This window comes from Punica granatum, chromosome 6 (genome assembly GCF_007655135.1).
Source record: "Punica granatum isolate Tunisia-2019 chromosome 6, ASM765513v2, whole genome shotgun sequence".
Taxonomy (NCBI): Eukaryota; Viridiplantae; Streptophyta; class Magnoliopsida; order Myrtales; family Lythraceae; genus Punica; species Punica granatum.
The window spans coordinates 17,791,151-17,852,098 of record NC_045132.1 but is presented as its reverse complement, the minus strand read 5'-3'; the positions used below and the strand labels follow the sequence as shown (position 1 = coordinate 17,852,098).

Below are 60,948 nucleotides of genomic sequence, written 5' to 3'. Positions count from 1 at the left end.
GTGATGATTTAATTGGAGAATATTATATTGAGTACTTTGACATGTTAAATATTAAAATCTGTTGAAATTTTAAAATTAAAATTTTATGAAATATCTCTAATATTTCATAATTTGCTCTATGTAAATTTATCACCCATCATTTTTTTAAATATTAATTAAGAAGTTATTAAAATATAAATCTAGAATTGGAAATGTGACAATGTAGTTAAAATAAAGCAAAATCAAGTTTGAGGGACTAATTTGTCGAACACAAAAGTTAGACAAAATAAAAAAGGAGAGCCACGTTGGGTCACTTGTCAAGCAATGGAAGAATTAATTTAGCTTTCTAAATATTTAATTAAGAAGTTATTAAAATATAAATCTAGAATTGGGAATGTAACAATATAATTAAAATAAAACAAAATCAAGTTTGAAGAACTAATTTGTCAAACATAAAAGTTAGACAAAATAAATAAGAAAAGAAAAAAAGGATAGGACCTATTGGGCCACTTGTCAAGCTATGAGAGAGTTACAAAAAGTAATTCTCCTTTAGCTTAAATAACAGAGGGTCTAACATGATCCAATGTCACCTGACACCGAGATTATTATTGTTCACTACGCGTGGGTCTCGCGGGAGTTCCACGGATGGACAACTGTAATAGTCTCATGTCAATTGACACGAGGTCATGTTAGATTTTCCCCATAAATAGGAGATAGAAGATAGAAGATAGAAGATATAAATATATAGATATATGTAGATATATAGATATGATTTTTATTGATATATCTCAGTATCTCTTAATAAATATGAGAATTATATCATTTTATCTATTATCCATATTACAAATAGGAGAAAGGAAAAGTAGTTGGGGTAGCTTTCCTTCTCCCAAAATGCCATTATAAAAATAGTTGAAATAATTGAGAACCATTAGATAATGGGAAGGTATAGGGTAATTTAGTCATTTTGAATCTGTATTAATTTTACAATTCAATATTAAAATTAATAAACCTTAATTAATTTGTATAACATAATCAATATATGTTTAAAATTACTGCATTTTTACAAAAATTTAAAATAAGAAAAAAAAAATCGCATGAGGCACACATAGTGCGGGTATGTGTCTTGTTTGAAGATAAATCACTTAACTAAATACTTTTCTTCCTAAAATAGGTAGAAACTATAATAAAAGAGCAATATCAAGGTCCAAACTTAAGAAAATATGGACTCGCGGAGCATTTGCATTACAGCTTGTCGTGCACGGGTAAAACAAATGAATTGTTTAACAAAATGTTTTTAGTCTTTTGTCATGTCGAACTTTAACGTTTATTTAAGTAACTTGAGTTTATTTTATCTTAACCAAACCATTTTCATTTTAGAGCGCTTCCTTCTTAGTTTGGTAAAATCACAAAATGTCATTAGATTCTCTTGATTTTGATTATTAGAGTAAGAATCACCCTCGGCGAAGCGCGGGTTCTTTTCCCCTAGTACAGATAAAACTTTAATTTCATCTTCTGCCTAGCATACTCCACTTACAGCATTAAAAATTTGATAAAGTGCCATATCATCCTCAACAAAATTTCCAGTTCATTAAATACATAAACTACATTACATTTCATTACATCAACTAGAAAGCTGGCACCTTGCAATCTCTTTGATAGTGGGTTCGATTGCCTTCAACCATACAGCTTCAAGATCAGCCCCGCCAACGGAGATCAGGGCATGAGCTTTCTTTTCTAACCAATCCCACAATGGCATGGGGTGGCCTGAAGCAAAAGCGTTACCAAACAGAGTCAGATAAGAAGACGCCAGGTCAACACCACGGACATGATTAATTGCTCCAGTTCCATACTGAACGCTGTTGCAATATAGTGTATCCATGATTTCGCCTTGCACATCCCTCAATTTATTAAATCAATAAAAAAGAATTTCATTTTCTTACACACACACATAATTATTAGCTATAGGAAGGTGTTAGGAGGGACCGGGGGCAGTCACTCGTCTGCTGCTGCTCCACCGCTGAACCGTCCCCTGATGAGAGAAGCCAGCGGCACTGATGAGAAGAAAAGGGTGAGATTGAGAACGCCGATGATGATCCTTAATTAATTTATATAAAGATTCGAAATTGAGAAACAGCTAGCTAGCTAGCTACAGAAAACACTAAACTAGAAAGCTGGCACCTTGCAATCGCTTTGATAGTGGGTTCGATTGCCTTCAACCATTCAGTGCGTGGGTTGGCCTGAGCTTTCCTTTCTAACCAAGCCATCCAGGGCATGGGTTGGCCTGAACCAAAAGCTATACCAAACAGAGTCAGATAAGAGGATGCCAGGTCATCGCCATTGACATGATTGATTGCTCCAATTCCATACTAAACGCAGCGCAATGTAGTATATACATGATTTCGCCTTGCACATCCCTCAATTTATTAAATCAATCAAAAAGAATTTGCATTTTCTTACACACACGCGCGCATAAGGAAAAGACATGCGTTATATAAAATTACCTTCATTTTGGTTGCCATCTCCATGTGGGCCTGCCATGTATGATCAGTCTTAATCTAGCTAGTCTCCTTCTTCGAATCTCTTCAGCCGTACAGATCCGAAACAGCAAACGTCAATATGAGGTTCGGCTCAGATCTAGTTCAACATAATACACACACACATATATATATATATAATTAGCAAGTCAGCTCCTCATCACTTATTGATTGGATATTTGATCAGTCTAATGGATCCGACAACATCTTTTATCAGAATTGATAAAGTTCCCACAAAAAGAAAAAGGGAACAAAAAAAAAGAGAAAAATAGGAGAAACCTTCATTTTCTGAAGATTAATCAGATCGCATAATTGAAATATACCGAGTCTATACAGACAGATAGATAGATCGATAGAAAAAATGATAAAAGGTCGGATGAATGCATGAATCTCCAGGATGGAAGGAAGGAAGAGAGGGAGTACCGCAACTGTGATTCGGCGATCCCGACAGGATATGTTTGATGCGGCCGCTATACTAGGGTTGCAAGTATATATATAATATGTGGATGATGTAGTCAGGTACTCTAATGTCCTCGTGACTGCGTGCAAAGTCATAACGTGCTGTTCAAGAAGCTCTAAAAGTATCTCGCCAGCTAATTGCATTAGTTATTAATAAAAATTTAAAAGAAAGATTGAATAATGAGAATGAGACTGCAAGGAATCGAACTCACAACCACAACCTGATAGCAGATTATTATTTATTTATCAAAAAACTGACAGCGGATCGGCTTTCCCCCCAAGCAAAACACCATGCGTCTACGAACCTATTTTAATTATTTTATTTTATATAAACTAGAATGTTTTCTTTTTTTTTGCTGGAAAAATAAACTAGAATGTTGGCCTGCACTATGCGCGGAGTTCTACATAAAGTTAATTTGCAATATTTCTTTATATATTCTCTTTTTTTTTGGTGGAATATGGCGTGGACAACTCTTTTATTTTTATATTTTCTCTATGTACTTAGAATTTTATATCTGCATATTGTTCACACTTCAATAATATTTTTCTAATTATTTGCGAATCACCCTTTGCGAATAGGGTGATTCATGAAAGGAAATAGAAGTTTGAGGATGAGAACAATAAATGAAAAGAGCTGGTCAGAAAAATAGAAATATAGAAAAGAAAAAAATAAATATTTATTATCTATTACATATATAAAAGTGTGAAGCTCATAGTTGTGTTTCTCTACGTTTGTTTTCATATACCTTTAAACTTTTCAGCGCATTCATTTGCATCCATCTTTTGTCACTCAATTGTAATACTCTAAAACATAATCTCACATACATTTTCTCACAATTATATTTCTCCACATTTACTTTCCCAAAATACCTTTTAAGCTCTCCGGCGCCTGCATTTACACATCTCTCCTTTGTTACTCAATTTTAATACTCTAAAATATAACCGCTCGTACTTTTCTACTTTGACTGAACTATTTACACCAATTGCCTCATTTTAAACACATGTTTCTAACAATATATCCTCTCTTCAAATATAATAGGAAAATGAAAATCTAAACTTCGTATACATATGTACTAGATTCTATTTTCTTTATTGAATTTCATTTATGCCCTCCCTCACAACTAAAATCTTGACCCATCTAAAATCTCTCTTCCACCATTATCATTTCAACTGCTCTTACATACTGCTTCGCTTTCATAATTTGTCGAAATCGCTCTTGGTATTATACTCGTAAAAGGTAGTCATATTTAATTGTGCAAGTAGAAGGACCCTTCCACTTTAATCATTCAAACCAATGATACTGCCTTACATGTGATCTCAAAGTTCTATGAAAAAAAAATATATTTTAATAATCAAAACCGTTTTAATTAAAAATGATTCGCGATGGCGGCTACCACTAGAAATGCACTTTCACGATTTTTTTATATACCATATGCCACACTGGTTGTACGCAACATTAATGAGGATAAATTTATATTTTGAGACAATTACACGTTTTTTTTAATAGTCAGTGCTTAAATTAACCAATTAGAAAAATGTGCACAATTATTAATTAGAAAAGTCCTTGCTTCATTGCACTTATAGATTATGCTATTAATCTGGTCAAATTATATATTGCGAGGATATTTTGTAGAAAAAGTTCATTAGCTATTTTTGTTGCTTACAAAAAGATTCATTTGTTAATCTCTATGTATAGAAAAATTCGTGCACCAATATTTGGCCAAATGGCCACCTAATTACTTTTCCTCCAACAGCCACCTATAAGAGATGAACATCTTATGGAGGGGGAAAAAAAACTATCAAGTGCCGAACCTTTCCGCTCACTACTATAGACACCTTATTTTAATGGGTAAATTGCACCGGTGGTCCAAAATATTTTACAAATATTTCATTATGGTCCAAAAAGTTTTTTTCGTTATATGATGGTACAAAATATTTCAAAGTTATTTCATGATGGTACAAACCGTCAATTGGCCCTGACGCCGTTAACATTTTGCTGACGTGGCGCGTCCTATGTGTCACATTTGTTACGTGAAACCAATTATAGTGCACCACGTCATTTAAGAGAAATAAAATTTTAAAAAGTCCAAAAAAATACAAAAAAAATAATTAAAAAATACAAAAAAAGAGTAAAAAATTTCAAAAAAAATAAAAAAAATATTTTAAAATTTTGAAAATTTTGAAAATTATTTTTTAAAAATATAAAAAATTTTAATTTTTTTAAAAATATAAAAAATAAAAAAAAATACAAAAAAGAGTAAAAATTTAGAAAAAAATAAAAAATTAATTTTAAAATTTTGAAAAGTTTGAAAATTATTTTTAAAATTTTTTAAAATTTTCTTAAAATTTTTTAAATATTTTTAAATTTAAAAAAAAAATTATAAAAAAATTAATATTTAATATTAAAATTATTTTAAATTTTAAATTTTAATTTTAAATTAAAAGTTTTAAATTATTTTTAAAATTTTTTAAAATTTAAAATTATTTTTAAAATTTTTTAAAATTTTTCGGCCACATCAGCAAGGAGGTGACACGTAGTAGCCACGTCAGCATCGGCTTGACGGCGTCAAGCTCGAGTTGACGGTTTGTACCATCATGAAATAACTTTGAAACATTTTGTACCATCATATAACGAAAAAAAAATTTTGAACCATAACGAAACATTAAAATATTTTGAATCATCAGTGCAATTTATCCTATTTTAATAGTTACACTATTTGGAGAAAAAAGTATAACTGCAAGAAGCCAATCGCTTCCAAACTCTCTCTTTCTTTCCTGCCCTACCGCCATGAAATACTCCATTATCTTTTATCCTTTTTTATTCTCTTTTAATACCCTCAGTTTTTACAACCATATTCATTAGAGATCTTCCATTTTCATCTCTTCCCCTGCTTGATATGATCTATTATATGTTCAGGTTTGTCCCTAATGTATTTTTGACCAAATTGCTTATGGCTTAGCAATAGCACCACCATTTCTCAGATTTAAATGCCACGCTTTTGTGGATTCTCCTTTGGAAGTGAAAGGGACGAAGCAAGTCATGCAGCCATTCAGAAACCATGTCTAAGGATCGGTACGCATAAAATTCATCCCATAATTTAAAATAAACTAGGTACAAGTACATGCGCTGCGTGGATATAAGAAATTATTTAATTTATGTAATTTTTTAATTAGTTCTTAAAAAATCTTTAGTACATTCGTGAATTTAATTAACATTTTATTTTAAAATTTATAGCATTTAATTGCAATTTTAATATAATATTAAATGTTACAATTTTTGTTGAAAATAAAATATAAAAATTTTAAAACATTGATTGAGAATTATAAAAATAGAGTTCTGGCGTATTACACAGTATTTTTCTAAATAATTTTGACAAGCATTTAAAATAGCTTATAAATTATAACATAGAAATGAAAATTTTAATCGCAACAATGTAATCATATTTTTGACCAAATTGCTTATGGCTTAGCAATAGCGCCACCATTTCTCAGATTTATTTAGTCATGCTTTGAGGAAGCTTTTGCCCTCCATTGTTTTAGTGGAATTATTTTACAGGAGGCCTACACAAAAAATTACTCTAGTATCTTTTCACAATTAATTGGTTCTTATACGTTCAGTTATGTCTCTTTTTTCACAGATACTACGTCGCTCGCAGTACGATCAGAGATCAACTTGGTAAGTTTTTCTACCCAGCCTCAGCACAAATCGAGGTTAACTATGCCCAGTTGCAAATTATAAGTTGCGTGGCAAAATGCTTATTTAAGTGACAATATATTTGTGTTTAATGTTCTTTTTTGTCACTTCTCTCTCTCTCTTTTCAACTTTATGTCAAAAGCGAGTATGAAAATGCCGAACAGTGACAAATATTTTTAGCTCAACTCTAGCAAGTTGAAACTTTTATGCAGTCTAATTCTTCTTTCTCTACTTTTTTACTAGGATTATTGACATCTCTATTTAAAAAAAAAGGGGTCAGACCAAAGCATTTCTAAAGATAATTTTATTCCCAAAAGATGGTTAGATTATTAATCACTATTTTAAACCCTTATAATCCATAAAAAAATAAATTGTGTATAGTAAAACATGGTGTTTTTCTTGGTATACTTTGCTCGTCAACAAGGGTTGACTTTCCATGTCCTATTTCTGTTGATGAGGGGCCTTGCTCTGTTCTACTTCTACCTGCTTTAACTCACGCAATTTTCTAGAAAGAATTTTTTTTTAGAAAGATTTGGTCAGATGCATGGCTTCCTCATTTTAAGTGCCTAGCCCACAGAAACTGGACTGATTTATCTCTTTGATTATATATGTTATGTTATGACCTTGTGTTTTCTTACATAAATGATAGGTCTATACTCAGAAAGGGTAAATTGTACTGGTTGTCCAAAATATTTTACAAATGTTTCATTATGGTCCAAAAAGTTTTTTTCGCTATATGATGGTACAAAATGTTTCAAAATTGTTTCATGATGGTACAAACCGTTAACTCGATCTTGACGCCATCAAGCCGACGCTGACGTGGCTACTACGTGTCACCTCTTTGCTGAAGTGGCCGAAAAATTTTAAAATTTTAAAAATAATTTTAAATTTTAAAAACTTTTAAAAATAATTTTAAACTTTTAATTTAAAATTTAAAATTTAAAATTTAAAATTTAAATTTAAAATATTTTTAATATTAAATTTAAAATAATTTTAATTTTTAATTTTTAATTTTTTATAAAATTATTTTTAAAAATAAAAATAAAATTAAAAATAATTTAAATTTTTTAAAAAATAATTTTAAAATTTTCAAAATTTTAAAATAATATTTTATTTTTTCTAAATCTTTACTCTTTTTTTGTATTTTTTATTATTTTTTTATATTTTAAAAAAATAAAAAAAATTATATTTTTTAAAAATAATTTTCAAAATTTTAATTTTTTTTTGAAAATTTTACTCTTTTTTGTATTTTTTAATTATTTTTTGTATTTTTTTGGATTTTTTAAAATTTTATTTTCTCTTAAATGACGTGGCGCACTATGATTGGTTTCACGTAACAAAAGTGACACATAGGACGTACCACGTCAGCAAAATGTTAACGGCGTCAGGGCCAATTGACGGTTTGTACCATCATGAAACAACTTTGAAACATTTTATACCATCATGTAGCGAAAAAAAATTTTTGGACCATAATGAAACATTTGTAAAACATTTTGGACCACCAGTGCAATTTATCCTACTCAGAAAAAACGCATAGTACCAAAAAGGTTTTGAGGTTCAATTCTCGGCATTCGGCAAGTAGGACAACTTATGCCCTTTTATCTAGGTTTATGTTTTCTTATAAGATAAAATACACTCCCCTCCCATAAGGTTTTATTTAATGACATTGAACTCCATTCTTAGAAAATATCAACATTCCACCCCATTAACCCTCTTGACTCAATAGGAATATCTTTTTTGGTCTCATCTTTTGAATGCTTTTCAATTTCATCCTAATTTTTTATTGTTTGATCTTATTCTTGATATTACGTGGTTTTTTCACCTTGATTTATTGTTTAAATTAGAATTGATCTATTGATTTACAATATTTTTACGAATAATATCTTTTTCTAAAATTTTAAAAAGTAACTCCCCAACAATAATTGATGCTTTCTATGATATCTTAAACTCCTACTTTTGATATCTTTATCTCGAGAGATGCCTATAACCATGCAATATTTTTGTGAATAGAATACTTTTGTAATAATAGATGTAAAGAGTTTTTCCAAAGACCCTCGATGGTCTAGATAGGAGACTATTCAACTGGTGAATGCTTGTATCCTTTCGCACACCCTTTCCAAGTGATCATTGCCAGCTACGTTTTCTTGCTATTTTGCCAAGATGCTAGCTCGCACCATCCCCTCCTTTGCACCTTATTGTCATTCATTTATTTATTTATTAATTTTTAAAACTTATGTTATTATTTTGAAAAAAATTCCATATTAGCAAATTATATAGAAAACTTAAATTCCATATTAGCAAATTATATAGAAAACTTGTGGTGCCAAAAGAAGCCACCATCACCTTGTGCAAGTTGTATGCAATACTTTGGCAGTCATAACCCTAGGTAATATTGTTGCTGCAAGAGACCCCTATCCTTAAAAAATATTTTGGAGGTCTTAATTTTGGATATCAATGTTAAGAGAGGGGCCTCCTAAAGTTATACCTCGTCCCAAATAATTAAAGGGCTTAATAGTCATCATAGACCTCGTTAAAATACTTGAATTTTTTTTCATACTTTTAATTTTATTTAATTTTAAAATTATTTTTTGTTTGGGAACAATTTTCATGTCAATAGATTTAAAGGAAAGTCAAATAGGATAATCAAAGTAGACTAACCGTGACCTATTGAAGACAATATTGAGCAAAAGAACGAAATATGATAAAATTGAAAAAAAATTAAAGAATTAGGGCCAAAAGAATTTTTTATATTAATTCAACATAGCCAATGGGGTGGAGTTTCAATTTCTTACCAACAACAGGGTGAAGTGTCATTTTTCTGTCAAAAATTGGGTGGAGTGTCATTTAGTAATACCTCAAGGAGGGGAATGTAATTTACTCTTTCTTATATTGAACTCATAGATCTCCTTTACAACCGAAAGGAAACATAAATTTATACTCCGTGATCATAAATTTATGGGTTTATTCATGAGTTTCGCATTTATTTGGTTTATATTATCAGTAGTGGAATCCAAACTATGTATAAACTCATTGTTTGCTACTTTATTTTCCAACGCGGGATTAACGCTCTCAACATACATATATGATTTTACTTGTTTGTTTAGGAGATGTCGATCGGTTCAGTGAGCTTGACTTCTTACTTTTTGTCAATAACACCAATCGGTATGTTTTTTCCTTGTACTCTTCTTTGCCACGTAGAATTCGTTCTTATGAAAGGATATTGTAATTTTCACAAGTCATCACAATGAAATGGCCATATTAATAGGTCATTGTGCTTTCGGATAGAATTGATATAACTCTGAGGCAATTTTAACATAACATGTCTAGCTACCATTTGTCATAATTTTTCCTTTCAAATATTATTTATATTAAAATAAACCCATTCCTATACTAAGTGTGGGTTTTATTAATTTTATGAGAAAGATTACTGTGATTTTTTATCTCCTTGTCTCATATGCTCAATCATATTCATAGGCTTACCTATTGAAAAAGGGTGTAACGCAAATCCCCTCGTCAGGCAATCAGGATGTCATACATTCGATATTCAATGGGATTATTCATGCATCTTTATTAGTTATTATGATTTATATTTTAATGAATCTTCCTTAAAATCGAAAAAATTTATAAGCTTAATAATAAAAATTAATAAAATTTATTTAAATTATGATAAAAAACATAAATATTAAAAATAAAATGATCATGAGAGTCGACATATATCTTTGACTGAGGGGATTGAGAGAGATCCACGGAAAAAAAAAGGAAAAAAAAGGAGGGAGAGACTGAGATGCATGTTGATGGACATTTTGATGAAGACCCACAAAAAGCAACATGCAAGGCCATTTGTCATGGACGCCCATGTTGTTTAACACGTGGCATGTCTATGCAAATTGCAACCCCATTGCATGTATATATGTATATAAAAGCGGTGGGGGCGGAAAGGGGTTTTGAAGGGAATATGATGCAAGTGATAAATGTATATGAGCGTTTATGTGTGTGCGTATATGGACGCATGTGTGTATGTGTATGAATATTCGGATCGGAAAGTCCGATTCGATTAGGTCCATTAGTCTATTAGTCGTGTGAGTCGCTGGTGTTTGCTTCGAACGTCAGCCGTAGTCGTGCGGGAATGATTTTTAGGCTTCCGCCACCGACTTCGGGGTGCTCAATTAGTACAAGTGGCCTGGACTAAATTCGGGATTAGAATCGCCACTACACCGTTTAATTTAACTTATGAACAACCTAAAGTCAAATGTGAGGTCATGATACTAACCGCCTAAGGATTTAAATTTGACTCGGTCGATTTAACTAGAAAAATGAGTCTGAGGGCTTTGTTACGAAATTAGAGGCCCGCAAGCCAATCACTCGTCTTTTTGGTATCCTCTTGGACTCCTAATAGTTCTAACACTTTTTATTTATTAAAGTCGAGTTTTAATCTTAGGGTTTGGTCTACATTCCTCAATGTACAAGGTAATTAAAAAATAAATTACAGACTCTGCACGATACACGTGCTTATATAATTATACAGATCGACTCAAAATCGGCCACGCTTTGGGCCAAAAAAGAATGAAAAAGGGTCATACCTTCAGGTCAATCATACATTGGCCATATATTCAGGCCAACATTCACATAATGGGTCGAGTGAGCCTAAAATGGGTCTAAGGCCCAAAAGAGAAAAATGGGCTTACGGCCTTTAACCTAGAAAAATTGAGTTAATTTTCTATGTCTACTTATTTTATTCAACGTTTTCCGATTTTATTCACATGGTCATGTTTACCTGAATTAGCCAATTAATCCCCAAATTTTTTTTTAAAAAAAAGTGCTCATAATTCCTCAAGGTCAATTTGTCCTACAATTTGAATTCTAAGACTCAATTAGTGGGTTGATTAGCCTTAATCCTCGTTGCACATGTCAATGTACATGATTATTTATTTTCACACAAGAAATCCAATTATTAATCCGATTAAACCAAGTGATTGGCTTTAATCCGGTTTAAGGAACCCCGGGTGCTAATGGCCTGCCCTCAAGGTCGCGAAGGCCTTCCTAAGAGTCTAAGATGTCCTAATTGTATCTAACTACCCCTAAGCCCATGTAATTGTTGGGAATTGGTGTATGCCCTAGATGCAATCTATCATCAGTTCTGTAATATGACATGTATTTCATTATATTACGAGGCATATCTGTTATTGTGTAGATTGCGCTAAATATGATTTTACACAATAATGTCCTTGGAATAGTAGGTTCAATAGGCATCAAGTGTGACTTGATTGTGAGATCCTATAATTACTGAACATTATTCCTAAATGTCCATAGTCAAAGTATTATCGTTAATTAGGACAACGATAATACGGTTAGACTAGTGTAAGTGTTGATTGATGACCAAATTTCATAGGTCATGGATATGGAGATATCAAATCACACCACATGTATACATTAAGAGTAATGTGTATAGGACTGATCCGCCATGAGATTGCTACATGGGTTGTTACGTGACTGTCATTAGCATATCTCAAAGTGACTATAGTGTAATGGTCCTTTGACTTGAGGTCACCATAGATTCCTACATGTAATGTCATATACTTTGATATTGTCAAACGCCACTGTAACAGGCTGGTTATAAAGACAGTTATTGGGTATACCACAGAGCATGGAGAGGAATGTGAGTGATCAAGATAGAATTTGTCCCTCCTACGAAACGGGAGCGATATCTCACGGCCACTTGGTGGTTAAGTCTAAAAGTGTATGCATACCCAAATGAGTCGATATAACGATATCGAGCTCATTTGTTCTGATAGACTTACCCGGTAAACCAAGAAAGAGAGATATTGAGCCATACAAGGATGTCATCGACCATGCCTTGGGCTCAATAGAGATATAGAGGACAATGGATTATATTACACGGTAATATAGGTCACGAGGTTCGTCGAGAAATTGACTTTCCGATTACTTGAGTAACAGTGATACATTGCTAGATGCCGCTCACTGTTTGTAATATTGAAATAGAGATTTCGATATTACTATCAACGTAATTGGGAACCTACAGGGTCACACACGACGACTAAATCGACGGGATATTTTGAAACAATAAAATCGTCTAATAGAGATTAGATGATTTATGGTGCGATTGATTAATCGGATATTTAATGAGATTAAATTTGTCGATTAATTAGACTCGATTTATTAGATTAAATGGACCCAATTGATGCACGATTCATGTGAGGACACATGGCAATTTGGAATTCTCAATTTCCCTTATCCCACACCGGTCAGGGGACTTGAAAAGCTCCCCCCAAGCTATATATATATAGATATATATAGCTCAAAGGATTTAATATATATGTGACAGTGTGTGGATATATATATGTGATATATGTATGCATGCATAAGCATATACGTATATACATGTGTGTATGCTTTATATTAATATAAATAATTTGAATTGAATTGTTCAATTCAAATTAGGTCCATTAGTCTGAAAATTTCGGGTGTCGCATCGGTGTTTCTTTCGAGTGTTGGCCGCTAGCACCGCCGATCTCGAAGACTCGTCGACAAAGTCGGTGTGGATTCCAGTAGAGGCGTCACGCGTGGGACGCTCGGTCGACAATTTTAAATATTTCAGGTACGCTTTTATTTACTCTTATTCTTCTAGTAGGTCTTGGAATTAGTTTCACGGGTAGGAAATTTTGAATTTCTGTTCTTTTTACGCTTCCGTAAATCCTGTGAAACTAGCAGTAATTAAGTCAAATATACATGATTATTACAAATTAACATGCAATTTTCACGGTTTGACCGATTTTGATTCAATTATATACACATAAGTTTGGCCAGCACTCAAAAAGGTAGTTATCCACGTTAATCAAGCCTAAAGATATTTGATTAGACTCGATTGGATTTCAATTCCTAAAGCCAAAACACTAATTATGTTAATTTCACCTAAATTGATCTAATTACTCCAAATTAAACGAAATCGGACTCAATTGGACCCTAATCCACTTGGCACTACATATCATTCATCCATTCATGATCTCCATACATCAATTGAAGCACACATCGAAAGAAATGGCCACAATTGGGCCTTATTATACACGAGGAATGAATAATTAATATAATTAACACCTAATTGGGTCCAATCGACCCTTAATTCCATCAATTAAGACTCTGATCAATTCAGCAAAAAATTTCCAGCATGCTTCAAAGGTCAATTTAGAGCTAATTAAGATTAAATAGATCCAATAGCAATATTACAAGCAATGCGAAGCTAGTTATACGCAATTAGGCCTAATCAAGCAACGAATGATCAAAATGACTCGTCTAAGCCTATTATACAAAAAAATTCTAGAATGTTACAAAGCCCAATTGTTTTCTAATCCTAATTAAGCTAATCCGTGCCTAATTACGCATAACTAAGTTCGTGATTAGTCCAATTACACATAATTTAAGCCTAATTAGACTCAATTGACTACAAATTAGACTAATTCACTACACAATCAGAATGCTATTATGAGTAATCAAGCACGATTTAACTCGATTAGGGCCTAATTAACACAAACATAGACTAATTACAACCAATTACAACTAATTATGCACAAAAGGACTCAACTAAAACCAAATCAAGTCCAATTAATCATGCAATTAGTCTTTCCTAAGCACAATCAAGATTAATTAGCCAAGTTTGATCCTAATTAAGTAAGATACTGCTCAATAATCCTAATTAAACTCTAAATCACACAATTTACCAACCTAGTCATCTAATCTACACATAATTATCCTAATTAAGCACAAATTGACCAAGATCGGAGCTAAGAAGCTCCATCTGGTTCTTGACAAGGGCGAAAAGTCACTTATCTCATCTTAATTCGGCACGGTTCAATCTCAAGAGCTCGAAATCGGTGGAAATCGCACTCAAGCTCACTAGGTCCTATTGAATATATAAGAACTTAGGCATATTTAGTAATTTCTGGGGTTATTTTGGCAGAGTTTCAGCACATGAATTACCAAAAGTCCACTCTTACTGAAAATGAATCTCATTTATAGGCATAAGGGAGTCAGGGGTCGTTTGCAAAAATCTAATGTTCAGGGATGAAAATGAAATTTAGTTTATACAATTTGAGAACTCCAAACGGGTCCAGCTATCCGATTTTGTCCGTTGGGATAGCTGGCATGTAGGCGCGGTTACCAAACACATGGAGCGGTAAGTAACAACGCCTCCGTATAGGGATCCAGGAAATAACTGCGGCCCTGTCCTTAAATTTCACTTCAGTAGGAGCTTACTCGAACCATTTGAACTGTATTGGTTTGGTCGGACAAAAATAACATATTTGCCCTCAAACTTTAAAAAACATTACATTTTCACCCTTTTCAAGATTTTAAAACACGTTTGAGAGGAGAAAAATTATCAGAAAATATCATTGGGTTGAGCAAGCATTTTCCAAGAAGAAACCACCCTGCCACGAATATTTTTGCTATGTGAGAATATCGTTTTGTCCATCTCGAATCCTTGTCCTATTGGATAAAATGTATGAATCAAAGAGTTTTTACTCTGTGAAAATTTATCATGCATTTCTCATGAAAAATATAAGCAATTGGGTTTAAAACAAGGTTTCCGGAGAGTAAACGACACATTCTCAAAATCCGTTTTGCACACGTGTCCCTAGATAAAGAAATATTGCCAATTAATTTGTAAATTTTGAAAATAGACACGGATAGTCAAAATTAAGTACTCAACACTCAAGAACTTATTTGTTTATTCTCGATAGTCTGTTTTCATACAAATGATCCTCATGTGCTTTATCAGTTCTCTAATTTGATGTGCTCCCCTAACAATGATCATAGCCCAAACCAGAACGAGGTGCTTACAGCCACTAGTATCGTTGATCTTGAAGACTCATGGACAAAGTCGGTGCAGATGCTTGTAAAGGCACCACACATGGGGCGCTCTGTCAACAATTTAGCAAATTCTAATAGGTCTTGCAATTAGTTTCACGGATAAGAAATTGTGAATTTTTCCTCTTTCTACGTTTCTATAAGCCCCGTGAAACTAGCATTAAGTATAATAATTCTTTATTATCTATATTTTTTTAACTGTATAATTAGTTATATATTATTTATGTTTATCCATATATTCAAATTAATTTATACTAACATTTTGAATTGATTGGCTCACATCATTAAATGCATCAATTCTCCGTCACTTATGTATACTAACATTTTCCTCCTCGATGCCTGGATTTTTTATGGTGCTTGTCTTGCTCAAATTTGTGTTAAAATACTATTAGAATTAACAAATTCTAGAAAGATTTTATGTTATATATATATATATATTCATATTTTGAGAACTCAAATAACAAATGAAATATACAACTGTGAGAAAAATGTAATTAATTCTTTTACCATGTGATTTCTTTTATGAATATTGATATTTTCAAGTTGCATCAAATCTGTTTTCATAAATAAATTGTATCTTTTCACAAATCTCATATTAATGATTTTCACGTTGTACAAAAATATGAAAATAGATTTTTTATTTTTAAATCATAAAAATCAAAATATTAAAATATAGTATACAATACTTCTTCATAAGTATATTATCGATGTTTTATATATATATATATATATATATATACACGTATACTATAATATAAGAGCGAAAAGCTTATTTAGGAATTTTATCTTAAATATTTTTTAGTTATTATCATGGTAGAAAAGTTATAAGATCTTTTAGTTTGAAGCACTTCTAAAAAATAAGATTAAAATTGATTAATTAGTTGCACTAAAATATTTAATGCACAATAAATGTACCAATTCTCTTTTGCTATATGTATTTAGATTTTTAGTTATTATCATGGTAGAAAAGTTATAAGACCTTTTAATTTGAGGGGCATTTACCTAAAATGGCCCATGGTTTGTTCGTTTTGTCAAATCTATCATATGCTTTTTTTTTGTCAAATCTATCCCACGGTTTACTTTTTGCATCAAATCTATCCCGGCGTTATCATTTTCATTGACATCTAACGGCCGTGCTAACGTGGCGCCTACGTGGCAAGTGTGGCCCACTATCTCTCCACGTGCCACGTCAGCACGGCCTTTAGATGTTGACGGAAAAGATAGCGCCGAGATATATTTGATGCAAAAAGTAAACCGTGGGATAGATTTGACAAAAAAAAAACATATGATAGATTTGACAAAACGAGCAAATCATGGGCCATTTTAGGTAAAAACCCCTTAATTTGAAGCATTTTCTAAAATATAAGATTAAAATTGATTAATTAGTTGCACTAAAATATTTAATGCACAATAAATGTACCAATTCTCTTTTACTATATGTATTTAGATATAGATTTGTGGAAAATATATCAAATATATTATAGTACTTTTTCAACTCTATGTATTTTTTTGATATATAAAGTGCATAGTATTTCGGTATCGTAAAAAATTTAATAGATAAAAAATTATAGAACTTCTCATAAATCCATAATATAAATAAATATACAATACTTCTTTACTAATAATGACTAAAAATAATTGATAAATAATTTTTTATTTTTTTCTATTTAATGCATTTAAAGCAAGAATTTTACTTATTTTTCCTATAAATGATATTTTAACCATAAATGTTATTTAGACATTGACATTTGTGACCCTATATAATATTCAAATGTACTCTTCTAACCATATTTATTGCATGTGATACAACTTTATATGTATATATATTGGCGTTGTATTAGATACGCATTTAAATTAAACGGTAAAATACACTTTCCTCTCTTGAGTTTTTGCCAAATGACACCCAATCCCATTCTTGACAAAAAATAACACATCACCCAATTGGCTATGTTGACTTAATAAGAAAAATCTCTTTTGATCCCCAACTTTTAGTCGTGTTTTGCTTTCATTCTTTTTGTTTTTGGTTTATTCTTATCGTCAATATTATATGGTTTGTCCTTGTCCTCATTGGTAGAAATTTCAATAGATCTATTTATGTGTAACATTTTCAAGAGTAAAAGATTATTGAAAATAGAAAAAGAAAAAGACCAACACATCGACAAAAACTAAGGCTTTCAACAGTCTATAGAGCCGATGATGGTGTTTGACAAGACCTCACTCCTTAAGATCAATATCCCTAACTATTATGCCCTAAAATCTTGATCTAGAGAAATGAAGCTTACTACTATGCAAATTTCTTGTGATAAAATTATTTCAAAATACATCAAAGAATTAGATAATAATTGTAAAGAGCATGTACAAAGTAGATGACTATAATATTCTCTAAAGCCATTAGTGATTAGGATAGGATGTGGCTGCCCTTCACCCTGACCCCTTAGCATTCGCACCCCTCATAAATCACTGCCAACTAGTCGTCTCTGCAACATTGCCAAGGTGTCCGTAAAGTCCATTTTTCTACTCTTTATTGTTGTTCTTTTTCTAATTTATTAATTTTAAAGATTATTTTATTATTCATAATGCTTGCTAAAATACTTATAAAAAAAGAAACTTGTGGTTTCGCATCAGTACTCGCGAACACGACAATGAAGTTATGAGCAAACACTCTAACAGCTAATAACCTCAGGTCCTCATACTACAAAAGAAAAAAGAAAGACACTCACTACTTTCTAGAAAAATTTCCAAATAAATTTTTTCGTTGAAAATTTTAACGGATTTCATTAGGAATTCTGTCAAAAAACTTGAAAAAAAAATAAAAGTTATATTTCATGGAAATTCCTTAAGAAATTAAAAAATATTAAAAATGTTGTTCAAGGAATTTTTCTCAAAAACTTGAATAAATGTACTAATAATTTTTTCAATGGAAATTTAACCAAAGTTTCCCTAAAACTTAAAAAAATAATATTATTTTAGAGGGCCCAGTTTTAGATATCGATGTTAGGGGTGGAGCCACTGCGATCACGAATAAATAACCACCACCCCCTCCCCAAACCCAAGATGAACGAAGAACTTAATAGTGTCGACAACCTCAATAAGAAAACATACAAGTGCTCTTTTTTATTTTATAATTTCCTTTAGTTCATATAATAATATTTTTATTCTCAAAATATAACAAGACTAATGGAGACCAACCATGACACGCCTTGAGGACAATATTAAACATAGAAACCAATCATGATGAAATTGATAAAATAATTAAAGATTGAGGACAAAAATATATTTTTCTATTAGGTTAACTTGATCAATTAAGTGGAGTGTCAAATTTTTTTTTATATTAAGAACGGGATGGAGTGTCTATTTTTCTTAAGAATGAAATTGAGTGTTATTCATCAGTACCTCAAGGACGGGGAGTGTAATATCTCTAAATTAAAAGATAATGTCTTTGTACGTAATTTTCAAAATATCGTGTTAAAAAAAGAAAAAAAGAGTAAAGTCGTGCTTTTTAGATAATTAACCCTTTCACAAAGGTCATCTTATCTTCGTATAGTACAAGTTTTTTGTTTAATGAGTAGAACCATCCAAAAAGGTTGGCAGGATTATTTATAAATTATTTGACATAAAAAGTTAAGATTGCTTAGAACCGGATATAATCTAAACGTAATTTCACTATATAATTTGTTAATAAAAATTTATGGATGGCAAGACGCGGGTTGGCGTGAGTTAACCTTTGACAAGGCACGGGAATTCGCTTTCCAATAACATAAAGAAAAAAGAAAAGTCGTCTATCGATAGTTTCATCCAACAGAAGTCTCACTCTTACTTTCTTCGCCGTGTTCGGGAAATGCTACCACCCATACCCTAAATGGTTCAGGAGACATCAATCGTCATCGGATTATCTTGGGACAAGGCCCCGTAGTGATCGTACGGTCACATGGACCACATGACTCGGTAGGATTTTTCATCACCATTCACATTATAAAATCACAATTAGTTAATTATTTCAATATATAATTTATTGATGAAATTTATCTATAGCAAGGCGCGAATTTATCAATGGCAAGGCACGGGTATTTGCCTTCCAATAACAGAAAGAAAAAAGAAAAGTTCTATACGGATAACTTCCTCCAACAGAAGTCTCACTCTCCCTAACTCTCCTCCTCGTGTCCGGGAAACACTACCGCCCATACCATAAACGATTCAAGAGACATCAATCACGGTTGGGTTAACAACTTGGGCTAGGGTCAGCCCCACATTGACCTTACGGCAAAATGGACCCATTGAAATGGTAGAGTTTTCCATCGCCATTCACCTTACAAATGCAAACTCACAGTTAATTAATTAATAATTAGTTAGTCAACTAATTAATTACTTAAGGAAAATAAAAAATTGAAAATATATAATTTAACTGGCAAACCGCGGCTGAAGACGTCACGGCCGGTTGCTCCAATTTGACGGAGACAGCGAACTCACAGTTCCCAAGCCCTAGACAGAGAGAGACACACTCCGCTCCCTCCGTCGGTGACGATCGGATTATTTCCCTTTTTGCGGCGAAATGTCAGGACAAAGGGCCGATTTCAGCGAGTTCCCTCAGCCCAAACTGCCTCCCCCTGCCGGTGCTCAGCCCGAACTGCCTCCCCTGCCGGTGCTCAGCCCGAACTGCCTCCCGCTGCCGGTGCTCAGCCGGAGCTGCCTCCGGCTGCCGGTGCTAAGCCCGAGCTGCCTTCCCCTGCCGGTGCTAAGCCCGAGCTGCCTTCCCCTGCCGCTGCTCAGCCCGAGCTGCCTCCTCCTGCCGCTCAGCCCGAGCTGCATCCGGCTGCCGCTTCACCCAGAGGTAAGGTCTCTGCTTCACTTGGCTTTGGGCTTTCCCCAGTTCAAGTTCGGAGCTCTGATACTCTGAGAGCACTTGTTCTCATTGACGGAGACAGTCATGGCTTGCTCATGTCACGGCCAGCCACCCCCCGCCCTTTTTTATTTTATGTTTGTCCTGAAGGATAGGTTCTTAGGCGGCTGGTGGTTAGTGTGGCAAATGCTCGATGGAGCTCGAACATGTCTTCTGTTTCTTCGAAATGATAACTTTGGTACTGAGATTGCTGTTTTGCGTGGGGGGATTTTGGGTGTTAGCCGGGGCATGATACGCTGTTGGCTTGTCAGAAAATGTTCTGTCATTTTTCTGTTTAATTTCTTATGTCCTCACTGCTACTTTTCTATAGTTGTTCTGGATCGTCATGCCTACAAGAACCGCCTACAAGAACTCGCTCACAAGTCCTCCCTCCCGACTCCGGCTTACAGCACTGTCAACGAGGGGCTTGGCCATCTCCCAAGATTCCGAGCTACGGTGGTAGTGGATGGGAAGAGTTACACCTCCCCGCGCACCTTCCTCCATCGAAAGGAAGCAGAACAAGATGTTGCGAGGATTGCTTATGAGATTCTACTGGAAAAAGTCAACAATGAGCAGCTCCCTCCTGTTCATGAGGTATTGACTTTTTTGACTGCTAAATTGCTCATTCCATAAATTTAAGTGAAATGTGTAACCTGATTTTCTCAACTTCATCATACAGGTCAGAAAACATGTTCAGTATGACTCTTGAATGTTGTATGAATTGGATAAGTTTAGACAATGAGTTCTTCGATCTGCTAATGGACGTCGTTCAATTGTTTGGATCTGCTAATATACAATGATATTAACAATCAAATGAGATTAAAATTTAACTGAGAGAGGATTGAGATTTGTCATTACAACAGAAGGCATAGAAGGTTTTTGAAAGTATACACATAGACTGTTAACTGCTGAAATCTGCATTTCGTTCAGATGGTTCCATTGCTATTGCCATGGGTCTTTCTATTACGAGAGGCATATCTAGATTTCGAAAAGGTGTCCAGATCTAGAGTTATTCTTTTATTTTGATTTTTACAGGATTTAATATTTAGCAAATCTATAATGAACGAATTTGCAACAAAGATGCACTTGGAAATGCCTACTTACATGACGCGGCAGTTAGAGGGGGAGACTCCATTGTTTGAGTCTTCTTTGATATTCAACAGTGTTACTTACCCAGCTTGTGTCGGGAAAAACAAAAAGGAGGCCGAACAGTTGGCCGCGCGTGCAGCTATCCAGTCACTTCGAGGTATCCTTTCATATATATGATCGATGTTAAAAAGATCATAGAAGTTGTAAAATCAATATTCTGATGATTAAATTAAATCCAAACTATGCAGGCAAGTCAGAGTCAGAGGCATTGCTCGCCCCAATAATTAAGTCAAAGGCTAGAGTTTATGCATCCCTGAATGCAAATGGCTCAAATAATAATGCCGTGCCTGTGGTTGAGGCTGCTACTCATAATGGTGGGACTTCAATGGGAAAAGACACAGAAGCTCTTCCTGATGATACCATGCTCACATTTGTTGCTCCACGGCATCAATTTACTGCCCTACCAGGAGAAACCAGTGTAGGACTTAACCTACCAATTACCTTTGTTCCTGCATCTTCTGACCAGCAATGTGATGGTCCTCCAAGTTCTTCCAGAAAGAGGCGAAAGAACAAGAAAAAGGCTAGCAAGAGAGCTCGCTTTGACGGGATGTAAGTCTGGTGCTTAATCCAACTTGCCTTCTTATGGTTTATTTAATCTTACTGAGTTGTTGGTACTCTGAATCTTTTGGCCCTGATGATTGCACGAGGGGGAAAATACACATTGTTGCTGCATTGATGTGAATTAGGATAATTCTGTTTGGGTTGTGACACTGTGAATGAGCATCTAATCAACCTACCTTGCGAATCTCCGAGCATTGTTGAATGTGTCTGTCGGAGTCCATCTGCATTATTTTCATACTCATATCTTGTGGACAATGAATAGTTATTGGTGGCTGGTTTCTTGCATACCGGGCATATTTTGCATGGTCAATTTATTGAAGGCTCGTCTTTTATGGAACTTGCAGGGTGGCAGGTGATGTTGATCTGTTCAATCAAGCTGCTGAATGTTTGGTCGATGTCCCAGTAAAGGTCAACCATGTGAAGTACAACTTTTGTGAGGGTCGCACTGAAATGTAGCACGAGCTGTTGTATTAGCTAATAAATTCTTAATGTGTGAAATCTTACCAGATCTGTGTATATGCCCTCTTGTATGCAGAGTCTACAGCGTCCAGTTCTGTCTAGTTTGTAGGGTTAATTTTTCTGAACTGGACGAGTCTGTTCTGTCAAACCTGAGACCTGCAGCATGTAAATTCTTGTTATGATCTATTTGATTCCGGATTCTAACGGGCTGATCTGGAAAAAAGTGTTTTGATCTAGAAAGATTTCAGGTATCGATGCTCGAGTACGACTCTTTGCAGGTCTGCTTCTGAAGCATGTGATTCTACATCCTTGAGTTGACATGGCTTGGCTCGAACATGAGCTCTTGGCTCATGTTTATCGGAGTTGAGTCATGTTGAAGTCTAAGATCAAACGGGATCTTGACAAACCCCTAGCCCGGGCTTAATGTACAAATTTGTAGTTCTTGGTCCGCACGTAAGCGACATGGATCAAGACCAATGGGTTAGTTCAACAGCATTTGAATTGATTATAAAAGGCGCTAAATGATCGTTGTTGAAAAATAAACGCTAATTCTGATAAGCTGTAAAATGTATGGCAAATTGGTATAGATTTGAAGATTACACAAAATCTTAGTAAATATTAACACAGATATAATTGTAGTAAACATATATTTATGCATAAAAAACAGAACCAAGATTTTATTCTTCAAGAAATTACAAATCCCATATGCATATGATAAAATTACAGAAGGGCCTCAAGCTCAAAATTTTGGGCCCTTTGTTTGGGCTGGATTGGGCCTATTGACCCCCCAAACAATTCACAAAATCCCTACTCAGTCCTCTGCGAGAGGCGACAACGACAAGCTCTTCTTCATCGTCTGTGCAAGCAAGGAACGACGAGAGAGAGAGAGAGAGAGAGATGGAGAAGGAGGAGGAGGAGAGAGACGCGGAAGCAGGGGAAGAAGCTGAGGTGAACCCGTGGGAGGTGTCGGGGAAGATCGACTACGACAAGCTGATCGACAAGTTCGGCTGCCAGAGGCTCGACCAGTCCCTCATCGACCGCGTCCACCGCCTCACAGGTCGGCCTCCCCACGTCTTCCTCCGCCGCGGCGTCTTCTTCGCCCACAGGTCAGTCGGCATTGAGCAGGTTCATTCGATTCTCGTCTAATGGTTTGAATTTGAATGTAACTGAAGGCCATTAGTTTCTCTGATTTGTTTTTAGGGATTTCAACGAGATTTTGGATGCGTATGAGAGAGGGGACAAGTTCTACTTGTACACTGGCAGGGGGCCGTCCTCTGAAGCTCTGCACTTGGGCCACTTGGTCCCTTTCATGTTCACCAAGTAAGTCTATTGCTCTTCAAGCTGCCTCATTTCGCCTGCATTTCCGTTGTACTCGTTGCGTTCTATCACATCTACTTGTCATTGATCGGAGGAGTCGTATGTTCTTTTTGCCGATTCGCGTTCTCGTCTATGCAGATATCTACAAGATGCTTTTAAGGTTCCTCTTGTTATTCAGCTGACAGATGACGAGAAGTGCATGTGGAAGACCCTTTCAGTGGAGGAGAGTCAGAGACTCGCCAGGGAGAATGCTAAAGATATCATTGCTTGTGGTTTCGACGTAACAAGGACTTTCATTTTTTCCGACTTCGATTATGTCGGTGGGTAAGTGACAAGAACATGAAACTTATGAGTGAAGAACCCTTAACACTATTACTTTCTGCTGTTAAATTACTTCAGAGAATGATCCACCTTTTTCCCTTTTTGTAGTGCCTTTTACAAAAACATGGTCAGAGTTGCCAAATGTGTCACTTATAATAAGGTAATCAGATGTTGTGCCTCCTTTGGAGGAGCTTTTATGGCTTATCGATCCTTTTGCTACTTATTTCTTTCACCAGCACTCACCTTGTGTTCAATCTCTAATATAAGGTAGTCGGCATCTTTGGTTTTACGGGTGAAGATCATATAGGAAAGGTCAGCTTTCCACCAGTACAGGTAATATCATTATGCCATGCTTCCATCATTGGATATATTACATCATGAACAGCTTCTCTACTTCAAGGGGCTTCTAGGTTAACAAGTTGACAGCAATAGTATATGCCTTGGTCCTGAGTTCCTTTCTAAGTGCTTTCATGTGATTTGTCTTCAGTATACTATGTTTCTCTTGTGATTGAACTCATGATGCATTGGATATATGCAGGCGGTACCATCTTTTCCTTCTTCTTTTCCTCACCTTTTCTCAGGAAAGGAGAATCTTCGTTGCCTGATTCCTTGTGCAATAGATCAGGTGGGTGTCTGTTCTTGCTGTTCACAATTTTGTTTTAACTTTCTTCCCAGTTATTCATGTATAGAATTCATCTCTTCTTTCACAGCAAAAGCTCTTTTTATTGATGCTTATCCTTCAAGCATGGCTGATATACTTGCTCTAATTTATTTGTTTTCTTCTTAGATGGCTGGGAGTAGGATATCTAAGAATGTGTTTGGTTTTTGAGTTGAGTTGAGTTTTGGTTTTAATTGGTTTGTAATGATAATATTGTTGAATTATGAGAAAAAAGTGTGAAAAAGTAATGAATAGTTGAGAGAAAGTAATGATTGTGTTGTTGAATTGTGAAAAAAGTAATGAATAGTTAGGAGAATTTAATATTAAAAATTGAATTGAATGGTTAAAAAAATTTAAAAAAATGGAAAAAGTAATAATTGTGTTATTTAATTGAAGATAAGTGGAGTTGAGTTGATTAGAGTTGAAAATTTTTTAAAAACCAAACACACAGTAAATAATTCCTAATGAACATATGAAGCTCGCCGTTTCCTCCCAATTTATAATCCTAAAATCAACTTATCAAGTTTTTACTGACATTTTCATAATTAATGGATATATGATGGAAGTATGCCAACTGCCTGCTTTATTTTGGAGTTGGAATTGTTTGTACCCTTGGCTGTCTGTCTGTGTCTGTGGATGCTGTTGCAGATGGGTTTTGTCTCTTAGTTTTGAATTCAGTGAATGCTGTTTCAGATGGGACTTATCTATCTCAATTTTGGTCTGCTTATGCTTTTTAGCCTCTTATCTTTGTCAGGACCCATATTTCAGAATGACACGAGATGTTGCTCCTCGCATTGGATATCACAAGCCTGCTTTGATTGAATCATCATTTTTCCCTGCCCTGCAGGTACTATTGTGATTCATGTTGTTTTCATTCTTTGATATGCATAGCATGCTCCTAGGTAGTGGAATTCATGCTTTTCTTCGGAATGAGGATACTCAGATACATTTCTGCAATTTGGTTTTGGGTATTGATATCATCTATTTGAGTATTCAGGAAAGAGCTACATGAAAATTGCCGCCTTGCATCATAATTTCCTTTTTTAATGGATAGGTTGTGAAAGCTTGTAAAACTTACATATGAGTGTAACACGAACCTGCTTCTAGTTGCATGTAAGTGTCTACAAAAAGATACCTTGAGGAACTTCATTTTGCTATCAGTGAGTTGCAAATTCTTTAATTTTTAAGGGGTCAAGGTCTTATCCTTTTCCTGATTTGATCCTCAATTTTTTATGGATGTCAACTTCTTAACTTTATTATTTGCATGAGTCAGAATAAATATAAAGATGTTGACAGAAACTTTTCCAGAGATTTATATGCTTATAAATCTGAGTGAGCATACGAATTTGAAAATATGGTGTGCAAGGTATGTGGAAATATTGAATGCTTGTCATGGCATCTGTAATTTATTAGCAACGGTGGTTTCTTCTGTTCTGGTGTGCTACGCACAAGTAATACCTGGTTTTTGGATATTTGCAGGGAGATACTGGCAAGATGTCAGCTAGTGACCCAAATTCTGCCATTTATGTTACCGATACTCCCAAGGAAATCAAAGACAAGGTCTGCTCTCAAAATTTACTTGTATACAAATAATTCTCCAATTGCTTAGTTGTGCTCTATAAGCACCAACAATCACTAATTTAGATACAAAAGAATTAAAACATTTATCCCATTTATCCTGGGGGCCAATGATCAAACATTGTTTATGAGTTAGAGCGTATGTATAATTTCCATATCACATTACCAAATTCAGTGCTCCCTTCATTTATCATGTAGATTAAGTTGACTTAACAGCCAAAGCTTAGACATATATGCAAAGTGGCAATGATATCTCAATTAGATGAAGATGAGACTAGGGATTTGTCTACTCGTACAAATTAGATACTCTGAGGTCAATGAGAGAATGCTAAGGTTTCTTTTATATGTTCTATTAACAGATCAATAGGTATGCCTTCACCGGGGGCCAAGACACAAAGGAGAAGCAAATGCTATACGGAGCTAATCTGGAGGTAGTACGGATAGATTGATTCGTTATTATTTCTACTTGGAAAAAAAGAAAAGGTCACTCTAGATGCACTTGATGCTGATATAGCTTTCTTAAACTTCGTGCCAGGTGGATATACCAGTTAAATACTTGAGCTTTTTCCTTGATGATGATGCTGAACTCGACTACATAAAGCAGGTGAGTTCTCTTCATCCCGTACGCTTGTTAAACAGAAGAATGCTTGAATTTATTTATTGATGTACTCCGAAATTTCCTCTTTTAGGAGTATGGCTCAGGGCGCATGCTGACTTTCGATGTAAAGAAGCAGCTGATAGAAGTTTTGACTGAATTGGTAGAGAGACATAAAAGGGCACGAGCTGCTGTGACAGATGAGGTAAGTATCTTATAATTTTTTTGATTGGCTTAAGAAGGTGCAGATGGGTGATGAGCACTAACAAGAGATGGAAAACAATGACGGTATATGTGGTCAACAGTTTTGGTGTCAGAATAGATGCCCCTCAACTCGCAAATTGGTTGTCGTGCAAATGGTTTTGCTGATCATGCCAATGTTGGGAAATGCCCCCTTTTGATTTCCAGCAGTATCTTGTTTCTACTTTGAAATGATGTCGAACCAGACCACTGGCTTGGTTGTTTTCCTTAGTTTATACAGGGAATTGACATAGGTTTTGCAGTGTGATGTTAAGAATTGTCCTGGAGATGCACTCTCTTAAAGATTTGACTGCTGTACTATTCATCTCATGCATGTCTTAGCGGCTTCGGTTTCTCAGTGTGAATTGAGTGGCTGATATTTCCTACTATCAGTTGGAACTGAGAATCTTTGTGTTTTTTCCCCTTTATTGTGAATTGAGACTTAGAGATTAATGATGTGTGTTTTTCCTTCTCTTCTTGGCAGATGGTGGATGCATTTATGGCAGTAAGACCCCTTCCCAGTATGTTCAGTTAACTCTGAGGCTGAATTTTCATTTCCCCGATGAGCAGTATCTTTTTGTGCGATGATATCAAATTTTAGACCAATTTGTGCGTACTATCGGGCCCCGGCTTATTTTCCAAACTCAAAAGGCAATATCAACTGTAAATTATTTATTATGCAGTCCAGGTTCGGCTGGTTGGAATTTATGAAAATCATACTCTTGGGGTTCCTTTGCGGGCAGAAAATCGATGTTTGTACATCACTTATGATTATTGTGAAAGATATGAGCCGTTCTCGGTCTACAGTTTATGAGCTGCATTTTCCTTATATGGTGCTCATGTTGTGGCCGCTACGGCTTAAACGATTATCAAAGATTCACAGTCGATGCTTCCTCATAACCAGTAGACCGCATGTGACCAGCTTTACTTTGACCACAACTCGTAAACCATATAGACTGCATTCGGTAGGCAAATATTAGACAGGATATTGGCTCGAGATGTGATCCTTATACTAGTCTTTAGTAGAGTATTGAATAGAAATGTGAATGGGGCATGGCCAAGTGACAAGGCAACAGGTTTTGGTCCTGGTATTAGGAGGTTTGTAGGATTTAATGTACATTAGGTTTGTAATATCCGATAAGTTATTTAGTGCAGATCAAGGATTGGGAATGAAATATGAATTAAAAAATACAACTTTTTAATTTTGGGTGAAAGATCTTTCTAGAAAGTTAAATTAAATTAAAAATAATGGAACAAGAATTTGAGAAAAAAGGAGGGGCAAATATCGCCCGACGTCGCCACCATCGCCTTTGGCGGGGGAGCAGATTAATGACTGTGGTGGCCTACTTTTGTCCAGCATAGCCCCGCCCGAGGTTGCCGGTTATCATCGACGACCCCAGTTGGGGCTAGGAGGCCCGATAGTAACCGCTAGTAATCTTGATGGGAGGTTGTGTTGGTTCGAGTTTGGCCACCACAATTCTAATCTTGTTTCTCTCTCTTTTTGAGTGAAGAGAGAGACTATCGTATGACAGTGGGGTTCTATGCTGATCACCACCAACCTATGTGAGATCACTAATGACGCTTCATGCCGATAGAGACCTCGCGGGGGCAATGGTGACCAATGTCGGGCCATCGCGACCCCTCCCTCTCTTTAATTCATCCGATAGAAACTTTCATAAATTGAAAATGAGTACAACAATGTCTTTTTGTATAAAATACGAAAAATTTTAAGTCTAATCACAGATCGTCCAGTCATTTTTTTGTCTTTTTGTACGCTTCATATTTCAATTCATTTATATCGTACTCTGATTTACAAATTCTTCATATAGTCGACTGCGCGTGCATACTATCAGCTACATTTGCGTACACAAATGAGTTAAAATAGGACGCATCCACAAAAGATAAAATAGTGCTAAAAGGTTCATTAGTGGACTGAGATTAACTTCTTAATAATCATATTCTGACGGACTCCTGACCAAATCCCTATCTTGTCAACAACTTAATATAGATTTATCAGAAAACTTTCTCTGCTCCTTCCGAGCTCCGAAACATGCCCATAGTGCATGAGAGATTCTAATGCCTTCGACACACTTTAAAACATCAAGGGTATGTTTAAGGGGCTATAATTTTGATGCGGTTACGAAGATATAGTATACGTAATTCCAATTACTTTATTTGTTTTTATCAGTAAAGGCCTCCCGGTCTCGACTATTCAAAATTCTGTCGATTTCACCGATACACGGGCCACGCCCTCGAAGAGTGTCATACTTTGCGTGATGTCTCCTATGACATGAAAGATGAAAATCGTTTCGTAATAGATGTTGAATTCTCATGCTCTACCACTCGATATGTAATTGGTAATTTCCTCTATGTACGAGGAACTCAAAATACCAATATATCCTTGATTATTCATCAAATTTCGAATTCCCACCACCGCTCTACCACCCCCCCTCCGTGGCTCTTTGCAATCCCTCCGCCAAGTTCCACCAGCAACAGCGAACAGCGATCGCTAGTTTCTGCCGATCTCAAGGCCCTGAAGCCACATCCAAGCTATTACATCTATCACGATCTATTACATAGCAGCAAACTGAAACGAAAACGCAAACTATAGGCCCTGTAAGATATGTTGATTACAATCCAATGTGAAACATCTTCCAAATCTACAAATTGTCAAGTTTAATTTCACAGGTCGGATTCTGAATTGCACTGGCGGTGCTGCATCCACCGACAAACTTCGCCCAAGGATTAAATAGAGCTTGGTATCCAAGTAACCCAGTAACAATCCTGTAAACAAAACCAGCAAACCCAAATATGCTGCCGTTAAACCAACCGAAAATGCGCAGATGCTTATTCCTGCGATTCAGTATGTAAAACGTACAGATACAAATATTACAAGCAAGCTAGCTGCTAGTTTCCTACCTACATCGGAAAAGAGACTGTTTTAGAAAGGGAACAAAGAGGGTAGCACTAAGACTTTCGGTCAGACTGGCATTGTACACTTCTTCTGTGAGTGCCCTAACAAATGGCAGCGGCCACACTGAACGACCCTTTTTGGGCGTTTGAAGTTCTCGACGCGAAGAACCTTCTTTTTGGGCCTACCAGGCGGCCTCCGAATCTTGGGTGGGCGAATTGCAATATCAGCCTTTGCCCCTCCACCATCGGTCTCAGTTCCTTCCCCTGTTTCCTTCCATAATCTCTTATCTGGAATTGGGTTTATCATCTGAGAGTATGTTTCCCGGTAACTTGCCACTGTAAAACATGGCTCGGCAAATAAATGCGCATTGTGCCCACAGGAAATGAGTGCAGCAGCTGCATGAGCACAGGGTACCCCATAGAGCTGCCACCTTCGACAGGAACAGACCCGACTCCTAATATCGACTATGTTTGTCCTCTCCGTAGATACAATCTCAAATTCAACCTCATTTGCACGGAGTACTTGATAGCATCGGGAATCTGAGATTGCCTCCATAATCCGTTTCTCTGCAGAAGGGGCCAGTATAGAAGTCCACCTCATGGCCATTTCCTGGCGCTGATGAAACCAAGAATTTAACTGATCGCGTATGTGCTCCATCATCTGCAGGATTGGCAGTTCGTGGCAATCGAGGGCCCACTTGTACAATATTTCTCTAATCCCGAGCGTGAAATGCCCATATCGGACTCCTTCAAAGTAAGCCACTGCCCACAGCTGAGGGGGAAAGCGTTGAAACCATGGCAATACATCCTGCGAGATCTCCACCATCTCAGAAATCTTGCTCTCAAATTCAACTGCTGTGAGGGCATAGACGGCATTCCAGAATATGTTAACCAGCTTAGAGTTCTTGAAAGTATCCCGGAAATTTTCACTAACGTGTCGCAGACAAAATCCATGAAAAGCACTTGGAAAATGCGTTTCCACTGCTTCAACCATACTCCTCTGTCTCTCGGACAGTATAGTAAGTCTAGGCATGTTTTCTGTATTTACACCGAGAAGCTTTCGCAACTCTGACATAAACCACATCCAATTTTCATCGGTTTCCACATCAACAACTGCTATAGCAAGTGGAAACAAAGAATCATCAGCATCAACAGCTGCAGCACAGAGCAGTGTACCCAAATACTTGCCTTTCAGATGTGCTCTATCGATCTCCAAAAGTGGCCTGCAGGAATTTATGAACCCGTATATTGATGCACGATATGAAATAAATAGCCGCTGAAAACAGTTTTCTGGTCCAGTAGCAAAAACCGAGGCAATGCTTCCGGGGTTACTTTTCCTTATTTGTTCACAGTAAGCAGGAAGGAGGCGGTAACCTTCGTCAAAGGTCCCATGAAGTGCCGCCATGCTCCTTTCTTTCCCACGCCAAGCCTGCATGTAGGAGACAACGACTCCATGCTCCTCTTGAATATCGTGCAGAATTTCCTTGGGCTTCAACTGTGGGTTATCACGGATTCGTGCTTCCACAGATCTTGCAACCCAACCCACTGAGGCTTGTTGATGGTGGTGGTTGCGAACTCCTTCACAAGTGTGCTCCCCTTGTAGGGTTCTTATAGAAAAAGTGGGAACTCCAGGGCATTTGGCCACGTGAATACGCCATGGACAGCCTTCTTTGGAGCACTTGGCTATAAAACGGCTCCGATCTGACTTTACTATTCGGAGATCGAAATGAAGTGCAATGGCAGTGTCTTTTAATATCCTCCTGCAAGTCTCAACATCGGGAAATTCCTGGCCAATAGCTAGAGAATAGTTTGACAGAGCCGAATCGGAAACAACAATAGGAGGATCAGTAGTTGCAACATGAAAAGAGTGCTGCTCGGCATTGATGGCTGCTAAAGATTGATCTTCCATAGGATAATAGGGCGGAGGGGTGATCTGAGAGGAGCCACTTTAAGGAATTTTCCACATTGAGCAAGTGAAACGAGAGCAGTTTCGTCCAGAAACAATCTGAACCCAGAGACCACCAAATCTTCAGAAGGCAATACATTCTGCAAAACAAAAACAATTATTGGTTGGGAAATATCCATACTTGGGAAAGCAAAAAATATAGACTAAAGTCAGTGGATAACCATGTACCAGGTTAGCTTAGCAAGACCAAGGAGGACAGGTCCTCCCCTCGATAGAATAACAACATTTTCTGCAGCAAAAGAACAAATCCTACAATTAACATCCGAAGGAACGTACCCTAAAAACAGGCAGATAAGGAGATCAACAAGAACAATACTCCGAGATAGGCTTGTGGATGACTTCCACTCATAGTTCGTGACTTACACCAAAAAAAAATCGCCAGAGTTTCCAGCGACTGGAGCTCCATGAAAGGAAAGCGGGTTGATACAATGCTTCATTTTGCATATTAATTACATGCCTAGCCTAATGATTACATGCATCCGATAAATATCACAAGTTCCATTCAACCAAATCCAGTTAGGTAAATTACCTTTACAGGGTAAATTCTTGCGAGGGGAAAAAAAAAATTTCAACAGGCCACCAAGCAACTCAAAACTCGTTCAGCCCAAAAGTCACGGAAAACCGAACTGTCGATATCACAATTCATTGATAACTCTGAAGAAATATAACCAAATTGACAATCCAAACGACTTTAGCTATCGTCGAATTTCTTTTCCATGAGTCCCATGCTCTCCCCCTTTTCCGGGCATGTCACAGCCTCAGTTACAGACTCTTTTCCAAATTCCCGGGCTCTCGGGAGGCCGTTTGTGCCAGTCTGCTAATACAACATTAACAGCGACAAATAAACGGTGTTGACAATGTCTATGGACACATGAATATACGCACATATATATTCCTCATGACGAATTTTCAAATCAATCTTCAAACAAATGCACTAGTAAGCAATTGGACTGGAAACAATTCAATGACGATCCCAGTGGAAGCCTCTCGGATCGCGCTGCCATGGCGCGTCGGAACCTCTAATCAGACAAAAGGAGCAAGAACGGCAGAGCACGAAAGAGGGAGAAGGAGAGTGCCTTGCACTACCTTGAAGCAGCCAGAAGCTTCAGAGGAATGAGCGGGTGAGTGAAAATCCTTCCAAGTTCACTCAGCTTCAAGCAGACTCCCGGTGAAACCCTCCGTTGCTGGAGAGAACGAGAATTGATTCTGATTGTCCAGTTGAGAGAGACAGAGACAGAGAGAGGGAGAGAGAGAGAGATCAGCAAGATTACAGGCCTGCGTATATATGGAGTTCAGATTGACCGGAGAGTCGCCGTCGCCGGAGGTGCTGACGGTGGCCGCCGTTAACTGGGGTACATATAGAGCTAAGGAACTGTGGTCGTAGATGACAAACTGAAAAATGGGGAGGATTCTTAAATTAGGGATTTCGCGAGGGGTAAAATGGTCATTGCGGATGCAGTGGCAATTCCGTCAGTTTCAGGTCCACATCGTCTGAGGAAAGACGAACTGGAATTGCAAACCCGCCCCTCATCTATGGTTATTTAACAAACTTCCCCAGAATTATTCAATAAATTCGTTTGGATTAGAGGAAACCAGACCCGTACACGTGTGTTATGCACGGCACGTCGTAAATTCTTTCTTACTCGTTTGGTTTTAGAATTAAAGTAATTATGATTTTAATTGTGAAAAAGGACAAATGAGATGTGATTATAAATTTGACTTGGGAAATGTGTGTTTTTGTTGTATAGTGTGTTGAGTTAAAGTTAAAATTAAAATTTTTGACTTGGGAAATGTGTGTTTTTATTATGTAGTGTGTTGAGTTAAAGTTAAAAGTTAAAATTTTGAAATTTTAATTTTGAATCATACAATTTCTGAAAGATATAATTCCTTTCATAATAATTTCCTTATATGTATGAAAAGCAATTATCATAAAGTGTTTTCGTTACGTAAATTATTAATTAATGAAATTAATTATATAAAAAAGGAAAATAAGACATGAGAGACAGAAATGGGAGATGCGGATTCGAAATTGTAGAAGACACTTCGGCTTTTAAAACTTTCATATCTTTTACTTGATAATGATCATCTATATAATTTAAATTTTAAAACTTAAAATAATATAGATTTATATCATGCATCGTGCGATTTACTAATAATTTTTATTGATGCTTTTTGTTTTAAAAAATTGCATTACACAGTTTTACTTCTAAGTTTTTTTGCATTTTGTATTTTTACTTATTTTTTATTCAAGTAAAGGTTTTATCAATTTAATGCCAGTTATTTTGTGAAAAGTTTTAGGGCTTGTTTGGTTTCAAGATTATATTTTAAAATCACAATTCTAACTTAATTCTACCAACTACAAAACAAAATAACTCATACAAAGTCAAAGAGTGGGCCCCATTTATATTACTTTTTTTCCACAACAAAACAACATAATTCATACAAAGTCAAAGGGTGGGCCCCATTTATTCCACTCAAAATCAAAATCAAAATCTGATTTTAAAACCCTACTATGAAACCAAACGCAACCTTAGGAATTATGGATAGTAGATTGATTTTTTTAAAATTTTTAACAATTATGATTTTTCGAATCGGATTTTTCATGCAGTCTATGGTCTATATAATAAATTTTATTCTCTGAGAATTGAAAAAATTCAATCATAAAACAAAATTTAAGATTAATCAAATTTAATTAAATTGATACATTTTTTTTTATTTTCAAAGATTAAAGATTATCTACTTTATTCTGAGATGCTTCTTTTTAATATTAATCGGCAATTTCCTATTTTGCTCCAAGATGCTAATTAAGTCGAAGCTTGATATATATATATAAGTATAAAATTATTTTAAAAATCATCATAAATCTCCCTTCCAATAAAAAAATTTCTAATCATTTTTGGGTGTATTTATTGTTATCGTGGAAATTGAAAAGAAAAAAATCTTTCGAGAATGAAATTCGTTCTGAGACAACCAATTTAAGTAATTAAAGTTTGTTTTCACTCTAAAATACAAACTTTGTAATTAAAACTGAAACTGAAACTCGAAAAAGAAAATTGTGTAATAAATTGAATTAAGACATATATTTATCCTTATGTTACTTGAACTTTTAGATATAGTACTTGCACTGTTTTTTTTTTTTATAAGTTTAGTTAATGTTGGTAAGAAATTGTAGAGGTTTATATTCTAAGTACTATTTTACTATTTCAAGAATGTATTTAATTACTTGTGAATTTAAAAATTCCAAATATGTGCAGCTAAGGGTGTGTCAGCACCCAATTTCGGTCCATCGGCTCCGGGGGGGGTAAAATTGTCATTTTTCTATTTATCACCTTTTTTTAAAAAAAAATTAATTAATTAATTAATTAATAATAATAAAAATAAAAATAAATAAATAAATAAGAAAGAGGAAAGAAAAAAAAAAAGAAAGAAGGAAAGAAAAGAAAAATCTCGGGCAGGGCCGGGCAAGGCCGGGCAGCATTGACCGGCTGCCCGTGACCCGCCGGCCCTAATTTGAAAAAAAAAAAAATGAGCGATTCGGGCAGGCCGGGCAGGGGCCGGGCAGCTCTCGCCGGCTGCCCGCGATTCCCGCCGGCCCAGAACGCCCAAATCGCGATTTTCGCGATTTTCGGCCAAATCGGCCGAAATCTTAACGGAAAAGGGAATGGAATCGCAATTAAATGGACAGGAATACAATTCGGGTGGGGAGGAACACGACCCAGCAAACGAAATCAGAAAATTGGCTCTCGATTTGGCGGATTTTGAAATCGGAGTTTCGGAGCTTCTGCCGGAAAACCGTAACCTTTTCCCCCCGATTCCGACTGATTAAGCGCCGATGAGGTCCCGATCGACCACGGCGAAGCATCGGCGGCGCCCAGAGCTATCCCCCACGTCCATTCCGGCCGTCGTCGAGGCGTCCAGGGAGCGAGAACCGCCGGCCCCAGCCCGTCGCCGCCGCTTTCCTCCCGATCCCGGCCGCCCTTCGGCTAACGGGCCTCGGCCCATTTCTCTTCCTTTGCAGGCTCGGCCCATTCAGGCCCAAGGTTCCCCAGTCCGGCCCAGCGCTCTTCCGGGCGGTTTTCCTTCGGGCGGTCCGGTCCGATCCGATCCGGTCCGATCCGATTTGGTTCGATTCATCCGGCGATTTTTTTATTTTTACAGAGAGGCCCTTCAACTTTCCGAACTAGGTAAATTCTCAACTTAGTGGCATAATTAGGGCTCATTTCCTGAATATTATTGCTTGCTTAATTGGATATAATGTGAATTGAGTGTTCTTGGGTCGCGTGGGTGATCGGATTTGTCCCGAACTCGATTTTATGAACTTTCCATTTTGTTACATTTCTGTCCAGATGACTCATTTTATTTTTTTCAGATCTGCCTCGAACCCTAAAATTTATTTTCAACCAAGTCCCGGACATTTTATTATTTTTCAATCAGTCCTTGGATTTTCCAGAATTTCTCAAGCGTCCCAAAAAATTTTCCAAGTTGTTTCAGTTTAGTCCCTGGGCCATTTTTCACCCTTTTCAGGTCTGCCCCGAACTTCAAAATTTCTTTTCAATCCAGTCCCAGTCATTTTACTATCTCCCAATCAGTCCTGGATTTCCCAGAATTTTTCAAACATCCCAAAAAAACTTTCCAAGTTGTTTCAGTTTAGTCCTGGGGCCATTTTTTTTATTTTCAGATCAGTCCCAATTTTCAAATTCATTTCAAATAGGCCCTAGGACACTTTCAGTAATTTTTTACACAGTCCCCATTTTTTTAGAATTTTCAAATCAGTCCCCAATCTTTTAGAATTTTCAGATCAGTCCCCAATTTTTTAGAATTTTCAAATCAGTCCCTGCTCTTTTAAAATCGTTTAATTCAGTCCCTGGACATTTTCTAAAATATCCTGCCCTTTTCTACTTGGATCACCCACCGACAATGCATGTGCCCCATTTAAATATTTCAATTTTGTAATTCTGTGAGCATATCGGAAATTAGAGTTTATCGAGCGGTCAACTAATGGCCATCTCGACGGCTCGAAATCCGTAGACTAAAGCATTCGGCAAGTTTCTAATTAACCTAAAATTCTACATACGGGGTAATCGGGACGTTAAATTTGGCTAAATTAAATCACTTGATTTCTTTAAATGGATTGCACGAATTGATTAATAATTTGTAATCGCGTCGACAGTCCAAGAACTGTTAGTCATGCCCTTTTCAAAATTCACAATTTCTAAAGCACCGAGATACGTACAGCGTAATCTTGATTTTCATGTACACACATATTTACCGATTCAAGGGTATGATTACCGGTTCTTGTCCTGCCATAATCCTAGTGTAGGTTTGTGTTTAGAACGGGTTAAAACATGGGAAAACGGATTAATCTCAAACTCGGCTTAATCAAACATGGTCAAATAGTCAAATAGAGGGTTAGGTTTTGGTTTTTTAGGTGAAAAACACTCTTAATTTGTAAAAGCCATATTGTCACGATACAGAATAATCTAAAAAACAACCCACACATTCGAGACTTGACTATGGACATCACGTCTGTTGGGTCCGTTTAAATAATGCTGAATGCTACATACCCTATCCATCACCCTTTTGTTTGTTTTAAGGTAGGATTTGTATGCCAATATACCCCGGTTAATAATCAGTTAATTCACGTAAATTCGGCGATAACAAAACCCCATTGATTGTTTAGTTGAGCTTGCTTGTTACATCTTTTGCACTTGATTGTTATGCGGATCGGGCCCGATCCTTTAGGACTCGATTCACACTGGGTCCAACGCCTATAACCGTCGATCACGGGATCCAATACCCCCATACACCGAGTGCGCATTTAATTTAATTTTCGGTCTTTTCCAAATTATACGGTGAGCATGAGTGAAATCATGGCCAAATGCGAACCGACCGGGATTTAGTCATTATAGCTTGTCTTTATTTATTTGAGAGAACAATGTAAGGTTTTATATTATACATATATTCATGTAAAATCCCGGTCGGAGAGTAGATGGTCAGAGTGTTTCTTCGAATTTACGGTGTCAAAACGCGTAAGATGAGCGAAACTTAATCATGCAGTAAATAAATAAAATGGCAAGCCTAGTAAGTTAGAGTACCGAAAGGGCGTGTGGGATATAGGCCCACACGTAATAGAACCCCCGAAGTCGGAATTTCCGGTTCCGTACAGACCATTGCCTTAACATACTAGGTGTATCCCATACTCCTAGACCCGGGTAACTTGCCGGCCCTCGACCTTCGGGTCGTAAAATGGCAAGTGGCGACTCCTTCTCACGTGCGTCCGTCGCGCGTCCCCGGGAAAGTGGACACTCCCAAGCTGCGTTGCATTTAGGCGCGCGCATGCGTACCCCGACGAGACGAAATTCTGGTGCGCACAGGGTGGATAAGAAATGAGGATGCGGCGAGTATTGTTCATCATCATACTATTAGATAAATATATATATATATATATATATATAGATGTAGCTAATTAACTATGATATTAAAAATTCGAAAATACATATATTTGTAAGTGTACTTAATATTTATATTTATATATCTATGAGTGTACTTAATATTGATATTCGAAGTTTATCGTTATTCTTCTAACAAAAAAGTTTATCGATATTGTAAATACCATTTTACAATTCCAAGAATGTAATCAATTACTTGTAAAATCAAAAATTCGAAGCCTCTGATCTGGATTCCTTGAATGCAAGAAGCCCATGCACATCTCAAGTTCTCTTATCTCTACTATTACTAGTCCTTCCAAACTCATCCATTGTTATCTTCTTGCCTAGAGTGGACGGATGCGAGCTCATTATGCGTGGAGGGTTCAAGAAGTTGGATAGTTCGAGAGGACCGGGGAACTATTTGGTATTGCCGATTATGTCTCCATATCCAAAAAGACACTCCTCACTTTAGATTTCTCGCAGTCCACAAGCCCAATACTAGGAATGTGCACGAATACCGGATATATTCGAAACCGATCGAAACCTATCCGTTAGAATATGATTCGAGTATTAAAATAAGGAACCGGTGAAAACCGATTTCAATTTCGATTCTTACATATAGGGTATCCAGAATCGGAACTCGAACTGATACTTGGACTAGGATAATAATTTCCACATTATATATATATATATATGTATATAGTTATATTAAGATATTCTCATATTTAAAAAATATAGCCATTAATTTAAATATATATATAAATCTTTATCGACATTCTGTATTGCATGATTATTGATTATGGACGAGACATTTTCGATTTTATTTAACGAGACAAAAAAATTTACTGGTTCCAATAAAGTACCCGGAACTTGTAATATAATATAGGTTCTGATTTTATGACTCAACAAGTTAATTAAATCTTGAAGTATGTTCCTTACATGATAGAGTTTGGGTATCGCGAAAAAAAAAAAAAGAGTACATAGACTCGCACACCCCTACCCAACACGACCTCTAAAAGATGATCTCAAATCTCGGAGAATCAAAAAACACGAGGAAGTGGCATAACGTGTTGATGCAGATTGGATCTCAATATTGATCATGCCACATATCTCGAACCGACAGATAGCCCGGAGAACAACCCACTTAACGGACATCATAACGGATGCACTTTTCTGGAACGAGAGTTCAAATAAGAAGGACAATTACCTCAACTTCTAGGTCAATCGCCCCAGACAATTAACTTCCTGGCTGATACTTCGTAACCGCTCTTTGACAAGACCGTTGCGGTCGAATCAGTGCTCTCTTTCCGTCTGCAAGAATAATAAAGGGCTATTGCATGCGCATAACATGTCATTGCTTAAAAAACTCCACGTGCCAGCCAAAAGATTTGGGATTGCAAACCCACCCATAATCTATGATTATTTGACAAGTTGCCCCTATACTATTCCTTCTCTGCATGTTCTCCTCAAACTATTCAAAACTTCTTTTATGGGATAGCAAAATTGTTTAATTAATCTTTTAGCGCTGGTGGTTGAGGGCGTCTGGCCGCACTGTATGTCAGAAGAGATCGCAGTGTCTACCCCACCTTACTGTAAAAATCTCTGGAGGCCAACTCCTCACGCACACTATCGATCCCGATAATTCTCATGGGAGAGTGGGGTGTTTGAACTAGCTTGAACTTGTGTTCTCCCTAAATATTTTATATGAACGACCAATTATTTCTCCATTCTTTTTTCAATTGGTAGAGGAATGCATCATCCCCAATAGGATACCATATATGGCAAAAAAGATTTGGGTTAATTTCGCCGTACAACACGTTATTTTAAAATTTTTCATGACATAACATATATCATTATAATTTCACCAAATCGCACGATATCTTAAAATCTTTTCACGGCATAGCACGAAACGATATAATTTTATCGTATGACGCAAAATTACAAAAAATATTCATGGAATAACACGACGTTAGTTTTTGTCAATGACATAACGGTGTATGTATATGTATGTCTCTCTCTTTCTCTCTCGGCCACGTGGAGACATACATATACATACACCGTTATGTCATTGACGGAAAACTAACGTCGTGTTATGCCGTGAAAATTTTTAAAAAATTTGGCCATACAGTGAAATTATTGCGTTTCGTTGTATGCTGTGAAATTTTTTTAAAATATCGTGCAATTTGGTGTAATTATGACGATATGTGCTATGTCATAAAAATTTTCAAAATATCGTAATGTACGGTTGAAATTAACCCAAATGATTTTCATGAGAGGGTAGTTATGATGACAGCGAAAGTAAATGAAAGGGCATCGGATTCCCATCGGTGAATATCGATCTCATGAACTCTTGATTTCAAGTAGAGGTTGAGTGCAACTGTAACGACACCCATTTTCTCATATCCAGTCTAATTTACTCGATTATGTGTCATGTCTAGGAATGTTAAAATGTGGTATTCTGCAGTTTTCCTACTACTACCAAACACCCAGGCATAAGACCATCCTCATGGACCGGTGCATGCATTGATTTTCAGTTATTGGCTAAGATGCCAAAAGAAAGATGATATTCACTCGTTTAAGCGGGAAAGTTAAAAGGTACTCTATGGATGTCACGTTCATTCCAAGGTCAAATCACGTTGTCGAATATGAGATTGTCGGTATCGATCCATCTAGAATCGAGCATATTGCAACAAACTCGCCCTTCGTCTTGATTCGAAGTACGGAAATTTGAATCTCAAACACTGCTACAAGCCTAGACAGGAATAAGAGAAGCCAAATCTATTGGAATAGTTCAACAAATAAACTTGGGACAGTTAAGTTAATAAGAGGAGATGAGAGAGCGGATTTTCTCTGCTTCTTTACTATGCAGATAGGAACAAACGGCCCTTCGACCTGTAGATTTACCTCGCTATATATTGAACGCATGAAAGCATCGCGTCTCATTTCCCGTCCTTGGGCCTGATCTCGATCCCTTGAATGACGAGCCCCTTCTTCCAGCCCCCGCCCTTCACCTCCAAGACGCTCATCTCGAGCTCTCCCTCTGGTCCTTCCCCTGTGGTGAACTCGCCTAGCTCTATCTCCCACCACTTATCGCTCCTCTCCTTCGGGTACTCCCCTCTGTCATCTTCTTGTCTAGGAGAGGGCGTAGCTGGGCCCAAGATGCGGCTAGGATTTGAGAAATTGAACCGCCTGATGCGCGGAACTATTTGATATCGTTGCCTCTGTCTTGTCTCCATGTCTAAATAGACGCTTCTCATTCTGGATTCCTCGCTGCCCACAAACCCGACCCCGACCTCTACGGGTCGGTTGTCAAATCCATAGGCCATCTCATCGTATGAGAACACAAGGTAAGCTGCATAACGTGTTGATGGGGACAAGACTGCAACATTGATCTTGCCACGAATCTCTAGCCAACAGACAGCCAGAAGAACAGCCACCTCAGGGAACCTGCTCAAGTACAAGGGCAACAGTTAATATAGGTAAATAGACGGATGAAAACCGATCAGGTTTTCCAGCGAATGAGAGTTCATATCAGAAGGGCAATTACCTCGACTTGGGATTGAAGCTGGAGGTCCACCCCCAGTACCTCGGTGTATCACCCCAAACGATGAACAGGTCTCTTGCTGATAGCATGTAACATTGCTTACCGCTCCATTTATCCAGCCAGAAGCTCTGGTAATGAATGTCAAAAACAACAAATCAGATCCATACAGATGCCACGGGGAAAACATGATTTTGGCAAACCGGGTCGAGCAAAAACAGAACATATTATAGCAAATTGTTCCTAAGTTCAATGAGGTCATCAGAGACATCTCCAAAAATCGAGCAAATCAGTTGTTTGGTTTCACCACATAATTTTAATTTTACTCTACTTAACACCACTTATCTTCAATTCAACAATACAATTATTACTTTTTCATTTTTCTTCAATTTTTTAAACTATTCAATTCAATTTTTAATACTAAATTCTCTCAACTATTCATTACTTTTTTTCACAATTCAATAACACAATCATTACTTTCTCTCAACTATTCATTATTTTTCACACTTTTTCTCATAATTCAATAACACAATCATTACAAACCAATTAAAACTAAAATTCAATTCAACTCAACTCTAAAACCAAATACAACACTTAGACTGACCTTCCCCCCCCCCAAAAAAAAAAAAGAGAAAAGAAATTCAATCGGTCAAAGGCAAAAACGCTCGAACTTAATCATGTATTTTGCCTAACCAACAATTAGTCCGCTCCATAAGCACTGCTGCAAAAACAGGATCCTTTCTAATCTATACGATACTTCATAGCTTATGAGAAACAAATCAAACGATGGAAACACAAAGCTAACCAAATCCTCATCGGGATTACGACGGCAGAACGATTTCAATATCTGATAGAGACATTTCGAAAGGTGAGCAGAACAAAATATAAATTCAAAAGGTGAGCAGAAAATAATATCAGCATAGCCTGCCCTTTTCCGAAAAAACAGAAATTCGATAGTTCAAAGGCGCAAAAGGTCGAACTTAATCACATATTTACCCTGACAAACAATTAGTCTGCACCGTAAGCAATGCTACAGAAACGGGATAATTTCTATTATACACGATACTCTGAAGCTCATAAGAAACAATTCAAACAATGAAACACAATGCCGATTGAATCCTCGTCGGGATTAATATGGCACAACGATTTTAATATCCAAAACGCAATTACCGTCCCGAACCGCCATTGCGACTAACCTTTCTGCCCTCGTCGATGAGGATCGGGTTGGTGCAGAGCCGGAAGTAGAGCTCCTTGAGCGGAAGCCCATGGAGGGACGACGAATCCGATGAATGAGCAACGATGGACTCGTAGTCGGGCGGCAGGAAGTGGCGCCAGACAGCGTCGGAGTCTGCGGCGGATCTGAAGGTGGCGGAGATGGAGGACAGCCGGCCAGTGTCGCGGGGGCTGGTGAGGGACAGCACGTTGGCAATGCAGCCTTCCGGAAGCTCGGAGATGTCGAATTCTGCCATGTCGGTCTATGTCGGTGTCTCTCTGCTTGCGATTTGACCAAATGGATGGAGTTCGGAGATATGGATGAATCCGCTCGATGAACAGCGGATATTTATAGTGTTTGTCTGAGGGACGGATGAGGATGAAAGCTTAGCGGTTAAGGATTTCGCTTGCCGCTAAATTTTAATAAATAAATATTTATTTATTTATTTTTAGTTTTTGTCAATTTTAGAATCTGCAGAAAAGGATTCATTTCAAAAGAGGGGGAGAGCCTTTTGTGAAAGGTTTGTCCATTTTCCTTTTTTCCGTTTTTCTCCTTTTTTCTGATTTTTTAATTCATTTGCGTTAGTTCAATGTTCCTTTTTTTTTTTGCGTGGAGCTATATTGGGAAAAATTGTAATCGGATGTCTCATTTTCATCCCTTGGCTATTTCTGGTCAGATATGTGTGAGTTAATTATTTTTCTAAAATTGCAATTATATGATAAATCTCTAATTTAATGTGTGATTTTGACGTCTTGTTCCGTGTCAAACAAATCACGGTCTAATGATGATTATGATGGTGATGTTTTTGGTCCCTCTTTGATTGGTTGGTTTTAGTTGTTCCCGGTTTTAGGTGTTCGTGTTCCCATCCTTTTGTAATTCCTGATGAATATCGCCATCTAGACATTGTTCCCGCCATGAGTTTTCTAGTTTTTCTCGGGTTTTAGAGAGAGAGTTGTAGGTCATTAATGGGAATTATTATAGAGTCATTAGTGGTTCAAAAAATATATATAGACAGATTCCTCATCTTTTAATAAAGTTATTGTTGAGTTATGGAGCCTGAATCGAGATCGGCGATCCAACTCGCCGATGAGTTGGCTGGGGGTTGCAGGGAGGCAGCGCCCCCTTGCTTGAGGGCCCGGGAGCGTAGCCCTCGGCCCATGTTGTATTCGGCCATTGGTGATGTAATTAGGGTTTGTTCCCTTTATAAACAGTAGTTTATATCTCTTGTAACCCTAACTCAAAATAGTGGATATACCTAACTTGGCGGCGCCCCCAGACGTAGTCAGAATTACTGACGAACTAGGTAATCAATTCCGTGTGTCCCTTTTGCTTTTTCGTTCATATTGTCTTCTACTATCGTACATCAAACGCAACAGTTATAGCTCTTGATGACTCATAATTTCATTGCACTGTTTCAGAGATATCGCATTTCAAAATTTGTCTTGTGAGTGAAAATCAAATTTCAACCATACATTTCTAACTTGTTTCTTTACTTTTTTGCTCGAAACATGATCCTAAGTAGTAGTACTACGTATAAACTTTTTATAACCACCAATAACATGTGAATCAGAGGTATGAGCAATGAGAACGATGTTTCAAAGTCGGCCTCAAGAGCTTATACATAGATAGAAGAACAAGAGGAGGAAGGAGTGAGAATACCATATGGGCCTTTTTGATATAAAGAATTGATGTTGACGAGGACTAAAATGAGGTAGCGTACAAGGAAAAAATGACTAGAAGGACCTTTTTGATAATGGCCAGGAAGGAATGAATTGATATTTAGTAGTTTTCCATCATTGACTAACGATTGACCAAATGCGGGAGACAAAATTGATGTTAAGAGTGATCCAATTGATGTTAAGGGCGATCCAATTGATGTCAAGAAGGACCAAATTGATGTTAAGATAGACAAAATTGATATTAAGAGGGACAAAATTGATGTTAAAAGGGACCACATTGATCTAAAAAGGGATCAAAGTGATGCAAAATTCGAGTAAACAACCCGATTGATGCAAGTCGTCAATCTCATAGACCAAATTGATAGTTCTCTCTCTCATTATCTCATGACTCTTACTTCAGTACAAAATCATGAGGATGCTGTAATTTTCAAGGACGAATTATCAATTCTTCTTTTACATTTTTATCTTCACGAAAATTAGTACAACTAAAAAGACGCGACATGAGGATCCAGGTGACACAATTGCACCCGGCTCCGGCTTGGGATCAACATTATACATTTGATCACACTTGACTTCCTATGTACCTTCACTTCCCTTTTTTCTCGGCTTTTTACTAGAACCACGGGCCTTAGAAAAATATATTTCTTAATTTTTACGTGGCACGATATTTAGCATTTGTAAAATTTGCTTGTTTTGTTAAAAACTTGAAAGCATATATATAACAAAGAAGAAGGTAGCTATATTAAAAGAAAATGAAAATTTATATATGGCTAGATGAAATTAGGGTTCGAAGTAAAGGTAGTTAAAGGTCCAACTCACAAAGGCCCCTGCATTAGCCTAAAGTTGGTTAATATGCTTCCTTTTCTTCTTTTTCAAAATTTGGTTGATCTTCTTTTACTTTGCAATGCTTTCCATGTCGATCAATGATTCAAATATGTTAAATAAGCAACCGGATAAAAAAATTAAGCTGGTGATAGGCAAACGAATCTGATCGATATGACTAGATAATGGATACTCGTCAAGTACATCTCAAGTCAATTGGTTGAAATGGTACAGCATAAACACTAGCAGCAAACATAAAATATAATATCATGCAATTAGCATTGATCTGCATATTTTGAATGCTAATAGGACCTTATCACCATATACTGTAATTTCTTGACATGTTTATAACTTACACCCTAAGTTTATATATATTCTAATAGTGGCCAAAACAAGATTACATTCTAATAATATTTAATAATATGTGTTCGTTTTCGTCAAATATTTAGAGATTTGACTCATATTCTAAAATGCTATAGGAATAGAGTCTCTATAACGGAATCTTAAGATAGAATGGGTTGGTCTCTATTTTGAGACGGAAATTTTGAAAATTGAGACACAAAATTCCGTGTATTAACCAATAGACCAAAAAAAACAAGACGGAAATCTCTATCTCATTATTTGAGATGGATTAGGGGAAGGAAGATATTGTCTCTTAATATCGAGACGGTACTTTCCATCTCAAAATCCGTCTCTCCTATAGAGACAAAATTTTAAGACGAAACGAGTCTGTCTCAATTTTGAGACGGAAGACTTCGTCCATTATCAAAGAGACGAAAAATAAGACGAGAAATCCGTCTCTTTTTTTTTAGACGGATCAGAGACATAAAAATTTCATCTCTTAATAATGAGACGAAAATATTTGTCTAAAATTCACATCTTTATCCACATGAGACGGAAATTTCTATATCAAATCTCCGTCTCTATGGACCCTGATACTTCTTATAAATTCGAATCTTTATTTCTCCTTTTTTTTCTCTTTTTTTATTATGAATCTTCTTATTCACCTTCTGTAAAAGCCAAAAGTCCTCTAAGGTTTCACACTTAGAAAATTAAATAATTTGATTTCTCACATATTAAATGCATCAAATAAGTGATTAGTTGTTCATATTAGTTTTGATGTTAAGTGTAAATGAGATCACAAATAGTTCTGTATATGAATATAAATTATAAAGAAAATCGATATAAAAGTTTGAAAAACTATTAAAATAAAAGAGATGAATATTGATCGTGCTTTAAAATTTTTATAAATAAAATAATGAATAAATTACATACACAGGATGAATATTATCAGGATAAACTATAGAAATTACAATAAGAGTTTAGGTATTTAACGTATGAGTAATAGAAAAATAAATGTTGGTTTTAAAATGAAAATTTGTAGATATATAATAATAAATATAATGAAATGTCAAAAGGTAATAATAAATAAGAGTAGCCTAGGTGTTAACACGCATGCGCTCCAGGATGAAGACCTTGGTTCGAGTTTCCACGAGTGCAAAACCCATACAATTAAAGAGATGGGTGCATTGCATCCTTTGTATAGGTAGTGGGCTCACAAAAGCTTGTGCTCCCTCCAAGCTTAACCAAACTAATTTTTGTGTAGAAAGGGGGTTTTCTGACTCAATTGCCATCCCTATAAGGCAGAATTCATGTAGTAAAACTATATACTATTATATATGTATCGATGCAACACGGGGACTCTTTATAGAACTAATCCTAGTAATTTTTTATGAAAATTTTCTTCTCATTATTTTAGGACGAGGCTTTTTGAGATGGACCTGTTGAGATGGACTTTTCCGTCTCTATATTGTGTAGAAGGGGGGTTTTCTATCTCAATTGCCATCCCTATAAGGCAGAATTCATGTAGTAAAACTATATCCTATTATATATGTATCGATGCAACACGGGGACTCTCTATAGAACTAATCCAAGCATGGAGACCTCGTAAGTAAACTAGACGAAACGCCATACCTTGGGGATTACTATCATTTGACCACCAACACAGGTTAATTCAATTTTGGACAGATTGGATTTGATCTTGAATTAGACGGGATCTATTGTACTTCTGAGTCTCAGCTTGTGCCCATAAAAAAGTAATATTTCACAAAATAAATCATTGACCAACATTGGAGATGCCGGATATATATACACACATATATACAACACAATGGTTATATTTGACGGCTAACCGGAGGTCCGTTGTGACTGAAATGACCACGATAATCGGAAAAGGATGACCGTATAACAACATAATTGGAAATGATGTATCAGCCTCAACACCTTAACATACGGAACACAATTTTTGTTATTTGTATCGTGTCAAATTCGATGTAAGCACGGGTGTGTGATTCACAAATTGCAATCTAAAACAAATAACTAAAAATTTTCTAAATTAACGAGCTAGAGAGGCACGTGGAATTTTTCGAAAGAAATTCCTTGAAGGGATTAGATATATAAAATCTATCAATCGGAGAGTACGAGCAAGTGCAGTCAAACGGCGAGCCACATCTTGATTAATCGTTCGACTCCTCAGTTAACACGTTACACGCAATATATACCGAAAATGCATAATGTGTCTAAGGTAGCAGAGCAACGACTGCCTCGCTCTCAAAACCGAACAAGGTGAGACTAAACGAAATTATCAATGACACGGCATGTACAAGATATAGGTTAGGATCACGATCAGTGAGGTAATGCATGATAAGATGTATTTGTACGTAGTGGATTTTTATCTACGATTGATTGGTACATTGCGACGGCGATTGATGTGCGGGGTGCATCTCACGAAGGCAAACGAGGTGGGCTACATGTGGGCTTTTGACGTGTAATTTGCCCCCATCTTTCTATCGTGGCATCACATTTATTTTTGCACTTAGCTTTTCTTAGCATTGATTTCTCCTTGTCGTCTCACGCCCTTTACAATAACAATGAATTAGGCTTTTCTTTGGCTTCCTCGAGAATATTAAAATTAAGTACAATATCAAAAGTGAACATGATTCCACTTTTGGTAAAGAAGATTGACGTCCGACTCTTTTAAGCTATGCATGCATAAAGTTGGCTATTAATTGAACTAACTTGTATATACCGCGGTCTCTCGCGCGAGTTTCGCTACAAGACTCCCCATATCCCTCCATAATCATCCACTACAACCATGCCCGGTGAGACCTCTAGTATCCCGACAAAATATTGAGTGAGTATTATTCATTCACTTAGCTGAGCGACACATAATTGTAATGTTTGAAAGTGAAAAACTGACCCCACATATTCTCACAACTTTTCACTTTCAAACTTCTAATTTATTAGTTCCTACTCATGCATAGTAGATGAATATTACCGAATATTTTCTCTCCCGATCTCCTCTCTATCTTTCCTATGGCGGACTAATCAGGCTCCTTTTTTTTTCCCTTCTTTTCTCTTTTCTGCCTTCTTATATTTTTCAAGTTTTTTACAAAAACTTTTAGCTAAGAATTCTTTTAAACGGGAAACATAACTACATGAGCAAAGTGAACAAATCAGCATACATTGAGGATAAAATTGAGCAAAAGAAAAAAAGATTTAGTACAAAATTGAAAAAAAGGTCATGATTGAGGACCAAAGGTGACAAAGTCCATTGGTATAGTCCACATTTGCCCTAAATATGACACAATTCCTGAATTATTGCATTTGCCAATATATTGATTCACGTGGTACTGATGAAAAATTTTCAAAACTTTAAAAACGTTATAACTATTTTACAATGTGATTTTCGTTCTCATATTTGATTCAAAAATTATTTACTCTAACTTCCAATATAAAGCAGAACCACAATAAAATTACAATAGACCATAAGGAAATTATTTCCCTTCATATTTTTAATATATATTATCATCGACATTAATCAATCAGTCAATTAATCAATTATCAATTACATAATATATAGAAGCGAAAGTGCGAAACATGATAACCCCATTTCAATAACCTTCTCTCTATTTTATTCATATAAAAATTATGATAATCGTGTATGAAATTCTCAAAGTACATTAAATTTGTCTTTTTTTTAGAAAGGTCCGACTCGTAAATGGAAGTTAAAAGATTTTCAAAATATATAAACTATTATGGAAAATTAAGGGCATATATACATGTTCCTTCACTTTTCCTAGAAAGTTTTCTAAAAGGTAAAAAATCGTAAAAAAAATATGTTTATAATTACATAGATTATATGGAAGAATTTTTCTAAGAAAAATTTCCTTTTCTAGATTTATACATGAATTATAAAAGCCTTTTCTTTTTTTTTGGTGGATTAATTTTGTGGAAAACATTGTTATCGTAATTCCCGAGAGATCGAGTATTAAAGGTTATTCTCATTTTCCATTAGCACGCTTTCCATGACTCAAACTTGTGTTCTCCTCCTAATGGGGGTTGGAGTTACTTATCACTCAACCAATACTTTATTGATTGAAAAACCTTTTCTTTTTTCTTTTTCGATTACAATGGAGACACATGGGCCTAGTAAATTGAAATATAAATATTAAATATTTAATAAATGGGTGCGGATGGTCTTACTAGGTATCAAACTGAGACTTTTTGGTCACAGGCGAAATGTGCGCCATTGTGCTATACTCCCTCTTGATTGAAAAGCTTTTTCTTTAGGAGAAAATTTTAGATGATCCTACCTCAAATGACGTGGTGAGGAATAACCAATAGGAATTCTGTAATGAAGATCAGTTATGGCAATTATCCGAGTGATTAGCACAAAGTTCATAGTTTCATGCATTTTGATTGGTACTTCCTCACGCCACGTGGCGATGTAGGATCACCTAATAACTTCTCTTTCTCTAGTTCTCCATTTTTTCAATAGACAATTTTTTTAGGGCAAATTACACAAAAAAACCTAAGTTTTGTAAAATATCTCAGTTTTGTCATAAATTTTATTTTGTAAAAAAAAACCACATGTTTTGAGAATCGTCTCAAATTTGACATTTCGTTACCATTCTGTTAAGTTTGTCGTCTATTTGCCTACGGACTTCACGGGACCCACAAAATTTACACATCATCTGATCATCTTTTATTTTCTATAAAAAAATAACCTAAATTTTAAGAAAAGCCTCAATTTTGTTCCAAATTTTGACTTATAATTTTAAAAAAATACATATTTTAAAAATTTCTCCGAAATGGTCAATGAGAAGAGATGCTAGTCAGGGCTGACTTTAGGAGCAAAAACATATGGTTTTTCATTACAAACTAAATTTATGATGAAATTGAGACTTTTGTGAAAATTTGAATTTTTTTATTTCATCGATCTTATTTGTTTATTAAATTATGTCTGAAGTTAACAATACAAAATTGATGGAATTTATAACGGAGGTTATTTTTGAAACAATTTTAAAAACTTATGATTTATTTTATTGTAAAACAAAATTTAGGACAAAACTGAGACGTTTTACGAAACTTAAATTTTTTGTGTGTAATTTTCCCATTTTTTTATCCAAAAAAGCCAAATTTTCCATTTCTATATTCTAATTTATGAGTTGCCTTTTTTATTTACTTTTCCATTTATAGATTGAATTTTGTAGCTTTTTAATAACGATTATCTCATATTTTTTAGTTTAAGGTTATCAAATGTCTCTACTCTATTTTCTTGAGTCTCTTTTCATTTCAATTTAATTTTTTCTAGTTTAATTTATTTTTCAATCGTTCGTCATCATAAAGCTTGTCAGAAGATCTTATTGATTTGTCGCCGAAAATGAGAATATTTTTATGCATCAATAACTATAAGATTAACTTGTTGTACATAGATGATGCACTATTTTTAAAGAAAACATCGAGTTAGATTGTTATACTAGATACATGATTTAAATTTTAAATTTATCACGTATACGGTATTACTTATCAAGTATATTTTTCCATATTTCTTAGAGCAAAAAATTTCTAACTTAACACTAGCAAGCATATTTTTATACTTTTTTTTAGAGAAATAAATTTAGAAAAGAAGAAGAAAATTAGAGAATGAAAGTAAACGGACCATAACCATTTTTCGATAAATATTAAACAGCTATATTTTATGAGTTGTTGTAACACTCGAGTAGTAACAAAATATCCCTCTTATCAAAATAAATCATCATTGAGAAACAAGAAAACAAAAACCCTCTCTCTTAATTTCTCCACGTTTTCATTAAAACTAAAGTCGACCCCATCCCAAACGGGCAAGCCGACTCTCTTCTTCTCCGGAACTCCTTGCTTATCTTAATTTGAAAAATGATCCAAACCAAACGGAAGTCGAATGTAAAACACGCCTTCCTTGTATTACTCACTAGACAGGGCAGGATCCAGTTGCCAAGATTATGAGCCATAGTTTATAGGGTAATAGAGCCGGACAACTTGAAAGTTACAGGGCATCCGAACTTGCTTACCTCTTCTATCTCTAGGAGGACTAAACTGGATGGAATTTAAAAGTACGGGGACCAGCATGGGCATTCATCATTTTCCTCATGGTTCGAAAAGGTTGATTTGTCTGATTTGGAAAAAAAAAAAGGAGAAATGCACAATCACACTGTAAAAGTACAAAAAAACTGTTCTGTTAAAGTTTATTTTTAACCCAATTTGACCGGTAATTCCAACGGTTGGGATGTCCTCCGTACAGCAAATTTTCTTCCATGGCTAACTAAAATCCTCCTCCTCTGCCTTCTGAATATGTCCACTCATGCCTTCCCCTTTTTTCTCCGTATGTTTCTAAGTGAACAACGAAATTTTAAAAAAGATAAAGAAATTAAAAAGAGTCAGTAATCCCTTTCCTCCCGAAAAAATGGAGTCGATCTAAGTTTCCGATCCTCCCCCTTCTTCTCATTCTCGTCCTCGTGATTCCATCACCCATCGCGTTCGTTCGTCCCAGCGTGCAGGGTCCTTCAAATTATTATGAGCCGACGAATTTGAAGGACCCTTATCTGCTGGTCATACCGTTGTTTCCTTGTTCTTGGATTTGGCAGACACTTTTGTATGAAAATTCATTTTTCCACCCGAGCTATTCGGCTGCAGATCGCGTTTTTTATCTGCATTTTTTGTTCTGTTTCGTCGTCTAGTTTTGGAGGGCATTCTTTTAGCTGGGGGTCTCGAATCGGCATTGAGAGATGAGTTGCTTCCCGTGTTTCCAGTCCCAGAAGAGTAAGAAGGACCACGATGCTTCACCTCAAGGTAAATCAGAGCCGCTCGGTAAGCATTCCCCATTCCGTTACGTTTTCTTCGCCATTTTCTTAATATTATTCTAGAGTCACTCACATGTTCGAAAGGAACACGAGTTCATGTTTTCCCCAAGCATTATCGGATTTTTAAGGATCAGTTTAAGTCGACAGCAAGGAATTGTTCTGACAATGTGTCCTCCTCGATAGGGTAATTCCCGCAAATATGTCACAGATAGAAAGCTGTACGAATCATACAAAATTCTTCCTATTCATTGAGCCCGTAAGAAACACTTCTATTTTAAGCAACAAAGACACTTGAAAAGTCCGTTATCGTAATGAAATGCGCGCAAAACCTTGTTGCTAGAGAAATCTAGTCCCAAGCAGATAGGTCTGTTGATTTTTTCATATTGTTTGTAAGAGGATCGTTCATTAGTTGTTACAGAAGCTTTTGTCATCTAATTGTGCTGCAAATGATAGAATATTGCTGCAAGTTCAGCAATTCCGAGCGGGACAATCGCATCTTCGCAAAGCAAAAGCCGCCAGAATTGTATAAATTCACAGGCAGTCTCGTACCAATCTAGAAGGCAGTTTCATATCTGATATTCATGCTTAAGAAGTGCGGGATATTCACTTTTCCCGTCTCCTATTGAAATACGTCCGACTGAAATAAACTGCGGGAAAGTTAACCCGGTTTCCTTATGCTTCAGATGGCAAGAAACAAAGGCCTGGAGGTGACGCCCAAGCAAAGAGTGACGAAAACATCGATCATGGGACTATCAAATCGCAAAATTTTACTTTCCGTGAGCTAGCCACTGCCACGAAGAATTTCCGTCAGGAATGCCTTTTGGGCGAGGGTGGGTTCGGAAGAGTATATCGAGGGACCCTCCCGGGAAGCGGACAGGTGATGAAGATGGGACTCCGATCCCTTGCTTTCCATTGTTCACCGGATTCTTCCTACTTCCACTTTACTAAACCTTAAATTGCTCGTAATGTAGGTGGTGGCAGTCAAGCAACTCGACAGGAACGGTTTGCAAGGAAACAAGGAGTTCCTCGTCGAGGTTTTAATGTTGAGCCTCCTTCACCATGATAATCTCGTGAATCTCATCGGTTACTGTGCCGATGGAGATCAGAGGCTCCTGGTGTATGAGTACATGCCTGGGGGGTCGGTTGAAGATCATCTTCTGGGTACGCTTTCTTATACTCTTCCTCTACCTCGATTCACTTCCCACTCCATTTCCTGTATCCGCTAATTCCCCTAAATATTTGTTTCCGGAAAAGCGGGACAACTATCAAACATTATGTAAAATGCAATCTGAGATACGTATGAGAACTATGGAAAAGTCGAAAACTAGAAATGGGCTTTTGTTTGACAAATTTAAAGCCGAAAGTCGAAGATAGTTCGTTAAAAATATTTGATTTGCAGATATTGGACCGGATGAAAAGCCATTAGACTGGAATACCAGAATGAAAATAGCTTATGGTGCGGCACAAGGTCTGGAGTATTTGCACGACAAAGCCGATCCCCCTGTCATATACCGCGACTTAAAATCTTCCAACATCTTGCTGGATGAGAACTTCAATCCTAAACTGTCTGACTTTGGATTGGCGAAGCTCGGACCTGCTGGAGATAAGTTCCATGTCTCGTCTAGAGTGATGGGGACGTACGGTTACTGCGCCCCCGAATACACGAGAACCGGTGACCTAACACTGAAATCCGATGTGTACAGTTTTGGAGTCGTAATGTTGGAACTCATCACCGGACGAAGAGCAATCGACACCACGAAACCTATCGATGAGCAAAACCTTGTTGCCTGGGTAACATCCTCATATTCTGTCTCTTCCCTTTTCGAGAAACATGGTTCGCCGAAACTTAACTTCGCTGATTAGTATTCACTTGCATCTGAAAATAGGCTCAACCCAAATTCCGGGATCCTAAGTTGTTCCCAGATATGGCAGATCCGCGCCTCCACAAAAGATTCCCGGAAAAGGCTTTGAATCAAGCGGTTGCTGTCGCAGCAATGTGTCTGCAAGAGGAAGCTTCGGTCCGTCCACTAATGAGCGACGTTGTCACGACTCTCAGCTTCCTCCTAGCAATGCCATATGATCCCCCACCTCTTCCAGATCCAATCCCGCCTGCTCATGAAGCGACTGGGATGAGTGACGGGCATTCCGATCATGGGGATTCGCCGTCAGAAGACACAGGAGATTCGGAAGACAAGGAGAGCGAAAGCTCGAACAGTGAGAGCTCCGAAAGTGAGAAAGAAGTCTCTGAAGGAAAGGGCCTGCTAGTTTCGAGCAAGAGCAGCGCGTCGCTCAACAGCAGCGTCTCTTCCTCGAAGCACAAGAAGGCCAGCAGCAGGAGGCTGTCCCATAAGGAAAGTGTCGCCTCCTCGGCCCACAAGAACATCCATACCAATAGCGTGAGCCTGTCTGAGGAAGGCAGCATCTCCTCCTCCTCCTCAAGCCACGGGAGCATCTCCTCAGGCCACTCGAACATCAAGAGATCCCACGGCGGGTCCATATCCTCCTCCAGCCGCAAAAGCAGTCGTGGGAAGTATGACCGGAGCCTCTCCCGGGCCCACAGCAAGGCCTCTTCACGGAGCAGAAGCAGCAGCCACAGGGGCTCATCCCGGAAGGTAATTGATGTCTTTTGAGTCAAAACACCACTAGAGAATCTGATCTGGAGGAGCAGGAGGAACGTGTTTCTGTCGGTTCGATCAGGAGCAGCAGCAGCAGCGAATCCCATCACGACGAGGAGCACGTCCACATCGACTCGTGATTATGAGAGAACTTCAAATCTGTCTCCTCCTGACCATGAACTGATTCTTATAACGTACATGTAGAAATCGACTTTTTCGTTTATAAGGGTTATTCCAATCAAAGCACAATCCAAATTCGTAACATGATCGGAATCGAGAGCTTTTTGCTTCTTTGAAAACCTTTTTTCTTATGCCATATCATTCATTCTCCTATTATTTCCCTGTCACATGGCTATACGGCCCACCACGCCATGAAGGCTTCAGGCAAATATGAATCTGTATTTAGCCACGGAGAGTATATAACAGAGAAGGAATGTAATTCAATAAGTGCACTGGTGGCTAATATAAGGATGATGATTGTTACGGCCTTTTCTTCAGCCTCAAGTGGCTCATATTCCCTGCTATATGTTCATCGTGCTATAGGATTTCGGAGAAGGAGTTTAATACGAACTTGTTTTATCCAATCCATCTCGATGGACATCCAATCACGTAGCCGTAGACAGATATTCGGGCAGCTGCTCCTATCTCAAAATGCAGCAAACTTCGGCTTCTTTTCTTTCTTGGACAGGCAAAGTGTGAGCTTCTAGTTAATACATCTGCCATTTCGCTAAAGACCGAGATGAAGGTATTCTATTTGGACATGTGTAGGAGCTTATTCTTCCCGAGCCATGAACACCCGACAATTCCGTGGGTCCAGGATAAGCCCGTGTGAATATCTATATACATATATATATAAATAAACTCCTTCGTTGGTCTCTTACGCATTATGTTTTCTTTTATTAAATTTGAATTTTCTTATCGGTCTATTATATATACCTGTGTTTCTCATTTCAATTTCATCATATGTATAGTGACATCCAACCTATTTTTATTTATCAGATACGAGGAGACGATGCTTCTATGAAATTTTACATGAGCTAGTAATGGTTTGAGAGTTATGTTCATTAAAAACTTTTGATTATGTTTTTCTTCACCTTATAATAACTTTTGTTAGATGATCATAATTACAGAAGACCTTTTTCTTATTTTTCTGTCGTTGACACAATGATATGTGGTGAGTAATTTCAATCTCAAGAATTTATAAGACTCATTATTGTTTTATTTACTAATTTTGCATATTTGCAAAACTAAAAATTAGATATGTATATATTATTGTTTTCTAGAAGAAAAAGATTTGGGCAAAACAAATTTACAGAGGCCCAACGAAACTCGGCCCAAGTAAACGAAGCTGGGCCCACGTGAACCATACTAGGCCCATTTCCTCGGCCCGCCTCTCAACGGGCAGATCGGGAAGGAACGCAAAGACGACGAGGAAGAAGTAGAAGAAAACCAATTTCTTCATTTGCAGACTCTGTTGAATGATGAAGCTCATGAAGATTTGCTGAATCGAAGCGGCAGTTGATTCACACTCCCAGGCAGATCTGCTGATCCCCGTCTCCGGCTCCCGGCAGATAAAATCGGAGTCGATTCCTTGATATTCAGTTCCTTCTGTCGGCCAACTCGGATCCCGAAATGCTGCGGCTGAGAGCATTTCGGCCGACGAGCGACAAGATCGTGAAGATTCAGCTGCACCCCACTCACCCGTGGCTCGTCACAGCGGATGCATCGGACTTCGTCTCCGTCTGGAACTGGGAGCACCGACAGGTAATGACAGAGGACAACGCGAGTTGAGGGATGGCATTCTGCCATCGCCTCCCCCCTGCTGTGTCTTAATTGTTGATTCTCGAGCTTCGTTGGCTTCAGGTGATTTACGAGCTCAAAGCAGGCGGTGTCGATGAGAGGCGTTTGGTTGGTGCCAAGTTGGAGAAGCTTGCCGAGGGAGAATCAGGTGCAGGCCTTCGCCTTTGATGCATTCCATCCTAATTGATGATATTTAGCTGTGTTGCTTTAGCTTGATCTTAATGGGAGGATCATATTTGAACTTACTACTGCACCTTATTTGCAATTCTCATTTGTATCAGAGATTCGATGATTCTCGAGTATTTCCCGAGTTCAGTTGTACTAGGGGCAGAGTTGAATATCCAATGCTGCAAATTTAATAAGGCTTTGTTTGTTTACTTGACAGAGTCTAGAGGGAAACCGACGGAGGCCATAAGGGGAGGAAGGTGGCGACCCGTTTCTCTATTTTTGCATTTCTTCTGCTTAAGATATCGCACTTCATCAAGTTGTAATCTCACCCTATTCCACGCAAATGTACTGTTCTGTTAAAGTGTTAAGCAGGTGAGCTTTTATGATGACGATGTACGGTATTGGCAACTCTCGCGTAATCGATCCGCAGCTGCAGAAGCTCCATCAGCTGCTGGGAATATCACCTCAGCTTTTGCTTCTCCTGCTCCGTCGACCAAAGGGCGGCATTTTCTTGTCATCTGCTGTGAGAATAAAGCCATCTTCTTGGACTTGGTTACAATGCGAGGTCGCGATGTTCCGAAACATGAGCTTGATAACAGATCACTTATCTGGCAAGTCTTTACTTTTGTTTCCTGCTATTAATTATACTCATCATTAGACACTGGATGGTTTCTCATTTTTGGGAATCTTGAGTGAGTAGCTCTGACTACAGCATAGGTGAAGCTTCTTACATAAATGAGTAGTACTAGATCAAATCGCAGCCGCTTTTTGGTTCTTGTGTCTGAGGGGGAACATTTAAGTTTATAGCAAAATGTTTGAAGGTGCAATATCAATATGTATTTAGGTAGCTTATTTTTCTCCGTCTTATCACTAATATGTGCAACTGCTGCGTCATTCATAAACGAGGTTAGAATTTCTTTTTTCACCCCCGAGTTGTAACTTTGTATATCTTCATGATTTTTGTCACATGAAGTGCTCATTATCCTGTAGTCATTGATTATGTGATACATTTTAAATGCACAAATCCGAATCGCACAGGAATTCTATCATTTCTATTTTGCCATAGTTATTAACAACATCAGTGTGGCATCTGTCATCGTCTTCATTTTCCTTTGTTAATCTTTTCATATCGGTGGATCACTCTTTTCTGGCTATTTTGATTAAATTTCTCCTGCATGTACGTAATAATGAGTGTGTTTATTCTTGTTCCATTTTCCTTTTATTGATTGCAGTATGGAATTTCTAGCCAGATCTGTCCCTGGAGAGGGTCCTCTTGTTGCATTTGGTGGATCAGATGGTGTTATTAGAGTGCTCTCAATGATAACATGGAAGGTTTGGTACTTGTAAGTTGTTTACCTGCAGTTACTAAGTTTTGTAAGCTGCGATGTGTGATAATGGTTTACTCATTGCAGCTGGTACGGAGATACACAGGGGGTCACAAAGGAGCTATTGCTTGTCTGATGACCTTCATGGCCTCTTCTGGTGAGGTAGATCTTCGTGCCTTGATCTCTTTTTCAGTCAGCTCTGGGTGCTCTAGTGAATTGGTCATTTAGTTATCTAATAGATGCCATTTAAAGCTACATGCATCTCTCTGGCTTTACAGAGTAATGACTTTGTTATCAAAAGTCTTGTTATTCTTCGTTAGCTCTTTAAAAAAAGCGGGTAATCTTCATGCAAATGACATTGGCAATCATAAAGCTGGTCTAGTTTGCAATATTATTTATCCTGATTTTTTTTTTTGGTTGAAGTATCAGGGCTCTTAATTTTTGTTATTCTTCATTAGCAAACTTTTTGTTGGTTTTTCTTGTCAATATCGAGTAATAACACATTCTCAGTACTCGGCAACAGCGATCTATTTACTGATAAAGGATATCTAAAAGGTGGATAATAAGGAGAGGTGCGCATAAATGTGTCGATACACTGCAGGAATTGTTATTGGGCAGTTCAAGCTTTTGGCCTGGTGGGATTGGCAATTCCAAAGTCTAATCTCTTTTCTTCTCTCTTTACCTTTTTCAATTTGGCTAGATTAGGTTTAGCAGATTTACCATGCCGTTCCTTTAGTTAGTTAGGTGGTAGTTTATTTTGTCATTCAATTGATTTACTCCCTTCTTTGTATTTTGGTGATTGATTTATTTACCGAACTATTTTCCCAAGAATTCATTGGGTAATGAGGGTTCTTTTTTTTTTTTCCTTATTAATTCTTTGGACATCCTGAAAGTATGTGTATCTTCTTTTCTTGTAAGGCTATTTTGCACTTTTGTTAATATACCAAGCCTCAAACTCTTGCTTGATCAAGGTTTTATCAACTCTCTGGCATTCAAAGCATTTTATATTGGCTCTGTTTTCCATGGCGTTAATTTTGTAATACTTTATCTCTGTCTTGGTTCTTTCTTTAGTTGAAAAAGTGACAAATCATCAAATTCGTAATCTCTAGGTGCTGCATATGCACAGTTGATGCGATGAATTTATAATCCTGATGATTGCCTTATTGAATGATTGTAGGCACTTCTGGTTTCGGGTGGAAGTGACGGTTTACTTATAATTTGGAATGCAGACCACGGTCAAGATTCCCGTGAACTTGTACCCAAGCTAAGTTTGAAAGTAAGTACCTGCCATTAACCTCTTTACTTAAGGTTTTATTCATTGAGCTGTAAATGTAATCAATTACCGATGGTCATATGCCTATCCTGCACCACTACTCTTTTATATGTTACGACTTACACAAGATAATGACACTACCGGAGGACAGAACGTGGTACTGACTACAGATCGAACTTATTGGATGTTTATATATAAAAAGGATCTGGTTCATGTTTTTACCTTTGAATTTAAATAATTAAAATGTTCAGACTGAAACTATCCACAATCCCTAGAATTGTGACCATATGATTTGATTTTATTCTTCAATTTCTGATATTCTTGGTTATTCTATAGTTATATTCAAGTATGAACATTTAATTCTAATAAAATGTCATGCATGGGGAACTTTCTGCTTAGTTAGATATTTATTTGTTCTTACTGCAGGCACACGATGGTGGGGTTGTGGCTGTTGAGCTATCAAGGGTCATCGGAGGTGCTCCACAGATTATTACCATTGGTGCAGATAAAACACTAGCCATATGGGAGACAGTATCATTTAAGGTTGTATGACCTATGATATCTTAATTAATTTGAACCACTTTTCATTATTGAAATTTGGCGATATAATAATGCTAGTATTATCTCATTCTTTCAGGAGTTGCGACGAATTAAACCGGTATCAAAACTTGCTTGCCACAGTGTCGCATCTTGGTGCCATCCTCGAGCTCCAAACCTTGACATC

General features: G+C 36.8%; 7 protein-coding genes across 23 annotated transcripts in view; 4 read left to right on the top strand and 3 right to left on the bottom strand.

The window, feature by feature from the left end:
- Positions 1-1,418: 1,418 nt before the first annotated feature.
- On the bottom strand, positions 1,419-3,094 carry LOC116210048. Of its 13 annotated transcripts, none has more exons than XR_004157402.1 (5): positions 2,937-3,093; positions 2,481-2,613; positions 2,158-2,272; positions 1,920-2,030; positions 1,419-1,835 (listed from the first exon to the last, which is right to left on the bottom strand). XR_004157402.1 is itself a non-coding variant. In XM_031543844.1 (5 exons), exons 2-5 carry the CDS (start codon positions 2,515-2,517, stop codon positions 1,601-1,603), a joined length of 351 nt encoding a protein of 116 aa, XP_031399704.1. In that variant the 5' UTR covers positions 2,518-2,613; positions 2,937-3,094; the 3' UTR covers positions 1,419-1,600. The 13 variants fall into 13 exon arrangements, 4 of the variants coding, with proteins under 4 accessions (XP_031399704.1, XP_031399702.1, XP_031399706.1 ...); XR_004157404.1 differs by having other exon boundaries at positions 1,419-1,743; XR_004157403.1 differs by having other exon boundaries at positions 1,928-2,030.
- Positions 3,095-19,995: 16,901 nt separating this feature from the next.
- On the top strand, positions 19,996-22,814 carry LOC116212463 (double-stranded RNA-binding protein 1-like; the record flags this gene model as incomplete). Its single annotated transcript, XM_031547089.1, has 5 exons — positions 19,996-20,374; positions 20,754-21,016; positions 21,458-21,668; positions 21,760-22,120; positions 22,477-22,814. Coding segments are annotated over 5 exons (1,326 nt in total), but the record flags the coding sequence as incomplete, so codon positions are not given.
- Positions 22,815-23,424: 610 nt separating this feature from the next.
- LOC116211988 (tryptophan--tRNA ligase, cytoplasmic) lies at positions 23,425-28,114 on the top strand. The gene is made up of 12 exons (XM_031546548.1): positions 23,425-23,697; positions 23,792-23,911; positions 24,047-24,232; positions 24,338-24,389; positions 24,497-24,562; positions 24,768-24,854; positions 25,642-25,734; positions 26,367-26,447; positions 26,825-26,896; positions 27,001-27,069; positions 27,155-27,265; positions 27,785-28,114. The coding sequence occupies exons 1-12, from the start codon at positions 23,489-23,491 to the stop codon at positions 27,833-27,835; spliced, it is 1,197 nt and encodes a 398-aa protein (XP_031402408.1). The 5' UTR covers positions 23,425-23,488; the 3' UTR covers positions 27,836-28,114.
- Positions 28,115-29,685: 1,571 nt separating this feature from the next.
- On the bottom strand, positions 29,686-33,575 carry LOC116211158. 3 transcript variants are annotated; one of them, XR_004157622.1, is made up of 4 exons: positions 33,266-33,575; positions 32,348-32,408; positions 30,220-32,259; positions 29,686-30,084 (listed from the first exon to the last, which is right to left on the bottom strand). XR_004157622.1 is itself a non-coding variant. In XM_031545404.1 (4 exons), exon 4 carries the CDS (start codon positions 32,120-32,122, stop codon positions 30,281-30,283), a length of 1,842 nt encoding a protein of 613 aa, XP_031401264.1. In that variant the 5' UTR covers positions 32,123-32,259; positions 32,348-32,408; positions 33,266-33,363; positions 33,451-33,575; the 3' UTR covers positions 30,088-30,280. The 3 variants fall into 3 exon arrangements, 2 of the variants coding, with proteins under 2 accessions (XP_031401264.1, XP_031401265.1); XM_031545404.1 differs by lacking the exon at positions 29,686-30,084 and having other exon boundaries at positions 30,088-32,259; positions 33,266-33,363; positions 33,451-33,575; XM_031545405.1 differs by lacking the exons at positions 29,686-30,084; positions 33,266-33,575 and adding an exon at positions 32,709-33,225 and having other exon boundaries at positions 30,088-32,259.
- A 7,620-nt stretch (positions 33,576-41,195) lies between these two features.
- LOC116209988 (putative F-box protein PP2-B12) lies at positions 41,196-43,702 on the bottom strand. Of its 2 annotated transcripts, XM_031543762.1 has the most exons (4): positions 43,345-43,702; positions 42,155-42,279; positions 41,512-42,054; positions 41,196-41,359 (listed from the first exon to the last, which is right to left on the bottom strand). In XM_031543762.1, the coding sequence occupies exons 1-3, from the start codon at positions 43,615-43,617 to the stop codon at positions 41,547-41,549; spliced, it is 906 nt and encodes a 301-aa protein (XP_031399622.1). In that variant the 5' UTR covers positions 43,618-43,702; the 3' UTR covers positions 41,196-41,359; positions 41,512-41,546. The 2 variants fall into 2 exon arrangements, with proteins under 2 accessions (XP_031399622.1, XP_031399621.1); XM_031543761.1 differs by having other exon boundaries at positions 41,196-42,054.
- An 8,927-nt stretch (positions 43,703-52,629) lies between these two features.
- Positions 52,630-55,957, top strand: LOC116209828 (probable serine/threonine-protein kinase PBL25). 2 transcript variants are annotated; one of them, XM_031543545.1, is made up of 5 exons: positions 52,630-53,050; positions 53,727-53,920; positions 54,015-54,204; positions 54,443-54,834; positions 54,930-55,957. In XM_031543545.1, the coding sequence occupies exons 1-5, from the start codon at positions 52,969-52,971 to the stop codon at positions 55,671-55,673; spliced, it is 1,602 nt and encodes a 533-aa protein (XP_031399405.1). In that variant the 5' UTR covers positions 52,630-52,968; the 3' UTR covers positions 55,674-55,957. The 2 variants fall into 2 exon arrangements, with proteins under 2 accessions (XP_031399405.1, XP_031399407.1); XM_031543547.1 differs by having other exon boundaries at positions 52,631-53,032.
- A 1,152-nt stretch (positions 55,958-57,109) lies between these two features.
- The window catches only part of LOC116209827, a 12,858-nt gene continuing 9,019 nt past the window's right edge, over positions 57,110-60,948 (top strand). Inside the window, 9 exon segments of the mRNA XM_031543544.1 lie at positions 57,110-57,422; positions 57,522-57,606; positions 57,844-57,883; positions 57,989-58,237; positions 58,859-58,958; positions 59,039-59,113; positions 60,129-60,227; positions 60,651-60,767; positions 60,862-60,948. The exon segment at positions 60,862-60,948 is cut by the window's right edge and continues 29 nt beyond it. Of these exon segments, the coding sequence (XP_031399404.1) occupies positions 57,291-57,422; positions 57,522-57,606; positions 57,844-57,883; positions 57,989-58,237; positions 58,859-58,958; positions 59,039-59,113; positions 60,129-60,227; positions 60,651-60,767; positions 60,862-60,948 (984 nt within the window). The 5' untranslated portion in view covers positions 57,110-57,290.

Coding starts and splice junctions, on each gene's coding strand:
- LOC116211158 (XM_031545404.1), bottom strand. CDS start 32,122: ATGGAAGATCAATCTTTAGCAGCCATCAATGCCGAGCAGCACTCTTTT.
- LOC116211988 (XM_031546548.1), top strand. CDS start 23,489: ATGGAGAAGGAGGAGGAGGAGAGAGACGCGGAAGCAGGGGAAGAAGCT. Junction 23,912..24,046: donor GTCCCTTTCATGTTCACCAA/GTAAGTCTATTG, acceptor TCGTCTATGCAG/ATATCTACAAGATGCTTTTA. Junction 26,448..26,824: donor CCAAGGAAATCAAAGACAAG/GTCTGCTCTCAA, acceptor TTCTATTAACAG/ATCAATAGGTATGCCTTCAC.
- LOC116210048 (XM_031543842.1), bottom strand. CDS start 2,517: ATGGCAGGCCCACATGGAGATGGCAACCAAAATGAAG. Junction 2,031..2,157: donor ACTATCAAAGCGATTGCAAG/GTGCCAGCTTTC, acceptor TCTTCTCATCAG/TGCCGCTGGCTTCTCTCATC. Junction 1,744..1,962: donor CAGACGAGTGACTGCCCCCG/GTCCCTCCTAAC, acceptor CTTTTGCTTCAG/GCCACCCCATGCCATTGTGG.
- LOC116209988 (XM_031543761.1), bottom strand. CDS start 43,617: ATGGCAGAATTCGACATCTCCGAGCTTCCGGAAGGCTGCATTGCCAAC. Junction 42,280..43,344: donor TCATCGACGAGGGCAGAAAG/GTTAGTCGCAAT, acceptor ATTCATTACCAG/AGCTTCTGGCTGGATAAATG. Junction 42,055..42,154: donor AGCTTCAATCCCAAGTCGAG/GTAATTGCCCTT, acceptor GTACTTGAGCAG/GTTCCCTGAGGTGGCTGTTC.
- LOC116209828 (XM_031543545.1), top strand. CDS start 52,969: ATGAGTTGCTTCCCGTGTTTCCAGTCCCAGAAGAGTAAGAAGGACCAC. Junction 54,205..54,442: donor GGTTGAAGATCATCTTCTGG/GTACGCTTTCTT, acceptor TTTGATTTGCAG/ATATTGGACCGGATGAAAAG. Junction 54,835..54,929: donor AGCAAAACCTTGTTGCCTGG/GTAACATCCTCA, acceptor ATCTGAAAATAG/GCTCAACCCAAATTCCGGGA.